The sequence below is a fragment of the Nicotiana tomentosiformis genome, chromosome 12 (genome assembly GCF_000390325.3).
Source record: "Nicotiana tomentosiformis chromosome 12, ASM39032v3, whole genome shotgun sequence".
In the NCBI taxonomy this organism is placed as follows: Eukaryota; Viridiplantae; Streptophyta; class Magnoliopsida; order Solanales; family Solanaceae; genus Nicotiana; species Nicotiana tomentosiformis.
The window spans coordinates 123,372,042-123,444,130 of NC_090823.1; the positions used below are offsets into that span (position 1 = coordinate 123,372,042).

The 72,089-nt window shown below is 36.2% G+C and overlaps 5 protein-coding genes across 6 annotated transcripts; 1 reads left to right on the plus strand and 4 right to left on the minus strand.

Annotated features, from left to right (window-relative positions):
• The first annotated feature begins 8,480 nt into the window (after window positions 1-8,480).
• LOC104086836 (LEAF RUST 10 DISEASE-RESISTANCE LOCUS RECEPTOR-LIKE PROTEIN KINASE-like 1.2) lies at window positions 8,481-16,894 on the plus strand. 2 transcript variants are annotated; one of them, XM_009591184.4, is made up of 4 exons: window positions 8,481-9,358; window positions 15,335-15,367; window positions 15,465-15,725; window positions 15,794-16,894. In XM_009591184.4, exons 1-4 carry the CDS (start codon window positions 8,581-8,583, stop codon window positions 16,717-16,719), a joined length of 1,998 nt encoding a protein of 665 aa, XP_009589479.1. In that variant the 5' UTR covers window positions 8,481-8,580; the 3' UTR covers window positions 16,720-16,894. The 2 variants fall into 2 exon arrangements, with proteins under 2 accessions (XP_009589479.1, XP_009589485.1); XM_009591190.4 differs by lacking the exon at window positions 8,481-9,358 and adding an exon at window positions 9,382-15,116.
• A 755-nt stretch (window positions 16,895-17,649) lies between these two features.
• LOC104086829 (LEAF RUST 10 DISEASE-RESISTANCE LOCUS RECEPTOR-LIKE PROTEIN KINASE-like 2.4) lies at window positions 17,650-20,339 on the minus strand. The gene is made up of 3 exons (XM_009591176.4): window positions 19,754-20,339; window positions 19,081-19,535; window positions 17,650-18,987 (listed from the first exon to the last, which is right to left on the minus strand). The coding sequence occupies exons 1-3, from the start codon at window positions 20,173-20,175 to the stop codon at window positions 17,822-17,824; spliced, it is 2,043 nt and encodes a 680-aa protein (XP_009589471.1). The 5' UTR covers window positions 20,176-20,339; the 3' UTR covers window positions 17,650-17,821.
• A 4,933-nt stretch (window positions 20,340-25,272) lies between these two features.
• Window positions 25,273-25,911, minus strand: LOC104086868 (uncharacterized). The gene has a single exon (XM_009591213.1). The coding sequence runs from the start codon at window positions 25,909-25,911 to the stop codon at window positions 25,273-25,275; it is 639 nt and encodes a 212-aa protein (XP_009589508.1).
• A 5,006-nt stretch (window positions 25,912-30,917) lies between these two features.
• Window positions 30,918-35,458, minus strand: LOC104086819 (protein SAR DEFICIENT 1-like). The gene is made up of 7 exons (XM_009591166.4): window positions 35,277-35,458; window positions 35,106-35,181; window positions 34,016-34,571; window positions 32,851-33,011; window positions 32,406-32,600; window positions 32,181-32,283; window positions 30,918-31,523 (listed from the first exon to the last, which is right to left on the minus strand). Exons 1-7 carry the CDS (start codon window positions 35,366-35,368, stop codon window positions 31,333-31,335), a joined length of 1,374 nt encoding a protein of 457 aa, XP_009589461.1. The 5' UTR covers window positions 35,369-35,458; the 3' UTR covers window positions 30,918-31,332.
• Window positions 35,459-57,024: 21,566 nt separating this feature from the next.
• LOC104086812 (glycosyltransferase BC10-like) lies at window positions 57,025-59,824 on the minus strand. The gene is made up of 2 exons (XM_009591156.3): window positions 59,052-59,824; window positions 57,025-57,885 (listed from the first exon to the last, which is right to left on the minus strand). Exons 1-2 carry the CDS (start codon window positions 59,673-59,675, stop codon window positions 57,244-57,246), a joined length of 1,266 nt encoding a protein of 421 aa, XP_009589451.1. The 5' UTR covers window positions 59,676-59,824; the 3' UTR covers window positions 57,025-57,243.
• Between the last annotated feature and the right edge of the window lie 12,265 nt (window positions 59,825-72,089).

A 72,089-nucleotide genomic window follows, 5' to 3' on the forward strand; every position in this document is an offset into this window, starting at 1 on the left:
TTTTTGATCGCATTGGTGATTATCTTCGTAGTCTACTTACCCGACCTGAACCTGCAATTTAACAATAAAAACACATGAATATATTAGTAAAAACATCCAAAAAGTTTAACCATTACCCCTAAAAGTTTAATTCATATCCTAAAAGTTCAACTCATACCCTAAACTATTCAATTAACCTCTCACAACATAAGCTCTATCCGAAAAGTTCAACACTTACCCCTAAAAATTCAATTCATACCCTAAAAATTAAATTCACAAGAACAAATCCTAAAAACACAATTCAATTCAAAGTTAAATATTCAATTCCCAACAAAACTACTTAAATCAATACAAACTTAAATATTGAATTTACACCCTAGGTAATCAATTCAATTCAATTCAATTTTAACATGACCTAAACCCTAGATTTTAATAAAATTCAAATTTAAACAATAATTAACTAATTCATAACGAAATAACAAAATATTAAAATTATATAAATAATGTAAGTTCAAATCGAAACCTGGAATTTTTAGGAGGTGGAGGGGGAGGGGCAGTGGAGGCCATAGCAACGGGCAGCGGCGGCGAGGGACAGTGGCGACGTGGGGTGGAGAATGGGATTTGTGTGAGGGAAATAGAGAAGGAGAGGGGGAAGAGTGTTGTGTGTGTGAGGGAGAAGAGTGTTGTGTGTGTGAGGGAGAAGAGTGTTGTGTGTGTGAGGGAGAAGAGTGTGTGGAGTTAAAAAAATTTGAGAAGAGAATAACAGAAATGAGGGGGAAATCCCGTATTTGGGATCTAGAATTAAAATTACCGATAGTTGGTCGGTAAAGTTGATCGGTACACTAAGTGACCGCGCGTTGACTATGTTTGACCATTAACCGACCATCTTTGGTCGGTTATTGTCACGACCCCAAATTCTCTCTGTAGGAGGTCGTGATGGCACCTAGTCTCTAAGACTAGGTAAGCCTATCAATGCCGAATAATCATAAATATCTGAAATAAATAAACTACAATTCAAATAATTAAAACTCCCAAAACCTGGTAGAAATAAGTCACAAGCTTCTAAAATTTATTCTCAATATTTCTATGTATCATGATCTAAAGAAAAAAAATAAGGAAACAACATAAAATGATAGAAGGGGACTCCTGAGTCTGCGGACGCTGGCAAATATACCTCGAAGTCTCTGTGCGCAGGTAGTTTCACTGACGTCTAAACTGGTAAGATGTACCTGGATCTGCATAAAAAGATGTGCAGAAGTGTAGTATGAGTACACCACAGCGGTACCCAGTAAGTGCCAAGCCTAACCTCAATAGAGTAGTGACAAGGTCAGATCAAGCCCTACTAGAGAATAGATAATGACATGGAAAAATATTTAAATAATTTAATAAGATAAAAATGACTGCGGAGATGAATCAAATAGTATGTCACATTTAATGACACCAATTAATTGCAAATAATATCTCGTGGAATCAAAACACAATTTTCTTTCAGCTTTATGAAAATCACAACAATTAATCGAAGGCAACTATGACCATAAATCAATATTAACAAGGGCACTACCGAGGTACCACCTCGTAGTCCTAAATCATAAATAAATTCACAATATCTCATTTCCTTATATCACCGCGGGAGCCTTCACAATTTATTTAAAAAAAATATTTTTTCCGAAATAGCATCCCGCGTTTTAGCCTCCCTTATCATACCGCATGACTTCTAGTAGTCACCCCTACTAGTCACGCGTATCAAGCCACCCTTATCTCACCGCATACATTTCAATCCCCAGACCTTATACCACCGCATGCGTATCAATATCACAATTTGCACCTCAAGTTTCCAATATTTCAATTTTCCAAAAATAAATCAACAACAATATTTTTCAATAATAAAGAGCTCACGGCTCATGCCAAAATATTTCAAAAATAATATTTTTTCACAATAAAGAGCTCACGGCTCCATCACAATGAGTACCAAAAATCTTGCGAAAATAATCAGGAATAAAATAATTCAGGAAAATAATATTTCATATTAATAATACTTAATTTAAAAAAAATCAACCTTCAAATAATGCACAGTATAAAAGAAATCAAGTTTCAATCAAGCAGGTAAAACAATTAGCTGGAAAATGTCAAGCAAATTTAAGGTATACAAATCAAATCATTAATGGAGAATATAACAAGATTTAATAATTTAATTAATATATAACAGTGATCTTCATAATTTGAACACATAATCCTTCACATTTAGTCCGTGTACACACTCGTCACCTCGTGTATACGACTTTCATCACATTATAATTAATACCAATCCTAGGAAAATTTTTCCCACACAAGGTTAGACAAGTCACTTACCTCGACTTGCTCCAATTTAACCAAGTATTATGCTTTTTCCTCGATTTTTTGACTCCGATCGACTCGTATCTAGTCATAAGTAATTCGATACAGTCAACAAAAATTATAGGAATCAATTTCATAAGAAAATACTACATTTTTCAATAAAATTCGAAATTAGCTCAAAATTTGCCCGTGGGACCCACATCTCGGAATCCGGCGAAACTTATAAAATCCGATAACCCATTCAATTACGAGTTCAACCATACCAGTTTCACTCCAATCGGACTCCGGATCGACACCGAAATCTCAAAAATTCAATTCTCTGAGATTTCTAAAATTTTCCAAATTTCAATCTCAAAACACTAATTAAATGGTGAAAACAATGATATATTTGTGTATACAGACCAAATCCGAGTTGGAATCACTTACCCCAAATGTCTTTCCTTGAACATCTGTCAAAAGTCGCCTCTGTTCAAGCTCAAGTTTGTCAAAAATAGCAAATGTTGAATGCCACTGTTTTTATAACTTATAGATCTGTCGAGTTCGATCTTGGGAGCTCGATCTGTCCAGTTCGATCAGGGACCTCGATTTTGTCAGGGACCTCGATTTGTCAGGAACCTCGATTTTGTCAGGGAGCTCGATTTTTGTCAGGGAGCTCGATTTTTGTCAGGGAGCTCGATTTTGACAGGCAGCCCGATTTTGATAGCATTTCCAGCAGAAAAATTGCAGCAGCTTTTGCAGCAGCTAAGTCCCACTTTTGATCTGTTAATTATCCGAAATTCACCCGAGGCCCAAGGGACCTCAACCCAAAACACCAACAAGTCCTAAAACAACATACAAACTTATTTGAAACCTCAAATCACATCAAACAGCGCTAAAATCACGAATCATGCTCCAATTCAGGCTTAATGAAACTTAGAATTTCTAACTTCTACATTCGATGTCGAAACCTATCAAATCAAGTCCGATTGACCTCAAATTTAGCACCCAAGTCATAACTGACATAACGGAGCTGTGAAAATTTTCAGAACTGAATTCCGACCCCGATATCAAAAAGTCAACTCCCCGGTCAAACTTTCAAACTTTAAATTCCTATTTTAGCCATTTCAAGCCTAATTTCACTACAGACTTCCAAATAAAATTTCGATCACGCTCCTGAGTCCAAAATTACCATACGGAGCTGTTGGAATCATCAAAATTCTATTCCGGAGTCATTTGCACATAATTCGACATCCGGTCACTATTTGAACTCAAACTTTAAATTTTTTATCAAAATTCCATATCTCGGGTTAGGGACCTCGGAATTTAGTTCCGGGTATACGCCCAAGTCCAAATTCACGATACGGACCTACCGGAACTGTTAAAATAATGATCCGAGTCCGTTTGCTCAAAATGTTGACCAAAGTCAACTCAGTTGTGTTTTAAACATCTAATTCACATTTTAATCCATTTTTCACCTGAAAACTTTCCGAAAATTTTTTACGGACTGCACACGCAAGTCGAGTAATGGTAAATAGTGCTTAGACCACATAATTAATCATTAAATTTAAAGATGACATTTTGGGTCATCACAGTTATTTTTTTAAAAAACTATTATTTTTTTTGTGTTTTTATTTCTTAAAATATTATAAACTATAAAAAATTATTAAAAACTATAAGCATTTCTTTTATTCACATATATATTTACTATAAATAATTATAAACTATAATTATAATCTTTATAAATAATTATATAACTAATTACTTTTAATAAATTATGAGCATATATTTTATTCACATATATATAATTAATAAATCATAATAAAATAAAATAAAAAGGTATATATATGAGACATTTATTTTATTCGAATTTCACATTTCGTCTTATATATTTATTTATTTTATAACTAATTATAAATTACATAGATTAATAAATATTAGTCAAGATGTTTTACCTTTTGTATTCATCTATCTAAGTTAAGTTTCTAAGTTATAATTAAGTATATGAGTAATTTCACACACACAAACACACACACATACATTATATTGTAATTGATGATCAATCACATACACTACTACGTACGAAAACTTTATCAATTGATGAATTGATAAACCAATATTATTCTATTTTAAATATGTTTAGTCGATTGTTATATTATTAACTCGTTTACGTAATGCTAATAACTTATTTCGTTTCTTTTATTTGTGATCCATATATACATGTCAAAGATGTTTAGTATTAATTCTTCTATATTTCATTCATTCATCACTAATAATGCATGACAAAGATTAATTAATATAGGTCGAGACGTTTTATTTTTAATATTCATCGATATAGGTCAAGACATTTTATTTTTAATATTCATCGATACATCTAAGTAAGTTATAAGTCGATAAATCAATTTACAAATAGATATATTTGATGATGATCAATTATATATACTAATTAGATTATTGCTTCTTCACAAGTCTATCCCCAAAAGAACCCGATCTTGTGGCCCTAGAACCTCGTGTTCTTAGATGCGGCTATACCTATATATATATATATACACACACACTTTATTGTACGACTTTAACTATATATAGCTTGTTATAGTATATGTTAGGTTATTCATTATTTGTATTACAAAATAGTGTTAACGAATGACATTTATATTATTTAGATAGTAAATATTAATGTGATTCAAAAGTTTGACCATGTTTGATCTATGAACCGACCGAAGTTGATCGGTTTTTTTCCAGAAATTACATCTACCGACCAAAGTTGGTCGGTAAAATCTTCTCCGGCAATAACCGACCGACTTTGGACGGTAACTTTAACTATAAATTTTATAAAATATTTTAAATAATAATATAATTATTAAAATTTAAAATGTGGGTCCACATTACCGACCGATGTTGGTCGATAATAAAAAATGTGCTTTGACTAAGTGTAATGATCCGACCGGTCGTTTTGACTATTGCAATCACGTTCCCCCATCTACTACTCAAATTGTGAATTACAGTTGTTATTTGGCTTGCTGGGGTAATTGGTTTGGGTTCGGTGAGGTTTTGAAATGATTTGGAGCGCTTAGTTCCAAGGTTTAGAATTTAAGTTGAAAAGGTTGACCGGATGTTAACTTATGTGTAGCGACCCCGAAAAAATTTTGCTAAGGAATTTAAGGTTTGGTGGTGCCGAGGTAGATCAATTAGTACAAAGAAGCTCGCCACGGCTCGGACTTTTTGGGTTGAACAATGCACCGATGTGTAAAGAAAAATTTTGTCGAAAAAGGGTCATTTCTGCGACTACTATGCGGTCGCAGAATCACTCTGCGGACCGCATAATGGTCGCAAAGTGGATCAGGAGAGGGGCAAGATTTGAGAAAAATCTGCAGTGCACTATGCGACCGCAGACCTGTTTTGCGGTGCATTATGCGACCGCGGAACAAGTATGCGGACCGCATAATGACCACAGACCGGGTCATTAACGCCCAACTTTGGAGGCCAAATTATGCGGCCAGTATGCAAACCGCATACCTGTTATGCGATCGCATATGCGACCGCATAACTGCGTTGGAGCTTCCATTCTTTCTAATTTTTGACTCGACCCATCTTCGATTTATAGCCCTTGAAGCTCATTTATGAGCCAAAATCTGATATTTTAGAGAGAGGTGAGAGCATTTTAGAGAGAGAAAGTGAAGACTTGGTCATTTATCCATTAATTCTTGTTCAAGGTTTGAAGATTTCACAAAGATCTTGCTAGGGCTTCAAAGAGGTAAGAATTTCTTTCCTCAATTCTTCAATTTCGGGTTTGGAGTAAAGATGGGTGATTAATAGTATGATTCTTGGGTGTAAGAGTATTATGTATACATACCAATAAGGTTGTGGAAGGATTGTTAAGTTCAAATGGGTAAGGATTGGGTTGAAAATGGTAGAAATCTTCATAAACTTTAATTGAAGATTTGAGGGTCGAGTTGATGTCGGATTTCAGTGAAATTTATATGGTTGGACTCGTGGTTGGATGGGCGTTCATATTCTGTAACTTTTATCGGGTTCTGAGACATGGACCCTACGGTCAATTTTTGAGTTAATTTCGGATTTTATTGGAAAAATTAGTATTTCCTTATGGAATTAATTACAATAATTTGTATTGACTGAATCGAATTAATTGTGGCTAGATACGAGGCTTTCGGAGACCAATTCTCATGGCAAGGGCATAGCGGAATAAATAATTATACGGGTTGAGGTAAGTAACAATTATAAATCTGGTCCTGAGGGTATGAAACCCCGAATTTTGGTATCATGTGATTATTTTGGAGGTGGCGCACATGCTAGGTGACGGGCGTGTAGGCATGCACCGAGGGGATTGTGACTTGGTCCGTTCCGAAAAACTGTAAAGTTGAATAATTTATTGTTAGCTATATGATCTCTATGTGTTGAAGAAATTTGACTATAAATCATGTTAGAAATCATGCTTAGGCTATGTTATAGTACTGTTGAGACCCGTAGAGGTCACATACTTGTTAAATTAATTGCTAATTGATGTCTTGTACTCAGTCATGATTTTTCTTGCGTATTATACCTCAGTCTTTCTGGATATTTGTTAATATACTATGTTATCTTTGTTTGGGCTGATCTTTGTGATTTCTGAGAGCCCGAGAGACTTGAGAGGTTGAGGACTGAGTAAGGCTGAGGCCTGTCGGTGAGGTAAGGATATTATGGCACGTGAGTTGTCCGTGCAGGATATTATAGCACGTGAGTTGTCCGTGCAGATTATGGCGTTTGGGCTGTAGGAGCCCCTCCGGAGTCTGTGCACACCCCCAGTGAGCGCGGGTACCCATTGAGTGTGAGTGCTGAGGGCTGAGAGCCGAGTGATTGTGCTATTGTGATGAGCTGAGTGACTGTTGCCTGAGAGGCTGTACTTGCTTTGAATATGTTGTTGCACTTGGTTGCTACTTGTCATTGTTGTGAAATCTCTAAAAGAATTTATATCCGGATTACTTAAAATTGAACTGTATAAAATTGATTTGACTTAAACTGCCGGATTTGAAAGCATGTCTATTCTTTGCTGGAACTATTGAAAGTGAACTATGACTGTGTAGCTCGTCATTATCTTCAGTTCCTTAGTTATTATTGTTACTTGCTGAGCTGGTTGTACTCATACTACACCCTGCACTTCGTGTGCAGATCCAGGTATTCCTGAATATAGCGGGTGTTGATCATTTCGCGCAGTTTATTTTTAGGAGATTTTGAGGTAGCTGACGTGTTCCGTAGACCTTGTCTCTCCTTGTCTATCTCCTTGTTTACTGTATTTGGTCTCAGACTATTGTAGACCATATTTTCCAGACTTGTACTCATATTAGATGCTCATGTACTCAATGACACCAGGTTTTGGGAGTGTTGTATCGGAAATTGCTAGATTTTTGGTATTGTGTTAAACGTTACGTTTTAAATTTAAAGGAAATCATGGATTATTGATGTTGTCGGCTTGCCTAGGACTGAGATAGGTGCCATCACGACAGGTTAGAATTTTGGGTCGTGACACTAAGCAAGTCTAACCATTGTGGTCAAATGTTTGACCAATATACCGACCAATTTCGATCGGTATGTAATTTAAAAAAATATAAAATATTTTTTGGTAGTTTCAGTCCATTGTGGACTGTTTTTTGATCGCTTTTGTGGACCGACCAATGTTGGTCGGTATCGCTTGGTTGGTTTTTTCTGGATTTCTAGTAGTGTTTGCCATATCAGCGTTTAGGTGGGTCGAAACTATCAAATTTTTAAATTTAGGGGGGTGGGGAGGGGAGGGAGTATTAGAGACCATGTAAAGTTTAAGGAGGAACCAAACAAAAGTTTTCAAGTTTGGGGGAGTCCGAAATATTTTTGCCTTTAAGGGACGGATTGCATAAATAGTTATTTTTTCGTTCAACTTCAAATACTCTTTTTGTTTTTCAATTTCAACTATTTACATATTTTCCACACGTATACTTGGTGCCTGTCACCTTCTTCTCTATTTTACATTTCTATATTCCCATAATAAATAGAGAAGTCTGAGGATAATAGTGCGATTATAGAAATTTCATCATGTCTTTCTTTACTAATCACAATTACGATCACTTTCAAACCAAATTTGTCTGGATCCTATATATATGTGACTGTCTTGACTATAAGGTATGGAAGAGAAATTTAGCTACCAAAATCGAAGTTTCCTACTAATTTCTGTATGACCAAGTCAATTATAAGAAATATAATATTTAATGTTCTTAGCTACATGTAAACCACAATACTCAGTATTGCATTTCATCAAACATCATGTGTCCAAGTCAATTATTCTCCTTCTTCTTCGTCTCTCTCCTTCTTTTCTTCATCAACTCCAGTGGAGCTAATACTAATACTATTACGTCCTTTGCATATTGCCCTTCATCTATTTGCCATGGACGTAATATTTCGTATCCTTTTTGGAGCCATGACAGTTTCAACTCATCATCTCCGCAGTACTGTGGTTATCCAGGATTTGGGATCCACTGCTCTCAAACCGATCCAATTCTTAACATTTCAAATGTTTCTTTCGCCGTTAAACACATAAATTACACCACGTACTCCCTTACCCTGGAAGATATTGATGCTTTTGATAGCAGAGATTGCCCCAGGGCACATCATAACCTCACTCTGGGAGATTTGCCATTGAAATATTCAGAGCTTGATCTAAACCTTACTTTCTATTTTAACTGTATCAATTCGCTTTCATCTGGTCTTTCGTTAGATTGCTTAAATTCAGGTGGAAACAAGTCATATTTATATATTGAGGATAATGAGCCGGATGATTTGAATTGGTACGGAATTTGTGAGAAGAAAGTGGTGGCGACGGTGATGGACAGTGGGTGGATTCGAGAACTCGGTGCGGTCATAGGTGAGGAGTTGACTGGAGGACTTAGCGCGGCTATGAAGGAGGGGTTCGTGCTGGACTGGGGGGTCGCAACGGAGTGCGGCAAGTGTGAGGCATCAGAGGGGCGTTGTGGTTACGACAATTCAACCAACGAGTCCTTGTGCTATTGCAAAGATGGCACCCTAAAGTTTGATCGCTGCAACGGTACGTTTTCTTTCCGATGGATTTTACACAAATCACCTGTCATATTTATTATTTACTTTTTTTTAGCCATATACATTAATTATACATAATTATATATATAAATTATATGTCTAACCTACTATTTTTAGTTTAAGTGGTTGGGTGAGCGGTTATTTGGTTTAATCCTTACTGATTAGTTTAAGAGCCCGTTTGGACATAAAATATTTTTTTACTTTTTTTCGAAATCAGTGTTTGACCATAAAATTTTTAATTTTCATGCAGCAAATTGTGTGTCTTATGTTTCAGATAACTATATTTTTTTTATGAGTAATTAATTACCTGTTAAATGATCCGTAAAAACTCTTTACATTGTTTGTGTCTATGTGTTAAATCCTTGTTCTATTATGAATTTGAGTACTTAGGTATTTATCTTTCATTCCTAATAATATTGTGATCAAAATTGTCCTATTTTGCTGCTTTGTGTAGCTGTTGTTCTTTCTATGTCAAAGTTAAACTTTTGGTGGGTGTATGATTGAATGGTAGAGGTAACGCGAAGACTTTTTCCTCTCATTTCCATGTCTGGCTTAGGTGTTTCGTAGGACAGTCATTAACGGGTATTTGGTTCATTGACTAGTTGACTTTATAATTTTGACTTTGTCACAAAATATCATAGCCCGATCACTATAAGTCTCAACATTAGTGCCTTGTTTGATGTCATAACTCAGCAATAGGCGGATTCTTTACGGTTCAACTTTACAAAAAAATTAAGTAAACGAGTAAAGGCAAGAATATTGATGAATCCAATAATGTGGCTGAACAACTTATTAACAAACTAGTACTACATGACTGCTAAAATGCTCTTTAATGCTTTGAGTTGCCGTTTGGTCATAAATTTTGGCTGCTTTTTTTTTAAAAATAAATTGAAAAAATTGAAAAAATTGTTTGTTCTTGAAATATGATCAATTTTTGAAAAAAACATTAAAACAATTTTCAAGTTCCCAAAAACTGGTTTAGGACAGCTTTTGGGTGAAATTTTTTGTTCCACTCACAAAACTTCAACTTTTTTTTTAAATAAAATGCATGTCCAAACACAACTTAAACTTTCAAAAATTATTTTTCAACACAACTTCAAAAACTCTTTTTTTAAATTTTAACCAAATTTATATTCAAACGCTAGCTAAGTTCCAAACCTAAAACCTTAATTTGGAAACTGCAAGTTCTACTCCTTTCTTCCTAATTTATTTGACACTTTTAGCTTATCAAAAGCTGTCAAATCTAAATCACCCTAAAATAATTAATTATATTAAAAAATATAATATTTAAAAATACACAAAAGTATTGCTATATATTGCAATTCTCCTAATATCAAAATGGTGGTAAATACGTTGTAAAATGTGGGCAACGCTCAGGCTGTTTGAATCTTGTGAAACTACAAACAGATAAATTCAATGAAATCTCATAAACCGAGAAAGGTAAACTTTCTCTCACAAATGCATGTCCAAAATTTCCTCTTCCTCTACGCCACCTCATTCTCACCATCATATTCTTTTTTGATTACTTCCTCATCATGCTGTGGCAAAAAATATGAATGGCACTCCATTTATAATTGCTCCTATAGTCATATGATAATTCGATGTAAATATGTTTTAGCTCTTTCGTTTGTTTCCCATTTAATTTTTGTACTTTTGCTGGACCGTTAACAAATATAATTCATTATTTGTAATGTTTTGTACTTGTTAGTCGTCTAGCTCTTCATAGGTCCACCACAAAGTGCATTTCTCTAACCCGTACCAAAAACTATTTACATCTGGTAGCTGAAAAAGTATATAGAATATGTATATTTCGTTTGTATATAATATAAAATATATATAAGAGTGACTATACAATGTCATTTTTTCAACTAGGTAAAAAGGGACGAGGTCAATGTAGGCCTTAAATCTAATAGCCCATTAGAGACTGCCAAAAGGCTAGCCCAAATAATAAGGTAAGAGTTGGAGACCATCCAGCGTAAGCCCATTTAAGCGATGCCCGTTTCAATACCATAAACCTAGATAGCATTTCCCGGTAATAGGCAAGGGGGGAGTGCAGACATACTCATTTTTTGGGCCATTATTGAACTTATAATTGCGTTGCACAATTTTTTTTGTTTTTTTTACCCACCTTGGAACAGACTTCATATGTCGCTCCTAAGTTCCAAAAATTCGAAAAATTCGGGTAGTTTTCGCGTCTGAAGTTATACTCGTGACAGTGCAACTTCAGACGCAAAGTTATAATTTTCAATTAATGTTCGCGTTTAAAGTTCTTTCCTCAGCGGCGAAGGAGGAGGAGGAGTCGGCTTTGTCCGAAGTTATCTTACTTTGAGTGCTAATTATTTAAAAAAAAGAAGTTAAGTACAGGTTAAATAGGGGCGACTCTAGTAAAGAAAAATAGGGGTGACTAAATTAGGTGTCCCGTGGAATTTTTATTGGGAAAAAGTTCAAAAAATTTCATCAGGTGTCCTCTTATTGGTTATTACTTTTCCGGCCCGTTAAATTTTAACAAATATAAATATCGGCAAAACTTGTGCTCCTCCTCCTCTTTTTTCCCCTCCTTCTCCCTTCTTTGCCGTCTTCTTCACATATATTGTGAAAACTTGAAGACTCATTGCTTATTTGTTGTCAATTTGGTGAAGAAACTTGAACATTATTAATAGATTTTTTGAGCTTAAATGTTGAAGAAGGAAGCGTAAGTTTATTGCTATTTGAAGGTCTAGGATTAATCCAACCATTGGGAATTGTTAGGATTAGTAATAGAATATTGAACATCAAATTTGGAATCATTTAGAATTTATGGACCAGTTGGATCAATTTTGAAGCATAATATTATGACCGAAAAAATCAGGTGTCATGCGGGAGCTAGTAAAGCAAGCCTTGAACAACGATAAATCCAATAACAAAAGATAAATTTACCAAAAGAGACAAACATTTAGCGTGGTTCAGTCAATTGACCTACGTCAACGGGCGGAGATGAGCAATTCACTATAATAAAAGAGAGTACAAAATATTGAGAAAATAATCTCACGAATAGGCAAATATAAGTGACACACTAACACTTGTCCCCTAAAGTTCTCCCCCTAAACACGACTCTCAAACCTCATATGGCTACACTGTAGATGCTACTGAATGAGAAGGAAAGATCCTCAATTTATAGAAGTCCAAACATTTTCCTACAAGAAAAGGGACTCGCCAAATGGGAGATTTATGTTTTCTTCTAAGAATAAGAAAACCCAATTAAAGTAAACATGTTTCTCTTTCCTTCAAGAGGTAGGAAACCCAAATATGATAAGAAAATTAGGATAACTCCTAACGTGAAATTTCTTAGAAACTTCTTGTGATTCGTTAGCAATTGTGAGTAATTTGTCCCAAATTTACGATACAATTTCGACTAAAGTCCTGCCAATCTGCCAAGACTTATAGCAAGCCTATCAATCATAAACTCTGGGTGTTCCATCAGATTCTGTGAATAATTTATTTTAAAGTTACGATACAATTTATACCAAACTTTTGATGAATTGTCAGGCCTTTTGGCAAGTCCATCTATTAGAAAATCCTGCTGATTCACTAGGACATTTTGTACAAAAGTTTCACTACGGTCAAAACCTATCGCTGTCAACCGACTTCGATCGGTTAAAAAATCAGCCGTCGATTTTTTAAAATATTTTATTTTTTAAATTCTTTTACGATGCCTTATTTTTGGCACAAAATGCGGGAAACTATATTTTGCATCCCGCGAAATTTATTTTTCAAGAAATCGATCAACTTTGATTGGTTTTTCATTTAAAATAAATTAATATTAATATTCAAAAAACCGACCGAAAACTGTCAGTTATTTCGGCCGGTCATTTTAAAATACCAACCGAATTCGATCAGTAATTTTATTTTTTTAATAGAATTTGATCGTTTGTGAAATTTAATTGACTGATCGAAATCGGCGGTCGAAAAATATCTACCGAAATAGCTCATTTAGCGTTACATGTCGCCATCGATATTTCCTTTAAGATAGTTAGTCCTTAAAAGGGAATGTGAACATGGTGACTAAACAGAAGTTAGAGTACTCTTTTTTCCTCCTCATTTCTTCACTTTCGGTTCAACCAACTCAATTTAGAAACCTAAGGTCCTACACTCAATCTAAACTCAAATCATTTTATCCCCACATTGCTCAAATCTCAATTTTTCCAATCTCCCTTTTCCTTATACTAATATTTTAACTATATCTTGACTTACATAAAAAGTAGTAGTTGGAATTTGACGTCAGCTAATAGTAAGACTTGCATCTTTTGTTATTTGCTTCTACATAATGCAATTACTATGTTTTACTTTCACACCTGAATTTCATTTTAACCTGACTTCACGACTCAGGCTTTTCTATTGTTGGTGTTAAGTTAATACAGAAGTTTTCGTGTATCAACACAAATATTCATGGTTTGCTTGTCAACATTTAATTTAAGTTATTGATCAATGCATAGTTACTTGTAATTACCTTTTAAATAACCTGATAATTTAAATATTTCTTACACTCTCAGTCCATAAAATTTAAACTCATCTCCATGACTACACAATAACATTTTAACGCGTCCCAATTTGATGGATTACTTGGCCTTAAAGACTTAACAAAAACTGGAATGTAACAACAACCTTAAAGTGGTCAGAAATGAAATATAACAACCCAATCATTGTATTATACTGGACTGGAGTCAAGTCAATAATAACTGTGTAGCTGGGGATGGGGACCACTTTTTTTTTTTTATAGTTGCTTCAAGTTTTAAAACATAGGTTGTCTTCATTGGGCAACAAGGTACTAATTGTCAAACTCTCACAATTATTTAATCAAACCAAAACAAAGACAAGTTTGAAATATTTGATTTATAAAAGATAAATTACACCAATTGCTTACAACTATAATCCTAATGCTTTCCTCTATACCAAAATACTTTGTCCTGTTCCTCCTTCTCCCTTTGCTCTTTCTTCTTGTTTTAGACATAATATGAACCTTCAAAGCCTATTCATGGTCAAGAAATCTGTTTCTGTTCTTGTCATTGCTATTCTTTTCATTACCTTAGCAGATGACACTCTCTCTATATACCTCAATTCTACTGCTTGTATTACACATAGTTGTGGTAATGGAGTTAAGATATCATACCCCTTTTGGATTCCTGAGAAACAACCACCTTATTGTGGCTTACCAGCTTATAATGTCGCCTGCAATAAGGATAAGTCACTTCTTCATATTTCTGGAGATGAATTTATCATTAAAGAAGTGTTTTACACAAACAACTCAATTCTCCTAGCTAAAGCAGATGTGTTTGATGAAAACAACAAATGTCCAGTACCAACACATAATTTTAGCCTCAGGGGTACTCCGTTTCGCTCAGGGCCTAACACTGCAGATCTCTTCTTCTTCTATGAATGTACTCAACCTTATGAAAGGGAGACATATGCTGTTAATTGTGCCAGCAATGCCACTCATCATTCTTTTGCTGTTTTCCATACTGAGCTTTTGGAGCACTCTAACTATTCAGTCGAATCGTGTCAAGATCCTGTTTATGCCCTTGTTGAGACTGATTCTTTAGATAGATTGCTAAAAATGAATTACATGCAAGTTCTGCAAAAGGGATTCTTTCTACAATGGGATGGGACTAATTGTAGAGATTGCCAGCATAGTGGAGGGCACTGTGGTGTTCAAAACAATGAATTTATTTGCATTTGCAAAGACCAACCCCAACAAAGGACTTGCCTTCATGGTAAATATAGATACTATACGTTTAAATTTACTGAGTAGAAAATATCTTGTCAAATCCTAAATAAAAAAAGGCAAGCCATTCTATTATTTATTGATCATGTTAAGGGAAAAAAAGGTTTCCAATTTAAGTGATAGTAGCTGATTAGTTCTACTTAGTACTACTGAGATACATTATTATTGTTTGGTATCAGTTGATCACCTGCTATGTTTTCGTTTCAGGAAGAAACAAAATCGGATTGAAGGTTGGCATAGGTGATTGTCCATTGAAGTTGTTCACCTTGATTTATCTTATTATCCTTCTATTCTCAAGAATGCTCAAAAAAATTCCAATGTACATTTCTTCTTGCAGGAGTTGGTGCAGCTGCATTTACTGCTTTGATGGCAGGTGTAATTTTCCTTTTCTATCGTCGTAGACAGAAGAAACTTTATGCTGGTTCGTCCTTGTTCTCGACAAGCATTCTCTCCTATCCCTCCTCAACAAAAGATCCCGAAAAGGCTACTAGCTTAATCGGAGTTCACCTCTTTGATTACAACGAACTAGATGAAGCCACTAACAATTTTGATTCCAAGAAAGAGCTTGGAGATGGTGGATATGGCACAGTATACAAAGGTAAGAATGATCCTATATTGAACTTCTAGTTGCTAACGTGTGACTGAGCTAGGATATGATGATTATAGGTAAACTTCGAGATGGGCGTGTTGTTGCTGTAAAACGTTTATATGAAAACAACTGCAGGAGGGTTGAGCAATTTATGAATGAAATTGATATCTTAACACGGTTGCATCATCCAAATCTAGTCACCCTTTACGGATGCACATCTCGCCATTCCAGGGAGCTTCTACTTGTTTATGAATACATTTCCAATGGAACAGTTGCTGATCATCTACATGGTGTACATTCAAAGCCTGGATCGCTTGCTTGGAATACACGAATGAAGATTTCCTTAGAAACAGCAAGTGCATTAGCCTATCTCCATGCTTCAGATGTCATTCACAGAGATGTAAAAACTAACAATATCCTCTTAGACAGCAATTTCTGTGTTAAAGTAGCAGATTTTGGCTTGTCTCGGCTTTTTCCATCGGATGTTACACATGTCTCAACAGCTCCACAGGGTACTCCTGGATATGTTGATCCCGAGTACCACGAGTGCTATCAGCTCACTGACAAAAGTGATGTTTATAGTTTCGGAGTGGTACTAATTGAACTTATATCATCACTGCCTGCTGTTGATATCTGTAGGCACCGACATGAAATAAATTTGTCGAATATGGCCATTAACAAGATTCAAGGCAATGCATTACATGAGTTGGTGGATTCAAATCTTGGGTTTGACACTGATGACAAAGTAAGGTCAATGGTTACTGCAGTGGCGGAGTTGGCATTTCAGTGTCTGCAGAGTGATAGGGAATTGAGACCGTCTATGCAGGAAGTCGTGGAGGCGCTGCTGAGAATTCAGAGAATTAATAACACAACAGGGAAAACAGATAAGGGATGTCCTGATGATGATACAGGGTTGTTGAATAGTATCACGTTATTAGTATCACCTGATTCAGTTACTACAAAATGGAGTAGCAGTCAAACGACACCCAATGCCAGTACCTAGTTTTTGCCCACATTGCAAGTTTTCTGCTGTTCTCTAGGGTGGTACTTGAGCACCTGCTATGTTGGTTGCCAAAACCTGAATTTCATAAACTTTGATTACCTTGGTTTTCTATGTGAAGTAGAATGTATATATTTCAGTGCAGCTCGTTTAATTTGACATTTCTTATTCGATTTCATCTTCTCAAGTCTGCTGATTAATTTTTGTAGCTTGCAATAGAAGATTAGGATAAAGCTTTAAAAGAGCGTTTAGTCAAGAATATATTATCTGCATAGACCATAGTGTAGTAGACCTACTTGACTGATTTTGAACATAAAATAAAAGTTTAGTGCTACTAAGCAAGACAAAGTGTTTTTACTTTTTACAATCCAGATTCTACAAGGAATTCACTGGGTTTGTTGTTGTTGTTGTACAATCCAGATTCTACGTGATCGCTCCTTTCTATTGATTTAGCTTTTATTTTCGTTACTCGAGTTGCTTTCAGCACAGTGCTCTTTCATCAAGACCACATCTCAGTGATATCTTCTTCTTTTTTTCGTTGTGGCGGGGGTTAATGCAGTGATCAATCTGAGACCATTCTTGATCTGATAAACTGAAGAAGCAGAACAGCTCATGTAATTATTGTACTGTCATAAAAGAGGAAATAAATGAGAGCCTGTTCTTGATATTCTAATGAAACTCTCCACATTATGTGTAATTAGAAATGTGGTTTTCTTGATAGAGAAGTGTTTCAGATACTGAAGGGGATTAGAGACTAAAAGGGCAGCCCGCGTTCACGCAGGGTCCGGGAAAGGGCTGCATCCCAAGGGTGTGTGATATAGGCAGCCTACCCAAGCATCAGTGGCCGATTCCACGGCTCGAACCCGTGACTTATAGGTCACACGGAAACAACTTGACTGTTGCTCCGAGGCTCAAGGGGATTAGAGACTAGTCTTCATAAATCATAAACATTTCCTTAGATACACCCTAGTACAATATACTGAAATACACATCTTTCGCGGTGAATTATTCAAGTCAAAAACTCACAATTACAGACACAAATTGAAGTTCATTACAACTCTTGTAGAAAGTTTCTTCTTTGGTAGCCATGAAAATATATGAAGGGCTATAAAATAGCAGATGCTTCAAGAGAACTAAGAGCTGAACTTGAAGGAGAAATCAAGGAGGCGTTGAGGGGCATTCCTCGCGCGCTCAAAGAATGTCTTCCTGAACAATAAGGAGTACATAATAAAGGTTTTGGTGGTACTTGTAAGGTCAAATTACCTTCTAACATGTCAATAACTTTGCTCATCGATGGCCTTACTGCTGGATCGGTTTGTATGCACCACAGTCCTACTAATATCATCTTCCTTGCAGTTTCTTCTTCTTCTTCTTTGTTTATAATCCCTTGTAGTTTCAGCTCATCGTCTAGCTGAACGTGCTGATACGCCCAGTAAGGAAAATATATCTCACTTGTATGGCTTACTTCTTCTTTCACATTTTTTCTTCCTCCGACCATTTCTAAAACCATCATTCCATAACTATAGACATCAGACTTGTGTGAGACTCCTCCAAAACTCCTACTGATGACTTCAGGAGCAATATAACCAATCGTCCCTCGTGCTCCTAACATAGATACAATGCTTTCTTTCCTTGTGCAGAGTTTAGCCAAACCAAAATCTGATATTTTAGGACAGAATTCCTCATCAAGGAGTATGTTATGAGGCTTTATGTCAAAATGCAAAATTCTTGTGTTGCATCCCCGGTGCAGATACTCCAATCCTTTAGCAATTCCAACTGCAATTTGATACAATCTTTGCAGTCCCAAGTGAGAGCCATTACCATAAATGTATTTCTCTAGGGATCCATTTGGCATGAAGTCATAAATAAGAGCTCTTTTGCTCCCATCAAGACAATATCCCAAAAGAGACACGACGTTGACATGGGAAGTTTGACTTATGCTCGCGACCTCATTGATAAATTCTTCTCCATCACCTTTAGTTGCTTTCAGAATCTTTACTGCAACAACTCGGCCGTTAGCAAGAATACCTTTGTAGACCCCTCCATAACCTCCTTCACCAAGCTTATCGTTGAATCCATGTGTCATTTTCTTGATTTCCTTATAGCTGTATCTCTTTGTTGCCAGTGATCCATATTGCTTAAGTAAGGCCTCTAGACTCTGATCTTCTGTTTCGCCGTTAATTAATCTTATGCACTTCTTGAATGATTTTCTATATTGTGTATACATAATTCCAAAGAAGATTAACATCCCAATTCCAGCAACCGAAATTCCTATTACCAGAGGAAGAAAAATTATTGGTAGGCTTTGAGAGGAATAATGAATCTCAAGTAGGCTGAAAATCGTTTCATTAAATATTAGCATACCTGTTGTCAACTTGAGAAAATGAATCTTTCTTGCTAAATTAGTGTTTGGTTGCATCAAAACTGACTTTACATTAACTGGACAGGTAAAAGGAAGAGTTGTATCTCCACAACGACAACGAAACTCGATATCAAATTCACATATCCCTCCTGAATCTTGACAAGCCAAACAGCCACCTGAGGCATCACTATAATCCACTTCAAACCCCTCATTCACAGCCTCCTGCAGCTTTAGAGTTGCGTCCCACAGTTGCGTATAAGCAGTAGAAACAAGAGGAACCACTATACTGAAAGAACATCCTTTATCATAATTTCCAACAATTTCATCAGCAAAGAAAACACCAGTGTTGGTTGTTCCTACCACAGAACAATTAATATTGCTTGGCAGCTGTACCTGTGACAGAACCTCAGGATTGCAGCCGTAGAATATGTTTATAAATCTAGTTCCAGGGACGTACCTGTTAGGATCGAAATAATCAGGTGTCATGCGAAAGCTAGTTAGCAAACCTTGAACGACGGTAAATCAGATAACAAAAGAGAAATATACCAAAAGAGACACAAACATAGTTCAGTCAATTTGACATAGTTTGTAGTACTAAAATATATATCTAACTTTATCCAATACTTATGAATCAAACATGCAAACCAAATAACTTGATCCGCCACTAGTACTTACCTGAGACCGTTGATTAAGGTGGTGTTATACTTGTTGAGATTGAACAAAGAAGAAGATTTTGGACAAACATTATGCCAAAGATTATCATGCACAATCCTCATTCGAGTTGAGGATTCGTTAATAGACAGTACATGAAATTTTGAAGGTCGATAACCCGAGTATTTTCTTTGTGAGAAGGAAAAAACAGGCAAAGTGGACAGATTATCTTTGCATTCAAGAAAGTAATCGTCTCGGCCACATAGTCTTGATCGCACACTACCTCCCCAGAAAGGATACTTAATACCATGTATATTTCCACAGTTGTAAGCAGCTTCGCAGTTTATACTCTCGCCTTCAAACAAAAAGCTGTAAGATGATGGAATTGTGATGACTAAAATTAGGAGGAAACAGGTTGAGAGTTGATATAAGAATAACATAACCATTGTTGGCTCTGGAACATATGAATACTATATAAATTTCAAGGTTACAGAATCAAGAACCGATCAAAACACTCTCTCAATCTGGCTAAAGAGCTGAATTCAAGTCAATTGAAACAGTTGAATCAAGTAAGAAACAGGTACTAGTTTAATGGGCTCAGAATTGTCAACACTTACGGCTTCCTCAACAAAGACTTTGACCTGCTTTAATTAAAACGGATGACCAATATACCATTCCATGAAATATTCAAGCCTCCACGGCACAAAAAATAAAAAATACTTGCAGTCGGTACACACACTAAATTATACAACAACGACAACGGCAACAAACCCGTAAAATCCCACAAGTGGGGTCTGGGGAGACTAGTATATATGCAAACTTACCCTTACCTTCGGGGAGATAGAGAGGCTGTTTTGATAGACCCTCGACTCAAGTAAAAAGCAAAAAAGAAGTAGTAACATAAGCTGCAACAACTTCAAGGTAAGAAGATAATATAACAAAGGAGAGGAACCAATAAGGAATAAAAAATATGAGAATAGTCCTAATACTATTAGGGGTCGTTTGGTAGGGGTATTACTAATGTTGATATTAGTTATGCTGACATATTTCTTATCCATTGTTCGGTTTGATGTATTAAAGTATTGCACAATTTCTAAAAGACTTGTTTATTTACAAAAATACCCTCATGACAAAAAAAATTTATGTATATTTGCTGATCGATCAACGTCTGTACAAGCTACTACATAAATACACTGGAAAAGAAATCTATTCTCTAACTACCTAGCCAGCTGTACAATTCTTATTTGTTGTCTTGTAACAGACTAAAGGATAATCCAAAGAATAAATCAAATTGTATATACAAGGTGTATTTTCTGTTTCCTACCACTTCCTTCTAGTAAGCCCAAAGAATATTGATCCAATTTGGGCCCAAAACTGTTAAGACCCAACAGTTGAGAAAGAGCTGCTTGAGCCCAAATGTCTGATGACCCATTAAGTCCAAACCATTGTAGCCATTTGATTAATTGCATCTCATCCGTCCATTGGCATTAAAACCTAAAGTCTCTCTTTCAGATATAAACATATGAAGCTTATCAGAGATGAGAACTATCCAGAATCTCTGTCAATAGAATGTTGTACCTCCATCGATAAACCTTAATTTTTACAATTATCAGCTCCAAATTTTGTATCATCACCAACACCCCCCTCAAAGGGGGAGGAGAGAACCCCCAACTTGCCCAACATATTGTGATGGATGGGTCCTGTGAGGGATTTAGTAAAGAGATCGGCGAGTTGGGAGGAAGATCGGATATAAGAGAGTGAAATGAGACCGGCAAGAAACTGTTGCCTCACGAAATGGCAGTCGAGCTCGACATGCTTCGTTCGTTCATGGAATATCGAGTTTTTGGCGATGTGTATCGCGGCCTAACTATCAGAGTGAAGCGGTACTAGAAGGGAGATAGGGACAGAAAGATCTGCGAAAAAACGAACTAACCAGGTTAGTTCAGCCACAACTCGTCTCATGGATCTATATTCCGCTTCAGCGGAGCTAAGAGAAATGAATGTTTGCTTCTTCGATTTCCAGACAATAGGAGAAGAACCAAGTGAAATGTAGAAACCGCTGACAGATTTTCGTGAATCTGGGCAAGTCCCCCAATCAGAATCACAAAAGGCCATCAATTTGAAAGAGGAAGATGATGACATAAAAAGGCCCAGACCTAAATCTTTAAGCAAATAGCGAAGTACACGAAAGGCGGCTTGAAGGTGTGGTTGGCGAGGGTCCTGCATGTACTGGCTTAAATGTTGAACTGTGAAGGAGAGGTCTGGTCTGGTATGTGTTAGGTAGTTGAGTTTCCCCAGGAGATGGCGATACATAGTTGGATCAGCAATAGGATCTCCTATTTTAGCAAGAAGCTTTACCGTAGGGTCTAAAGGACAGGAAACATGAGACAAGTGCGAGGAGTCAAATTCATGCAAAAAGTCCAAGGTGAATTTCCGCTGACAAAGGATCAGACCCTGAGCTTCTCTGATGACTTCCATACCAAGGAAGAAATGTAAGGTACCTAAGTCTTTAATACTGAACTCTTGCTGAAGAAACTCTTTCAATGTAGTTAATTCAGCATCATCATTGCCTGTTAGCAAAATGTCATTAATATAGACTGCAACTATAGAAATAGAGGAGTCTGTCTTATTGAAAAATAGGGAATAATCGTTTAGAGAGTGAGTGAAGCCTTTGAAATTGAGGGAAGCTGTGGGCTTGGCATACCATTGCCTTGATGCCTGGCGAAGTTCATAAAGTGACTTCTTCAATTTGCAAACGTGATTAGGAGTAGGAGGACTAACCCCAGCAGGAAACCTCATATAAACCTCCTCATTTAAATCGTCATGTAAAAATGCATTGTCTACATCTAATTGGTAAAGTCCCCAGCCTCTCTTCACTGCTGTAGCCAAAATACACATGATAGTGGTCATTTTAACCACTGGTGAAAGCGTTTCAGTGAAATCTATTCCATCTCGTTGTATGTCACCTTTAATGATCAATCTGGCTTTTAGCCTTTCTATGCTGCCATCTGAGTGTTGCTTGACCTTATATACCCATTTACATGGCAAGTCTTTCCTACCTTAGGGTAATTCTACCACATCCCAGGTTTTATTAAGCTCAAGAGCTTCAATTTCTTTTGCCATTGCTTCTTGCCAACTAGGGTGATGAGCAGCCTGTGCATAACTGATAGGTTCTTGGATATTAGACAAAGAGTTAAGCATATGTTAGTTAGAAGAGGTTAATCCAGTAAAGGACACAAAAGTAGGAGTGACTGGAGCTAGGAAACATGAATCAGATACATCTGTGAGGTGAATTACATTACAAACATAATCTTTTAGATAAGCAGGTGTGACATGAGGTCTGGTGGATTTCCTAATGAGGGATTCTATCATAGGTACTGAAGCAGGAGTGGAGGAAGAAGGTAGGGAAAGTGGAATGTGGATGAGAAGTGGAACCATGAGAAGAAGTGGTAGACAAGGGAGTGTGTGGAGGAGAAGCAGGAATGGGGAACTTAGGAGAATAAGCAGCAGTAGATGGTGGAGAGGAAACAACATGAGTGGAGGGAATGATAGGTGAAGAATCAGAAAAAAGAGTAGTAGTATTAACTTTAGCAAGAGGTAGAGAAGGATTAGGGGAAGAACCAGTGTTTATAGAAGCAAAAAGAAAGAACTCTTCATGAAAAATGTCATCCCTAGAGACAAAGGTCTTAAGAGTCTATAGATTAAGCACCTTATATCCCTTCTTCCCATGTGGATATCCAAAGAAAACACAAGGTAGTGCCCTTGGCTCAAACTTTGGTCTGTTGTGTTATATAGTAGAGTCAAAATATAAGTAACCAAAACACTTAAGGTTTGTATAATTGGGTTTGGCTTTGAACAGAACTTCATAAGGGGTTTTGAAGTGTAATATCTTAGAAGGGAACCTGTTAATTAAGTAAGTGGCTGTTAATAAAGAGTCTCCCCAATATGTGATATGCAGATGTGATTGGTATAGTAAGGCTCTGGATGTTTCTAGTAAATGTCTATATTTTCTTTCCACAACTCCATTTTGTTGTGGTGTATAGACACATGAAGTTTGATGTATGATCCCTTGTAAGTGAAAATAATCTGACTGAAGGTGCCCACTACCCAATTCAAAAGCATTGTCTGACCTTATAACTTTGACTTTGGTGTGAAACTATCTCTCTACCCTGTTTAAGAAGGATTTCAAAACTTTGAAGGCATTAGACTTAGTACTTAATAAATAAGTCGAGGTACCTTTGCTAAAGTCATCAACAATAGTGAGGAAATACTTATAACCATCATATGTAGGACTACTATAGGGTCCCCAGGTGTCCACATGAATCAACTCAAATATTGATTTTGTTGAAATAGAACTTGAAGGAAAAGAGAGTTTAGATTGCCTTGGCATAGGACAAATAACACATAGAGTAGAAAATTTTTGAACAGGAAGATATTGAAACTGAATCAACATTTCTCATATTGCTTAAAGGCATGTGGCCTAACCTATAATGCCACAATTTTTCCTTTACATTAGAATCAGAAAGACTAAAACAGGAATTTAAAAAAAAAACAGAACTAGATTTCTGTCTAGATACAAAAGTATTTCTAGACTTAGGTAAACTCTTAGAAACTGCAGCTGAAACTCTTGACTTGAGGATGTAGAGACCTCCCTTTTCTTTACCAATCTCCAGAGAGCTCTTCAGTGAAGGGCCCTGCAGCAGAAAACAAGAAAGAGGGGTGAAAAGAACATACTTATGAAGTTGTCTACACAACTTGTGTATAGATAACAAATTGAACCTGAAAGAGGGCACATACAAGACATTATGTAGTACCACATTAGGTAAAATTGACACTGAACCTGCGTGTGTAACTCTAACTCTATATGAATTTGGGAGTTTAACCATGAGGGGTTTAGGCATAGCCTTATATTCTGTGAAAAAAGTGTTTGTTGAAAGTCATATGCTCAGTTGCTCCACTATCTAATATCCAAGACTCATTATCAATTTGAATGAAACATGCATGTGAATTAAAAAAATTGGCTATACCAGCACAACTAAGGTTTGCAAAAGCATCAGAAGTGGAAGTTGTCTGCTGTCCCATGTTTGCCTGATGGAGAAGTTGCAGAAGTTGTGTTACATTCTCCTGTGTAAGTGTCTGAATCCCTGCATTGTGTGTTCCTTGATCTGCTTCTTCAGCTGAGTTGAATGCAACATTTGCTTGCACTCCTCCTTGAAATTTTCTTTGTTTTGTGAACTTAAAGTATGTGAAAAAACCATGAATCCTGTAGCATTTTTTAACATTGTGTCCTGGTTTCTTACAATAAGCACATATTAATGAGTTTATTTTTGCATCAAAAACTCCTTTGTTGCCTCTCTGTTCATTGTATTTCTTACCCTCTACTTGATTGAAAGCAATGAAGGAGGCCGAGTCTTCTAGGTAAGCAGGGCTAGCTTGAATTTCTCTTTGTTTTTCATCTTGCATTACCAATGCATATGCTTGTCCAATAGAGGGGAGTGGAGAGGACAACAATATGTTGCTCCTAACTCCTATGAAGGTCTCATTCAATCCCATAAGAATTGCAAGAGCCTTTCATCCTGATGAGCCTTCTGGTTCTTTGTCTTTACTCCACAGTCACATTCACACACACATGCAGAGAATGTGTTGAGAGCATCTAGCTCATCCCATAAGCTCTTCATTTTGGTGAAGTAAGTAGACACACTTGAACTCCCCTGCACCACAACACTTAGTTCTTTCTGTAGTTGGAAGAGATTAGCTCCATTTATTTGACTAAATCTATCTTCCAAGTCACTCCAAAGATCTTTGGCACTCTGGGAATACAGCACACCGTCTGCTATTTCCTTTGAAAGGGAGTTAAGGAGCCATGAAAGCACCATGTCATTTGATCTGGCCCAGGCCTGTTGAAGACCTGAGTCTGCAGCTGGAACGGCTAGGGATCCATTAATGAACTCTAGCTTGTTCTTTGCTGACAAAGTTATCACCACGGCTCTTCTCCAACCACCATAGCTCCTGCCATCAAATACTGAAGAAACCAGGTTCATTCCTGGGTAATCTGAAAGGTGAAGATAGTAAGGGTGTGCTGAATCAACAACACCACTAGCCATGGAACCTACTGGAAGGGATCTAGCTCCAACAGGAGTGGAAGAAACAACTGAAGGGCTGCTCTGAGATTCAGTAGACATTTCACAGAAGAGAGGGAGAAATGAGATCTAAAAAAAAGAAATCGGATCGCAAGCACTTCAAGCCTGCTCTGATACCATGACAAAATAGAAGAGGAACTTAGGAAAAATTTTCTGTATATTTGTTGATCGATCAACATCTGTACAAGCTACTATATAAATACACTGAAAAAGGAATCTATTCTCTAACTACCTAGCCAGCTGTACAATTCTTATTAGCTGTCTTGTAACAGACTAAAGGATAATCCAAAAAATAAATCAAATTGTATATATAAGGTGTATTTTCTGTTTCCTACTACTTCCTTCTAGTAAGCCCAAAGAATATTGATCCAATTTGGGCCCAAAACTGTTAAGATCCAACAGTTGAGAAAGAGCTGCTTGAGCCCAAATGTCTGATGACCCATTAAGTCCAAACCATTGTAGCCATTTGATTAATTGCATCTCATCCGCCCATTGGCATTAAAACCTAAAGTCTCTCTTTCAGACATAAACATACGAAGCTTATTAGAGATGAGAACTATCCAGAATCTCTGTCAATAGAATGTTGTACCTCCATCAATAAACCTTAATTTTTACAATTATCAACTCCAAATTTTGTATCATCACCAACACCTCATGACCAGTCCATCACTTTATCTTTTAAAAGAAACATATGTTGAGGAATGTTTTTATATTGAAAAAGGTTTTAGAAAAATTATTTGATTTGCCTACCTATATTGTAGTATAGAAATGAATATTTATTTATAAAAAAAAAATGCTAAGTATTTATTTATCTACGAGAGATATAATTTATTTTTCACTTTCTTAGATTATTAGGCAAAGAAAATTTGAATTAAAAAAATAAAAGGAAAATAAATTGATTACAAGTGCATTCCAGTACGTAGTAGTAGAGTACATATTTATAAATTTACAATAAAGAAATTGGCGGAGTATAGATATAAATAGCGGGAGCAATTTCAGTATCAAACTTTATATCAAACTTGCATTAATATAATAGCATATTTTAATCAATCATAAATTTTGAAGGCAATTTTGTCTTTAACTAAGTTAATGCATGCATTAAAACTCATTGCATTGTTAATAGTTAATATCATGGTTATGCATAGGATAATACCAAATAGTGTGTATAATTAATGCTTGTATAACTAATGCATAAGTTCAAAAAGTGTACCAAATAAGATATTATTTATACACAAAGCTAATACATACATTATTTTATATAATACATCATTCCAGACGAACCCTTAGTATGTACAAAAGACACGTTCGATCCTTGTACCTTAATTAACACACTAAATTATCTTGAGTCTTTTTATGTCCCCGAATATAAAAATGCATATTAGTGAACTATGAGTAAATGAATTTATAAAGCGCGCAGTAGGCTTGAATACAAACTGAAGGTTTGACATTTAGTTATATGTACAACTATATACTCTCCCTCTGTATCAATTTACGTGAACTTATTTGACTGAGCACGTAGTTTAAAAAAAAAGTGAAGATTTTTAAATTTGTGGTGTAAAATAAGACACATAAATATTGTATAGGTATAAATCATTACATAAAGATAAATTGTTTCCAAATAAGAAAATGAGTCATTCTTTTTGGTATGGACTAAAAAGGAAATAGATTTACATAAATTGAAACGGAGTGAGTATAACTTTTGGAAAGTGATGAACAATGAGGGGGAAGAAGCTTCATAGTATCTGCATATGGATGTTGCTTGCTCCGCGTATGAAACAAACTCTAGGAATTTTTTGCCAAGCCAATTAATATATAAACTCGTCTAGTCACTAATTTGACTCTTAATAGCATCATATACTGTATCTTTCATATTCAAACTTTATTTGCAATATATAGCCGCGTTGTATCGCTTCTCTCTACCTTTCAAGCCATGTTTTCCCCCTTCAAATAGGATCATTTGCGTTGCTATTCAACTTTTGATGATAAACATTAATCGGAAACTTAGTAAAAATGGTATTCCACTAATATGCTATAACAAATTAAATTACAATATGATAATGTAAAAGTTACTATATATTTGCTCTATATGTGTACATAACTTACAAGCGTATCTTTTTATTTATTTATTTAATGGAAATCTTTGTGGTCAACTGCTTGGATGATGTCGGAGAGGACTATGATATTTGACAGATATCCATAATAAAAGGCATGAGAAACAGTTAAAGATATTCAGTAAACAAAATAATTTGGTGGCATTTCTATACATGTCACAAACGAGATAGGTTAATAGCTCAAATTATTGACATTTGAAAATGTCGTAAATAAATGTCGGTAGTTAGTTGCCGATATTAATTTAAATGTCGCAAAATTAACGATATTGAAATTTTCGATATTTAACATAAATGTAAAATAAATGTCGGTAAACAAGTTTGTGACATTTAAGTGACTTATGGAGACATTTATAAAATGGCGCAGTATCCCATATTTTGAAATTTAGTTTTGGGGGGGGGGGGGGGGTGGTTGACGAGTGATCAAAATATTTTCTCTTTTGAAAAAAGTTTTTTGAAAAGTATTTTGAAGTAAAATGTGCTTGGGATTGTGTCACGACCCAATTTAGGATCATAACCGACACTTAGGAGCGAGTGCTTCCAAGTAAGCCTCATCGGCATTTTATAAAAAATCGGACAGAGATTCTTCTGTTTTAGGATTATCCAAAAATAAACATGTCTTAGAAATTAACAACACAACCAACCAATATCCACCAAAACAAGTTATAATCCTCATCAACGAAGTACTCCTAACAATTTAATACTAACTCCATCTCCAAAAATACAATAGGAAAGTCTAATACGAGTCACAAATCTATATCAATAAAAGAATACTCATGATACTAAAAAAAAAAGACTATGGAGCGACTCTAAGAGTTTCAAGAAAGAAGCTATAACAAATAAATAACAATCCTTGCCCACGCGAATAACTGCGGGGCTCACCAAAATCTGTCAACTCGTGTACTCTAATTAACGAAATCCTCACCTGCATCTATTGCTGCCTCCGTAAAAATAATAACGGAGAGTGAGTCGCTAGCTCAGTGAGTAATAACACTTAACCATGCTAGTATATTAAACCGAAAATATCATAAAAATGCCCTTTCTAAAACGGTCAATATAATCAGACATTTCATGTGTTTCGTGTAACAGAAAACAATTCAACAAATCGGTAATAAACTCGGTAAATACTGTCTCATAGCAAATCTTTATGTTTGAGAGGTTACCAAGAAAGGATCACGTAATCTGTATCACTGTGTGGACTCCTTCGTAAAAGTAGTCAAATATAACTATAGATTCCTACTCGAGGGAAAACTATAATTGTATGCTAGTTCTACCACTAGCGAGGGTTATAACTGTAATCGGTAATCTGTAAATACAAGGTGCACCAGGTCTAACGAACCCGACGTTAGCTACGGGATCCTTCAAAGTCTCCTCCCATTTATACTTTTCTTCGTAAGCAGTAAATATTCATAGGAATGCATTTTTAAAATAGTACATGACATTTCAATTCTTATCAAATCATGTAATTCCATTTCGGTAATAGTAATCATATCTCAAATAACAGTAAAACATGTCTAGTAACGGTGAGAACATTTTAAATAACTGTAAACATCTCAAGTAAACTGTTCAGTATCATATCAAGTAAAAGACTTGTCCCACATGCAAATTTCAAACATTCGGTAAAAATTACTATTTGCAAAATCATGTATAAACCATGCAGGTTATGAAAACACAAGTTGCGGTAAGATTACTACTCACAATACTTGTGCAGAAATATCCAACACGCCACCTCGGGCACTTTGTTCAACTTCTTCAACTACCTACTTGTAACAAAACTAATCTATGTATTAACTCCGTGAATTCCAACATAGCTGGTGCAATACTTCAAATCAGATTAATTCCCCTATTTTTATTCCTTTGGAACCGAGCAATGATTCTCTGTTTGTTCTTACATTGCGATCGATACAACTATTTGTATAAGGAAAGAAGAATATATTTCGTCTGCACAAAAGCTGTATTCTTCCCCTCAATTAATATTTGTACTAAATATTTCTAGCCTGTACATTAGAGTGTCGGTATAACCTAAAAGAATCTTCAGTCAATTTAATAGGAATTCATTATTTTGCTATATAAGAATATTTTAATTAAGTTGTTAGTCTTGTTTCTACTCTTAATTAGTGAAATAATAACTAATAATATGCTAGGTATTGAGTAAAGGGAATCCCTAATAGATTACGATGGAAAAATTTAGAATTTAATTACCTAATTTGTTCTCCAGCTTCATGAATCCCTTCGCTAGAAAGAAGCAGACCCACCTCACCGTTCCCTTCGATCGCTCCTGTGAGTTTGCCTCTGCCGAGCTCCATTACTTTGCCCCCTATCCCTTTTACTTGTGCTAACGTAGTGACTTGGCCCTAATTCATCTTTGTTATTATTATTATTATTTTAGTTTAAGTTATGCTAAAAGAACTAATATGCCCTTATATAAACATGGGGTATTACAGATTGTTCACAAATTATTGTTCCAATGACAAAATATTCACAAAACATCAAAGAATCAACGACGGTACAAACACATGCTTTGCAATGCGCAGTTTCATAATCATCTAACCAAACACTGCATTTTTTTATTATGTGATCTCATGCTGAGATTAATTTTTTAATCCTTCCAAAAAAAAAAATTGATCCCCTGATGTATAAGGTATTTGGATAATTTACAAGATTAACCTAAAAAAAAGTTCTTTTTTTTTTTTTTACTTTTATAGTACTGGAATAAATTGTCCTTTGAGGTGATCCATATACTTAGGCAAGAAAAGAAAAGGTTTCTACAGAAGTAATTATTTTCAAAAACTTTATAAATTAAAGGTATATTGAAATATATATTCATCAAATGCTTATAAGATATAAATTGTCGTTCTATAAACACTTATTTCTTCTATGAAACATATTTAAAATATGGCTAAAAGCATGTTTTCGTTCTACATACAACTCATACAAATATTTGTTCGGAAATTGTATTGTGTTATTACAAAGTTGAAACTAAACAAACAAATAGATGGGAATACAACAATCGATCACTATATCAAGAATCATGATTTTACAAAAAACAAAGAAACAAAATTCAGAGACTTCTGATAATATTGCCAAACCACACATCCTTTCACAAAGGGGCGGCACAACTCCTATATATATAAATATATATATATCCCATCGTTTGGTGGATTGGGTTCATACATAATTTGTATGTACATCAATAACAACAACAAGTACACCTCAATCACAACTAAGTTGGAATCGACTACATAAATTATCACTGTCTATGTCAATTTACTTAAACCTCCCGAGATCAACGTCATGACAGTAAAATTCATCCCTTTGATTCCTTTTTTCTCGATTTTTTATTTTCCTTAAAAATTCATAAGTAATGTAATTCCCCTTCAGAAGAAGATTCTGAGATATAACGAACTCCATTTTCAACGGGGGAACAAATGTTTGTTGAATTAACAATATTCCAATCATTGTACTCTACTGCTTGCTCAGATCCACTTGCAATTACAAGTGTACTCCTTCGCATTGTATGCTGCTGTTGATAGGCATTCTGTTCTCCTGTTAAGCACACAACAAATTGTCAAATAATTCAACTTTTATGTACTTAGCGGTTACAGGTAGAGCCAAAATTTTAAGTTTATAGGATTTGAATTTACAATAGAACTCATAACTTTGTTTCGCAATTAAATATTTATACATATTTAGTAGATTTTCTTGTACAAATATAAGATCAAAGTAAAAAATATCAGGTTCGTCCAAACCCGTAAATAATATTTTAGCTTCGTCCCTGCTTACTGTGTAATTAATTCGATATAACTAGTTTGCATCTGCTGATAGTGTAAACAAAAGCTTTATATAGTGTGTATATATATAAAAGTTAAATACATTGTCAAATTGAAGTATTACTTAATTAGTCTTTTGTGACAAACACGTCATACTAAAATATACAAGTAAAACGGGTTGACTTTTTTCAATTTTTTTTAAATCCAAATTCATGAGGTTTTAGCCGAAGAATATTTGTCATATCATCTTTAGCAAGTACAACTAAAATAAGGGACTAAAACTTAGAACAGTATCAATTGGGAATAGATATTAATCAAGTATACCTTTCTTATATTTGCTCGCTAACTACTCAAAGTTTATATATTATATCAGATTAGATAATAACACAACAAATAAAAAAGGAAAAGATTAAAATATAAGCATATAAGGTACCTTGAGTAAGTAGAGCTTGTTCATTCATGACCAGCCCACCATCAACTTCTTCTAAAGAACTCCAATTTGTGTAGGCATCCTTCACCAATTTCTCAATATAGGCCTAATATAAATGAATAAATAGATTTCTTAAATCAGTAAAAATGTTTAGGTTTAGCATATATAATATTTAACAGGGTGTTAAACATTAAAACAAAATTCTAAAAAAACTAGGATTTTTCTTACCCTTTGGATTCCTCGCAATTCTCGACTGTGGCAAATTTGCCCATTAATAATTGCCTTAACAACTTGACATATGGGATTGAGGATGAGAGTGTAGGTAGTTCCTCTCGCTATGTATAATTTGGTGCCCATCTCACAAGTTTTTGCATGCCTATATGTTACCTCCCACATTTTTTCCGACATCCCGCTTCCAAGTATCTGTCAGAGATAAATTCATGATTTAAATTTAATTAATTATACTAAGCTCTTTGAAATTATAGGTTCAAAATTAATATTTGTAATACTTCAAAAATTGTCACATGTATTTTGATTCAAATCAAGAAGTCTGACCTTTACTATATATAAACCTATGTTAGAAATTATACTTATTTATTGATGATTTTAGTTTTTTTTTCTTTAATTTGTGTCCCTAGAGAAATGGTGTTACTAATTAATTTGTAATACGTACCCTTCTTAGTTTTTCTGGGTCAATATTTGCCAACTTCAAGAAATCTTGTACAGTCTTGATGCCTTGTGAAGTTAACTTCTTGTGAAAAGTTCCATCTTTTCCAATCTTTTCAAGACGCCACACATCATCTCCCAATTCTGGTGGATAATGCTTCTTATACACTGCGATAACATAAATTAATTTCAATATATGAAATATGGTTATAGTACAAATAGAGCCGGATCCAGGATTTAATTTAATGGTTTTAGCTTTTAAGATTTTTGGTATTGAACTCATTATACTGTTCAAATTATGGGTTCAAATCTAATACTTATCAAAATTTTAATAGCTTTTGACATATAAATTCATGTTTCGTATCAAAAGTTATGGGTTCAGTTGAACCCGTAGCCGAAAAGCTACATACCACCGAATAATGATGTTCAATTAGATTTCATGAATCTAACTGATAGAATCTTTTTAAGCATGTACGTCTAGGTTTAATGACGTGCTTACATGATTTTTTAGGATTTAGGAAGGGGAGGAAAAAAAAAAAGGGGGGGGGGGGGGGGGAGGAGGACATGACGTGTTCACGTACTTTTGTATAAGCATGAAGCGGGAAAATAATGATTAAAGTTTTTGAATAAGTAATTGAATTGACAAGTTAAAAGATACCTTACATGTCAAACTAACAAGTATAACATGCTTTGAACTATATATCTTAACCAATGGACTAAGAAGACATTAATTATTTAAACCCCAATCTAATACTTGTTAATTAATGGAGTATATGACTTGGTATTAGATGATCGATTGAAAGAATAATTGACCAAATCTTTTTTATTTATTTTACTTGTTAAAGTGCACAGATTATGTAACTAGGGTTAGGTATAGATATCACTGTTTGACTTAAGAGTTAAGACCTAGATTATTTGCCTCAAGAGAAATCACTGAACAAAGTGATGTTTCTCGTCGGCACTTCTTCCTTTTCAGCTAAACACAAGGAATATACCCTAAAATAAAAAAATGTTACTTGTAAAAGGATTATATTATCCCGGTTTTCAAGTGATTTTGTTTTCAGTTAAAGGTTCACAAAATAACTTCAAGTGGCCTAAGTAACTCAACAAGTTAATTTTAAAAAAAAAATAAAGTTATATATACTGACAGAATAAAATAATTAATAACTTACATTCTCCGCGGTGGTCTTTAACCATAAAAGAGTCGGTCATGGCTTCCATTATTCGAACATTATTTTGACCTTTTCCAACATGAACAACCTTTGCACCAAGTCGAAACTTCCGACTCCGAATCCAACTAGAATTATCAGTAAATTCAAGATCACCAAGGGAAACAACACCATCTCTCATAGTTATATTAAGTTCACCGGTAAGCAATGGTCTTTTTCCAACCCTTTCCTTAACTATGTTCTTATTGAACTCTTCATTTGTCCAAGTTGCTTCATTTTCTCCAATAGGAAAATCTCCGTCGAGTACGACGATTTCGACTTTAATCGGAGAAGCTAAGGTGGTCGGAACCAGGCAATCGCCAGTTGCGTCCACAAGTAGGAGCTGGAGAGGGTGGCCATGTGAATCCACAATCTTGCTGTTGGTGAATATTGGTAAAGAAAGCTTTTTGTTGAATATCAAACGTAGGTTTGATGGTTCCATAGCTTTAATTCTTAATGAAGGTGATCTCCCTATTGATCGAGAACATCGTCTTAGTCCATTTTCCACCTCTTCATGAACCTATAATTTCAACAAAGATATTGAATAAGAATAGAAATTACAGGGACAAAATACAAAATTGATCGTTCGGCCGAAACTAATTGCATTCTCTAACCAAAAGAATATATATAATATGTATATTTCTTGTATATATTACATATATATAGTAAAGAAATATAAATTTTATCGGCTATTCTTTTTGGAAGCAGCTTAAAATATACATTTCTTTAATTACAATAGGATGAACTAGTATTCATGACTCATAGCGTATAGACTCATTAATTAATTTAGGTAGAGAGTCAAGCGGGTTCTTTGACTGCATCAATATGCATCTATGAATCAAAATGAGTTTTAATTTTATGCACATATATTTTCACTTTAAAGATTATTGTATATCACTCTATTCATAGTATTAGTTGATAGCCTATAATAAATGACAAATGACCTGATATAACATGTTAAATCACAATAATAGTATAAAGAAAATTACATTGTTAGTGTATATAGCGTAAATTCATCATAAAAATATCTCTAATGTCTAATCTAAAATCATACCACTCTTCGGAGCATGGGTTCCAAGGCTGAGCAGAAGTTATCTAAGAAATTCACCATCACCACTTCTTTAATCACACTACAAAGCCAAAAAAAAAAAAAAAAAAGTAAGATAATAAATCTTGAAATATTGAAAAGTAAAAAAACCAAATAACTAATGATGAGGATACATACGAAGCAAAAGAAGGTGTTTTTCTCATGCGTTTGTAATTTGAATGGTTGGAATCAGGATCAGCAGAGTCATCAAAGAATCTTTTAGCTGCCATTTCTATATATATATTGTGAAGTAAATCTCAAGGGTTTTTTCAGTACAACTACTAAGAAAGAGAGGAGAGGCGATGATTTGAGGAAGAGAAGTTTGGTAGTATAGGGTTTATAAAGGGTAGAGCACAAGGTGTCATAGTCTTATCTCAAAAGAGAAAATGAGTTAAAAAGTATTAAAGCTAATGTTATTTTCAATATTAAAAAGAGGTAAAGGAAGTTTCGTGGAATAATGAAAGAAAGAGCTAGGTAATAGAGGATTCCAACTTCTAAGTGATCTAAGGCGATCTGATGTAACGACTTTGACGTCAAGGCCTCTTCAAGTCAACCCCTCGACTCCTTTTGCAAAAGAAACAAAAGGAATTAGACAGCAAAATATATATTAAAGCAGACGTGATAGCTTCTTGGGAAATTTTTCTAAATATGTTTTCGGAATTTTTTTGTAAAAAGTCTTGTCAAAACGTCTAAAAAGTTGCTGAATATTTCATTTTAAAAATAAGGGATCTTTATACAAATATATTATATATTATAATTATACACGATTATACATATATTATACGCTCACTGATTATTTTTAATTTAAGCGGTTGACTTAACGATTATTTAGGTTAATTTTTTCTAAAAGAAATGACTCAAGATTGTTTATCCGTAAAACGGTATAGTTAAATTTATACGTGGTTTATAGATAAGTGAATTAATTTGTTCCTAAAATAATAGATCAAATAGACAAAAATACAATACTTAGCCTTGAGATGGAGATAAAATAGCATAAATTGTAATTCCGGGAGCAGGTCTTCCGAGGACAATAGCAACGATGAAGATAAAATTATATTGAGCTTTAAATAGAGTGTAGCATATGTTTGTCAAAAAGTTCATCACCATTACAATGATAATAGAACTCGTTATTTATAGCTGCACCTAGGGAACAAGGTCTTAGGATCAAGCTCCTTTTTAATGTCAATTATGAGGGACATTGAAGAATATATAACGGCAGACAGTGAATGTCATATTCTTTGTAACGGGCCGTGTACTTAATGCTGTAGAATATTCCTCATTAAATGTTTACGGATGGCAAGCATTAATTTCATCTTTATGAGTGTTATTCTCTCTGGTAATAGATGGGATCATTGCCTTCGGATTCAACTATCTTTTGTCTTCGGCTCCACGTGTCACTTCCTAATGCGATCATTTAATATAAACATATTTTACCCTATACAGATAGTCCCCCTGCTTTCTGGTGGCATAACTTTGTGTCACCGGAAAGTTGGTAGAAATACCTTTTTTGGCAGGAAATTCAATGACCCCCTTTGAAAAGTTACCGACGGTTGATTAGATATACGTCTCTCCGCATTTAATGCCCCGAACATGCGCACCCCATGATTCAGTATCACTTTTGCCGGTTATCGAGGTAATTATAGCCACGATTCTAGCCGTTTTTTTCTTTGCTTACACACATCAAACTCCTTCATTTACACTTCTTAATTTATCGAACTTTCTCAAACCCTCTTTACTCAATTTCGTACTTTGTCTAAAACTTTTCTTTGATCTTCTTTTTGAGAGAAAACTTTCCTCCCTTTCCGAAAAAATGGCTTCTTCTTCCAAAAATCCTAGTTCCTCAAAAAACAAAGGCAAAGCCGATAAGGCCACTCCTCCTACCATCATCCCAAGAAATATTATCACAACCAAGGACTTCGAAAAGAAGTTCCCTACTTCAAATCCTCGCACTTGGGTTGTTGGCAGATACCCTTCTTCCATCCGTCCTTCCAGCATTCCTGCTATGAAGGAAGATTTTCATTGCCAAGATCTAAACATTATCGCTCCTGATCTGGCAATGTGGGTAACCTTACCCAAGAAGGGTTTTACGTATTTTTATACGTATCCCTTTACTTTGGGGCCATTCTCTTTGAGTGGAGAGCTCGACTCAGTCATTGTGGAGTTCTGCATCCGCTACCAGGTATGCCTAGTGCAAGTAAGTCCTTCTGTGCGGAGTACAATTTCTTGTCTTCGGTGCTTGTGACAGGAGAGGGGAGAGTAGCTAACCCTAGCTCCGTTGAAGAACCTCTAGTCCCCCAAGATCTTCCGCGGGGGAATGGTAAATTTCAGCAAGCGTGGCCACCATGCTCTGCTATCTAGCGTGGATGATTACAACAACCGTGTGTGGATGAAATGATTCATTGTAGTCATCACTAGTGACATCATTACGGGAAATGCTTCATCTTTTCGGGAATCATGGAACCGTACTCGTAAGTTCACCATTTCTCTTTTTCCATTAAAGATCATCCCATATCGTTATTGACTCTTCTTTTTCCACTTATTTGAGCATCTCGGTGGGTTCCACCGCGGGTTGAAGGTTTGGACTAGTAGGTCCAAAAGAATTTGGACGATACTATGCCCGAGACCCCCACATGGAAAGAACTGGACCTCAAATACGGGTGGAAGGCCAAAATTATGGTAGGTTAAACACAACTTGTTGTTTTCTTCTCTTATAATGAAGCTGATTAACCCCTTTTTCCTTTGTTGAATTCATGTCTACCCCAGGGCTCGGTTGTCGTCCCCAATGAGGATATTTTGGCTACTCCTACTGATGCAGCGAGGCTGCTTCAGGAGGCGTTTACTCAAATAGGAATCTTCGGGCCTGCTTCTAGTGCAAGTGTTTCTTTTCAGAGTCCCCGGCCGGAGAACAAGCAACCCAAAAAGAGACGTTCTTTCGCGGTCGGGGAAAAAAATAAAAGGGCAAGGAGTGCCATGCCTGAGTCATCTTCAAATGCTATGGTATTGAGCGATGTGCCCGAGCCGGCCATTGATACCGTGGTTATTGATGATGATGGAGAAGCTAGTGATGAGGGAGCTTCTCTACATAGAAGATGACGACATTCATCAACTTAACAGAATGCTCAATTTGTTGAGTTAGTTACACTAACTGAGGATGATGTCTTGGCCCTCTACAGGGAGTATGATATGGTGGAAAATGCCAACTCCCGTTTCTGAGTCCCAGTCATCGTACCCGGTAATGTGAGGCTGAGTACCGGGTCCTTGCCATCTTCGGTTGATGAGAAACCAACAACCAGCACCGTGTCTCCCGCAACCACTTCTTATCCCTCAACACCATCAGCTTCATACCCTTCTTCACCAACTCTCTTTCTGCCACCAGCAACTGTTACATTATCTCCACCGGCCGCAGTAGCCCAAAACGATGGTATTCCTCTTTCTAAGTCCCCAATTCATGGGAACCTAGGGCAAAATTATGTTGCCTCTTCAGAAGATCCTCAAAGGAGGTGGAGCGCTAGTCTCTCGGTTTCCACCGGATGTCATCTGTTATCCCGACCGGTGGAACTTGCTAGTTATCTGAAGCCTTTGGCTTCTGAAAAAGATAAGAATAAAGTGAAAACTCTCTCGGGGGAGTGTTTGCTGAATAATTCCATGCACAACGTAGCGGCGGTATAATCCTCATGTTCTCGATTATTTCTTTTATCTTTGTTATAGCAGGTTTTTGAGTTTGCATTTTTGTTATACAGGCCAACTTTATTGATTTCAAGGGCCTTCAGAGGCTAATCCATGATAAAGAGGAACTTACCTACGAGCGGGATCAACCGTTGGCCGAGCGATATCAAATCGCTACTCGTCTCTCAGAACTGGAAGCACGAGTTATCGAGGCCGTGAAGTTGGAGGCTCGATTGCATCAAAGAGATCAAGATGTAGTGACCCTTGGCCAAGAGACCTCCCAGTTAATGGTGCAATTTGAAGAAGCTAAGGCCAAATGGATTGAGGTTCAAAATAACATTCTTGCTGCATCCAATCGTGAGGCTGCTTCCATAGAAATATTGAATAACTTGGAGGCAGCCTTACACTCCAAAACTAAAGAAATTGTTAATGTTGAGGAGAAGCATTCTCGGTTAGAGGAGAGACATAAGAAGGTCATGGAGCATAACAAGGTTTTTAGCTAAACTATTTATGACCTTGATGTCAGCCTCCGAGCCACTAGATCCGCGCGGGATAGTCTTTCGACCGAGGTTGACCAACTTTAAGAAGAACTTCAGCACCGAGCTACTTCCCTCATTGTTGAGAAAACACATTCTATGTATAGCATGAGTAGAAAAACCTTGGAAGAGGCCAAATCGGGTGTCATTGACTTTGACACCGAAATCGCTAAGGCCCGTGAGTAAGAGTTAGCTGCAAAAGAGGTCTACCGGCCAAGCCCGATGCTACCAATTCTTCTAGTTCTGGTTCTGAGTTCTTGGGAACTGAAGAGGAACCGGAAGGCGATGATGCAGAAGGCCAAAATGACGAAGGCCAAAATATCGAACCGGCGGCGGATCTGCCCATTTCTCCTGGGGCGTAGGTGTTTCTCTTCCTACAGGTTTCGGAGATGCAGCAACTTAGTTTTTTGCTTTCCTTTTCAAATTTTTGTACTTGTGTTGCTTTGCACATTTATTGTAAATAAAAATATTTTTCCGTATAAGTTTTTCTTTCTGCGTATTTTTTATTTAAATATTTGCGCAAGTTTGATCTTCGCATCTTTTTTCTTTTAAGTGTTTGTGCAAGTTTACTTTTTGCGTCTAATTGTGCAAAGCTTTGGGTGTATTTTCCCCCGAAAGCATTTGGATTTCGGGCATAAGTTCTTCCGAAATCAACCATCTATTGTGAGGGTTTTAAAAAGAGAGGGTTTGCGCATATTTACTTTTTACGTCTGATTGTGCAAGGCTTTGGGTGTATTTTCCCCCGAAAGCATTTGGATTCGGGCATAAGTTCTTCCGAAATCAACCCTTTATTATGAGGGTTTTCATAAGAGAAGGCCCTCTTATGTTTATGGTGCTCTTGTAGAGGACGTCTCTTGTTCATTACATCACTTGCATTTGAACTACTTGTTTAACTTTCAAATAAAAAAATCAATTCATCGTTCAGACAAGAAACAAGATAGAAATAAAAGGACTTTACTTTATTCCTTTCATTTTCAAAAGTACATAAGCATTCGTTGTGCTAAAAAGAAATTATTATTTCTTATGGCTAACTTGTACAACTTGTTTCTACAGGGCTAGCCGCGCAGTCTGCGGTCCCGATGACACAATTATGTTTTGGGGTTTCGACTTCCAGTTGAAGTGGCATTCGTTATTATTGTATCCTCGTATCATCCCCCCCCCCCCTCCCAGTGTTCGAATACAAAGAATGCGAATTTGAACACTGGAAGTTTTACACCTTCAAGGATTCCGCTAGTAGATTGCTAGATAATCGTCAGTTCGGTAACAAACTTCACTTCCCCTTAGAAATCTATGCTATCAAGCCAAATATTATCTAACAATCCCCCAGTGGCTTGCATTTGTGAACGGTCGGGCAATCTTTATTCGATAGCAAACTTAACTTCCTGGTAGGAACTTTGCTATCGAGCAAAAGACTATCTGACTGCTCTGGAGTGGTTCTTCGCTTATATGATTTGTCATTAAAAGGTCTTATTGTTGCTGTTGAAACTTCCTTCGTAGTATTCTTTTCGTTGATGCCTCGTTAAAAAACTTGCCAGAAAAAACCAATTGGAACAAAAATTGGACGAAGGGAAAAAGAGTGTAACATATACTTTCACTACAAATGATGTTCATTAGCATTAGTATCTCTTGAGGTGTGCCACGTTCCAGTTGTTTGGCAAATTTTCTCTATATTGATTCTCCAACTCGTATGGTCATTTTCCGATGATAGCTGAAACCCGGTAGGGGCTTTCCTATGTTGGACCTAGCTTCCCTGTATTGAGTTCCCTGGTGTTTTGTATCACTTTCCTTAAAACCAAGTCTCCCACTTTGAAACAATGGAGGTTGGCCCTTCTATTGTAATATTTTCCTATTCTCTGCTTTTGAGTTGACATACTTATATGCGCCAAGTCCTTTCATTCATCAAGCAGTTCCAAATTGACCAAAATTGCTTCATTGTTTGTTTCATCAGTCGCCCGGAAGTATCTCAAGGTAGGCTCCCCGACTTCCACTTAGATTAGGGCTTCTGCTCCGTACACAAGGGAGAAAGGAGTCTCTCCCGTGCTCGATTTGGCCGTTGTTCAGTACGCCCATAATACACCTGGTAGTTCCTCGGGCCATTTGCCTTTAGCTACTTCCAATATCTTTTTGAGATTTTGTATAATCACTTTGTTCGTTGATTCTGCTTGACCATTTACGCTTGGATGATAGGGAGAAGATGTGATCATTTTGATTTTCAAGTCTTCAAGGAACTTTGTGACCTTTGCGCCTATAAATTGTGGCTCGTTGTCGCGGGCTATCTCTTTTGGTATCCCAAATCTGCAAATTATGTTCTCCCACAAGAAATCCACCACTTCACGTTCACTGATCTTCTGATAAGGACGTGCTTCAACCCACTTAGAGAAATAGTCAGTTAAAATCAAAAGAAACCTTACCTTACCAGGGGCCGGCAGCAGTGCTCCAATGATATCCATTCCTCACTTCATGAATGGCCATGGAGACAAAACCGAATGCAATGGTTCTGCTGGTTGATGTACCAACTATGCATAGCGTTGACACTTATCGCATTTTTGAACGAAAGCTTTAGCGTCTTGTTCCATTCTGGGCCAATAGTATCCTACCCTTACCAATTTTGTGCTAAAGAATCCGTGCCTGAATGATTTCCACAGATCCCTTCATGGACTTCTCCCAAAAACATAATTAGCTTCAGAGGCTCCCAAACATTGGGCCAGCGGGCCTTGGAAAGATTTCTTGTACAATTGACCTCTTTTGAAACTATGTTGTGCTGTTTTAGCGCGCAGCGCCCGAGATGCCTTGGGGTCTTCAGGCAACTTTATGTGCTTGAGGTAATAAACGATCTCATTCCTCCGGTCCCATACCAAATTAGTCGTGTTTGTTTCGTAGTAGCTATCTGCGTCCAGAACCGAGTGCATAAGTTGTATGACCGTACCAGAGTCTGATCCCTTCATTTATGTAGACGAGCCAAGGTTAGCTAATGTGTCCGCTTCTGCATTTTCTTTCCTCAGGATATGCGTAATTGACCACTCCATGATCCGAGCAAGTTAGGCTTGAACCTTCACTACGTATTGCTATATGTGCTCCTCTTTGGCTTCGAAGATCCCGTAGACCTGATTTACCACCAGCTAGGAATCACATTTGATTTCTATGACCTCGGAATCTAGCCCCCGAGCCAATTCTATCCCTACAATCAAAGGTTCAAACTCTGCTTCATTATTAGTTAGAGGAACCGTTCTTATGGTATGTCTTAGGGTTTCTCCCGAAGGCGTGGTTAATACTATGCCAAGCTCGGACCCTTTTACGTTGGAAGCTTCGTCCATAAATAGGGTCCAAACTCCCGATGTCGATTCTAACACCTTTACTGCTTCTTTGGTTTCCAAAGGTAATAATCCAGGACTGAAATCGGGCACAAAGTCGGACAAAACTTGTGACTTAATCACAGTCCTAGGTTTATATTCTATGTCAAATTCACTCATTTCGACGGCCCACTTGGCCAGCCTACCCAAAAGTTCTAATTTATGAAAGGTGGTCACAATAGCTATCGGATGACATTGGAAGTAAGGCCTTAGCTTCCGAACAGCGACTACGAAGGCTAAGGTTAACTATTACGACCCAAAATTCCTACCTTCGGAACCGTGATGGAGCCTAACATTTCATTTGCTAGGCAAGCCAACGTTAGAATAATATTATCCATTTTAAAATAATTTTAAATTAATTAATAATAAAAAAATAATTGCGGAAGTAAAGTCTAAAATGTAGTGAATAATCCATAATAATAGCGATATCTAAATACCATCCCAAAACTGGAGTCACAAGTGCACGAGCTTCTTGAATGATAAGAATAAGGGTCTGAATAAAATAAAGTTGTCTGAAAGCAAACACACAGCCAAAGTAAAGTAAACGGGGACTTTAGAACTGCGGACGCTGAGCAGTTATACCTCAAGTCTCCTCTGGGTAGCTGAAATCCGAGCAAGTCTATGATACGCCATTGGGACCAACTCCAAAATCTACACAAGAAGTACATAGTGTAGTATCAGTACAACGATCCCATGTACTGGTAAGTCCCGAGCCTAACCTCGATGTAGTAGTTACGAGGCTACGGCAGGTCACCTACATTAACATGTACGTAATAATAGTAATAACAACAATAATAGAAATAAATCAGGTAACTCATTTCAATAGTTGAAGCCAACTCAACAGTCATAACCAATTATTATTTCAATCAATTTCTGTTTGCGGCGTGCAACCCGATCCCACAATATATTCATATTCAATTTTGTTGCGGTGTGCAACCCGCTCCTCCAATATATTCATTTCAATCAATTCTGTTGCAACGTGCAACCCGTTCTCCCAATATAAACTTTAAATAAGTTTGTTGCGGCGTGCAATCCGATCCCCAATATAAACTTTAAATAAGTCTGTTGCGGCGTGCAACCCGATCCCCCAATATATTTATTTTCATTTCTGTTGCGCCGTGCAACCCAATCCCCCAATATATTTACTTTTATTTCCGTTGCGGCGTGCAACCCGATCCCCCAATATATTTTATCAACTCATAATTGTAATAAAAATTACTCCAATAAATACCACGTTCAATGAGAAACTATTAAGCATCAAGACACACAATAATTATAATTTATTTATGAATAAACAATGATAATTAGCAATTAATTATGAAAATTATGGAGAAAATAGGCAGTTTAATATTTAGTATGCTAAATGTCAAATAACAATTAAGACACATAAGTCAAAGAAGCATATAACAATTATTGCAGGAATTCAAGAATTAATGTTTGACAAAGAATATGAGTGAACAATTAATATAATAATTAATTCATGATTTAAAATGATTTATGATTTTTCAAGTAATTATACATACAATTAATTTGACGACGTATAGACACTCATCACCTTGCCTATACGTCATTCACATACATCTCACATAACAAATAATTTAAGGGTTTTATTCCCTCAAGTCAAGGTTAACCACGACACTTACCTCGCTTTACAACTAAATTCAAGAATCCAATAAACCCTTGCCTCGCGAATTCGTGTCCAAAATCCTCAAATCTAACCATAAACAATTCAATATACTCAATATAAATCGTAGGAACTAATTCCATATGAATTTACAAATTTTCCGGATAAAAATTCGAAATTCATTCTTAATTTTTCGTTTTTTGGAAAAATTTTACAAAATTTCTAATTTCTTGCATCTAAATCTGAAATAAGTGATGAATATAGACATGAATTTATAAAATATAATCACTTTTAGTTATAGAACACTTACCCCACGTTGTGTGGAAAATTTCCTCTCCAAAATCACCCAAACCGAGCTCCAAAATGACCAAAATGAGAAAAATCTCAGAAGTCCTCGTTTTAACACTGCCCAGGCATTTTCACAACTACGGTGCCTGGGCTCGCACTTGCGCATCCTCTTTTGCGGAAGGAGTTTCGCTTCTGCGAACCTCACTTTCCCAGCGAGCCTCCGCTTCTGCGATGCTTGGACCGCATCTGCGGTCGCGCTTTTACGCAAAATCGCCACACATGCAAAGACCCCAGGCCAGCCCCAGTCCCGCATCTGCGCAACCCCACCGCACATGCGGCCAAGACCCTCGCATGTGCGATCACATCAGAGCCAGCACTTCCAGCATTTCCTTAAGTTCGAATTTGATCCGTTAACCATCTGAAACTCACCCGAGCCCTCGGGGCTCCAAACCAAACATGCACACAAGTCCAAAAACCCCCATACGAACTCGCTCGTGCGATCAAAACACCAATATAATACCTAGAATTACGAATCGAACACCAAATCAAATAAAATTTTTAAGAAAACTTTAAAACTTTTATTTTCGCAACCGAACGTCTGAATCACGTCAAATCAACTCCGTTTCTCACCAATTTGGCAGACAAGTCATAAATGACATAACGGACCTATGAAAATTTTCAGAACTCGAATTCGACCCTGATATCAATAAAAGTTAATTTTTGGTCAAACTTTGAAATCTTTAAGCCTTTAGGCTTTTAGTTTTCGCCAACTGGCGATATTTCAAGTTAGGGACCTCAAAATTAAATTTCGGGAATACGCCCAAGTCTTAAATCATGATACGAACCTAGCGTAACTATCAAAATACTGATCCGAGTCCGTTTTCTCAAAATATTGATCAAAGTCAACTCAGTTGAGTTTTAAGGCTCTATTTCACATTTTAATAAATTTTTCATAAAAAAACTTTCCAGAAAATTATACGGACTGCGCACGCAAGTCTAGGAATAATAAATAGTACTTTTTGAGGTTTTAGAGCACAAAAATAATTATTAAATTTAAAGATGACCTTTTGGGTCATCACACCAACTTCTCCAGATGTGGGTAGCGAGTTTCTACTCCCGTTAAAATTCTACTAACGTAATAAATGGGAGATTTTGTACCTTCGTCCTCACGGACCAAAACGGCGCTTACCGCTGCCTCCGAGACTGCTAGGTAGATTAATAATTTTTCGCCTTCCTTCGGCTTCGATAGTAAAGTAGGACTTGACAAATACCTTTTCAAATCCCTCAAAGCCTGATGGCATTCCGGGGTACATTCGAAATTGTTCTTCTTTTTGAGTAGCGAGAAAAAATGATGGCATTTCTCTGAAGACTGGGAAATGAACTTGCTCAAAGTGGCCAATTGCCCTGTGAGCCTTTGCACCTCTTTTACGCTTAATAACTGGTTCGGGGTGTCTTCGATTTTATCGGGGTTAACCTCAATCCCCCTTTGTGACACCAGGAATCCCAGTAACTTGTCGGAGATGACCCCGAACGCACACTTTTCGGGGTTAAGTTTCTTGTTATGCTTCCTTAAAATGTCAAAAGTTTCTTGCAAGTGCTTAAGATGATCACCTGCGTTCAAAGACTTAACAAGCATATCGTCTATGCAAACTTCCATGGTTTTCCCTATTCGTAGACTTAACAAGCATATTGTTGATAAGTGGATCCGGCATTCTTTAGCCTGAAAGGGCATCACAATATAGCAATATGTGCCAAAATTCGTTATGAATGAAGTTTTGACCTGATCCTTCGGGTTCATCTTAAATTGGTTATACCCAAAGTAAGTATCGAGGAAACTTATTAACTCATGCCCAGCCGTTGCATCAATCATTTGAACAATGTTTGGCAATGGGAACAAGTCTTTTGGGCACGCCTTATTTAAATCCTTATAGTCTACGCACATGCAAAATTTATTATTCTTCTTTGGAACTACTACTACGTTAGCTAGCCAGTCTTTATACTTCACCTCTCGGATTGAACCGATATCAAGTAGGTGAGTTACCTCTTCTTTGACGAATTTGTTTCTGGCCTCGGCAATAGGACATTTTTCTGTCTTATTCGGGGAATGCTGGGATCCAAGCTTAGCTTATGTACAGCCACTGTCAGTGGGATATCCATCATATCTGCCTGCGACCACGCAAAACAATTGACGTTAAATTTAAGAAATTCAATAAATCCAGACCTTAGTTCGGGGTGAAGTCCTGTCCCCAAGTGGAATTTCCTCCCCAAGAACTTCTCGAATAATGCAACTTGCTCAAGCTCTTTCGCTGTGGATTTTGTTACGTATGTCTCTTCTGGTATCTGGAAATACCTTGGCACCTGATAAGATTTTGACGCCTCTTCCCTCTGGTTGGCTTCGCTTGACTCGAGAGCAGGCGTCGGTTCCTGTAATTTCTATGCCACATGCTCCTTCCTTTTTCTACTGGAGACCAAAATTACATTCATCTCCCTTGCCGCCGGTTGGTCACCTTTTATTTGTCTAATTCCCTCGGGAGTTTGGAATTTCAGCAACTAGTGATATGTCAATGACACAGCCTTCATCTCGTGCAACCATGTTCTTCTTAGGATAATATTGTATCCGATATCACCATCCACCACCTTGAAAAGGGTCCTTTTAATCACCCCTTCGGCATTCATGGGCAGCATGATCTCCCCTCGGGTTGTCACGCTTGCTAGGTTAAACCCGACGAGGAGTTTTGTGTCCGGAATGATGCTTTCGATGAGCTTAGCTTTCTCCAATCCCCTCCATTGTATAATATTGGTCGAACTTCCTAGATCCACCAGAACACGTTTAATTTTAAAATCTAATATATTTAAAGAGATTGCCAAAGCGTCGTTGTGCAGTAGCAACAATCCATTTGTGTCCTCCTCCGCGAAGGTGATGTCGTCTTCAGCGACTTCCTGGAGCCTCTTGGCGTGGGCTACTAACGCCTTCGTCTTTTTTGTCGCCGAGAATGTAGCCCCGTTAATCTCGTTCCCTCCGAAAATCATATTGATCGTCAAGCACGGGGGATATTCTCCTGTTTTTGAGGACTCCGCATTGTCACGGTTACGGTCATATTTGTTTTTAGTCCGGTCACTTAAAACTTCCCTGAGATGGCCATTTTTCAGCAGTGTCGCCACATCTTTGTGCAGATGTCGTCAGTCCCCGATTCGGTGACCGTTTGTCCTATGGTATTCGCACCATAAATTAGAATCCCTATGGCAGGGATCAGATCTCATTTCCTTTTGGAACCATTCTTCTTTAATGCTCCTCATAGCCAATACTAACTCTACCACACTAACGTTGAAGTTATATTCTAAAAGTCTGGGGTAAGAAGAATCTCGAGAACCCGATGTTTCCTTGTCATCTAACGACATGTTATTCCGGTCGCGATCAGTTCTTCTATCCATAACGAACCTATCAGCCGGCCAGAAACCTCTATGGCATCCTTTGGCCCGTTCATAGGGCAAAAATCGACTCCTCGGAGACCGTCGATCTATGTCAAATTCATCTTTTGATTTCTCTTTATTTTTCTCCTGGTCTCGGCCCTTTACCGACACTGGGAAACCGATCAGATCATCCTCAATCCTTATCTTTGACTTATATAGGTTGTAAACATCCGCCTAACTTGTTGTTTGGAACTCAAGTAAGCTTTCTTTCAACTTCTGAGAAGCATTGGAACTCCTCGGATTCAGACCCTTGGTGAATGCTTCAGCCGCCCATTCATTTGGAACAACCGGTAACAACATCCTTTCCTTCTGGAACCGGGTTATGAACTCCCGCAACAACTCGAACTCTCCTTGTGCAATTTTGAATATATCGGCCTTACGGTCGAGACTCTATGGAATGCTCGGGAAAAAGTGAATACCACGTCAAGGCTCCCTTCGTGAGTCTCTCTGAATTTCTTCAGCAAAACTAACTTGATCTCATGGAGAGCTAAATGGTTCCCCTTCACCGTTGTTGTATAAGTGGTGATATGCTCTTGAGGATTTGAAGTCCCATCATATTTCGGCACGTCTGGCATTTTAAACCACTTCGGGATCAATTCTGGTATCGCGTTTGGTTTCTACGGCAATTTCGTGTACTTCTTTGAGTCCTGCACTTTCAACACTAGTGGTGTGCTCTGAATTTGGTCCATGCGGGAGTTCACTTCCCTCATAAATCGTATGAGTTCGTTTTTAAAGGATCGCTCTTGTTGTTTTGTTCGGATATTCTCCCCCAGCCACATCGAAGCCGACCTCGCACCCTTAGAATATTGTTGTCTACCCTCTACATTGTTTGATTTGCGGGAGCACGAAAGGAACTGGACCTCGTCTATTCGCGTTATTGGAAGCACCCAATAACGCCTGCTTCAACTCTGTCATAACCTTATGATGTCGCGTAAGATGGCCTAAAATGGACTCTTGTTGCTCCTGCAAGACCCTTACCGCTTCGACGACGTGCTCTTCTTCAGCATCATCAAGAGTCGCCTCTCGAATACGTCGCGGGTACCGCCTGCCGTGGACCGGTGTGGCCTCGTTCCCCTCACTGCGGGTATCACTCATTGAATCCTAGTGCTGAGGCTGATTTTCTTGGGCCTCAAGGTTGTGTGTTGTTAGCACCATTATGCGTTATTTACTATGATTTTTTGCTAAGAACAAATAATCAAACGCGTTAGTAAAATAGGCAAGGACCAACTTAATTACACAATTGTCTAAGCTCCTCGGTGGGCGCCAAACGGTTTACCCGTAAAATAGTACTGTTGAATTTATACGTGGTTTATAGACAAGTGAATTAATTTGATCCTAAAATAATAGATGAATTACAAAAAAAAATACAATACATTAGCCTTGAGATGGAGATAAAATAACAGAAATTGTAATTTCGGGAGTAAGGCTTCCAGGGACAATAACAACGATATCAGTAAATAAGAAGATAAAATTATATTGAGCTTTGAATAGAGTGTAGCGTATGTTTGTCCGAAAATTCGTCTCCGCTACAATGATAATAGAGCTCACTATTTATAGTTGCACCTAGTGAACAAGGTTCTAGGATCAAGCTCCTTTTTAATGTCAATTATGAGGGCCATTGAAGAATGTATAGCGGCAGAATGTGAATGTCATATTCTTTGTAACGGGCCGTGTATTTAATGCTGTAGAATATTCCTCATTAAATGCTACCGGGTAATAAGCATTTATTTTATCTTTATGAGTGTTATTCTCTCTGGTAATAGACAGGATTGTTGCCTTCGAATTCAACTATCTTCTGTTTTCGACTCCACGTGTCACTTTCTCATGCGATAATTTAATATAAACATATTTTACCATATACAAAGATATTTTTACCCACTTTTGAAGGAAAAAAATACCTCCAAATTAATAAACACCGTCCAAATTTCAAGGAAAGGGAATTAAAAGCATTTTGGAAATACTTTTCACCGGTGATATTGCAGAATCATTACTTGCTTACGCTTTTATGCATTGACAATATAAGAAATATTTATATAATCATGTCACTTATAAGGTAATTATAAATAATTTTTTACCATAAACATTAATAATAACATGATAACATGCTTTTATGCTCACGAAATGTTCATTCATATTTATGGGTCTTAATGCCCCCTTTTCCAACTTAAGAATAATTTAGCTTGATCTTAAAAAAGATTCTCATTCTTCTTTTACACCACAACTAACTAAAATATTGCGATAGCTAATTTCCCGAAAAAGGAAAAAAGTAAGCCTCATTAAGAAAGAACAAATCTCGCAACTAACTATTTTTTTTAATAGAATAAAGGACACTTCTACCAACTACAATTATTAACGAATAAAGACAATATAGTACTTAACATAGAATTTTAAATTTGCTAACAACCCCCCCCCCCCCCCCCCCAAAACCCAAAACTCACGCATACGCAGGGGTGGTTTTACTCTAACACTCGTTTGGTAGTGTATTAGAAAAAATAATGTATGAATTTGTGTATTAGTAATACTTTATTTGGTATACTTTTTTAGCTTATGTATAATTAATACAAGCATTAGCTACATACCATATTTGATATTATCTTATATATTAGTAATATATAGCAAATCATGATATTGGTAATACCAAGATTATTAATACATGCATAAGCTTAGTTAAAGATAAAATTGCCCCTTCAAATTTTATGCTTGATTAAAAAAATTTTTACCTATTTTTCATTAATATAAATAAATAAGATACAGGTTGACAAATTGCTTTTTCTATTTTTTTTTTCATCCCGTTTTCTAATATTAAATTCTTTTAGTTAATCATACCTTCTATTAAAATATTATATTTAACAAAAAAAGACGCTAAAAAACTGCAATTCCTTTTCTGGAAATTAAAGTACTCTTCTTTTCAATCGTGAGATTTTCCTCTTCCTATCATGTGAGTCCAATTGCTCCATGGACACACTTTAATGTAATTATCACTAAAGAATTTGGAGGATATTTTTTAAAATAAATAATTTTTTTAAAAAAGTATGCAATGCATGTAATTTTTAATACACCAAATCAAATATTTGAGAAGAAATCAGTATAATTAATGTATTTATAACTAATACTAGTATAACTAATACAAACATTACTAATGCACTCTATTCAACATTATTCTTACACACTCTACCAAACGACCCCTGAGTGGTGTCATGTGACATTACTTCGTCGAATTTTTTTATTAAAAATATATATATTGATAATAAGTAAAATCAAAACTATTAGGTATAAATATAAAAAAATACATGACTTATCACTATAGTGATTTATTTTTTGTTTACTTTTAAAAATGTTAATGCTGCTTATGAAAATTTGTGCTTACGATAAGTGACAAGCACATATACACTCTAACAAACACAAAAAGCTAAACATCCACAGAAAGCAAGACTTGGAGGCCAACAATGCAACCAGAGTCCACATACTTAACTTTTTTGTTTGGACAAAGTTAATTTTGATTTTTGTGCGTAGATATTTGAAAGAGGACTGAGGTACGACCATTTTTAAAGTTCTTAATCAATAATTAACGAGGTGACAAAGATTTTGGGAAAAAGTGATGGCTTAGAAGATTCTAAGAAGCTTATCTCACGCGAATTTAAATTAGTAGGACTAAATATATTTTTGGGGCTAATCAGACCCCCAAAAAAGAGTAGTTTCGATATACACAAGAATATTACTTATTAGTCAATATATGCAAACTCAAATGATGTTATGATCTGAGATCCTCCCACCAATGTTGTAACTCTATTTTTTGAGAATGTACAATGCATATTTGCTACCCTATCCGATAGAAATTAATGACACCATCTTACAAGGAACTTAATGGTATATATTGATATATATTTTGTTTCTTTGATATGATAATACTTTAAATTAAACTAAAAAGAAAAAATGATAATTTGATCAGTTATCGGATGAATCTTACATTAAAGATGAAAAAGAATTGGATCTTCAAGATTCGTATTGTTAAAAGAGTATATAAGCAATTTTTCCCTTTATTATTATTATTATTATTAAATAAATAACATTGTACTAATTTTGGTAGTCAAGAGCCTAATCGGACTCAAAGAGTAGTCCATCTTACATCCCTTCCCCCACCTGCCTCTAAAAAATATTTATACAATCATTCACTTATAAAATACGTATTAATTTATAGTTTGATAAGAATACTGACTAATTTATTATTTTAGATTAAATTAGACTCATAATACAAAAAGTCTTCAAAATACTAATATTTTATATAACTTGAGATGGTAAATTAAAATTACAAAGCAAGTAGAGATTATAAAATTGGCTCTTTATATTATCAAGAAGACAAGAATCCTTAATATATTATTTGTCTAACTAGATTATTGAAATAACGAAGAGTTCCCGTAAACAAATATTCTCCGATAATAGCGCTCATATAACGCAGCACTTAATGCAGATTGCACATTAGTTTACACGGTTTCAAGACCACAAGCAACCGAGTATTGCTAAGTGATAACGCAAGATTTAACGACTAATTAATGAAAATTCTTCAGTCTATTTTGTAGAAATAATAAACTAAGAGGAGTCATATCCTATACATCTTTGTTTTCTAACTCTCTAGCGTATTTAGCCAAAAAAACAAAAAGTTTTAAAAAGAAAGAAAGACAAGTATTAGTAACTGTATACCTTTTGATCAGTTTATCGTTTGTTCGTTTGATTCTTGGTTTATACTACCTAAGACTTAGGACTACTTGATTCATGGACAATTACAGAGAAGTTACCCAGAAAAGACCAACAAGGTTCTTATGCATACACCTAGAATGTTCATGGTGTTGTTTATAGGGCTGTCTTACACGGTATATAGAGACGGATCTAAGATTTAACTAGTTATCCGGTCACTTATTCAAGATTTAGGATTTAAAATGAGTATGATTTTATTATGTGATATATCTTAATAATTTTTTTCATAAAACCCAAAAGACCCACTAGCTCGGCCACTCCCCTAATAAAATAATTAAAAAAAGAGTATTTGTGTATATGAAGAGCAAATTAAATTACACATCTATCGGCAAGCGTTACGTATACTCTCATATTTGTAAAGTTGGGAGGAAATGCTGGGAAAATGTGGTTATATAGACTATTGCGTACACTCTAATACGTAGCATTAAACAATTGAAATCAAATTGTTTCCCATAGGCCTCGAAATAACCATTGCCTGACCAACCATGAGTTTATAAGATATTTATAGTAACATGCATAAGATCAAAAGGAAAAATACTTTTGCTCGCCATTATATTGAAGGAAATGATTAATACAACTTTAAGCAGGACAATAATTTAATCTAACAACTCCAAGTATATATAGTTTAATCTATCTCCACACACAACAATCAATCAGTTGTGACAAAAAAAATGACACAAGTGACTTTTGTTCATTGTCACATTGAAATGAGGTAGCACCCTATACAGGGGCGGCTCAACCTTATGGGTAGGGTGGACATAAAATTCGAAAATCGAATTTCGAATCGAACCGAATTAATTTGGTATTTTGGTTTTGGTTTTTTCGGTATTTCGATATACTTCGGTACAGAAATTTCGATATTTCGGTACGGTATTCGGTATTGAGTTTTTGATATTTCGGTATATCGAAATACCGAAATATTTAAGTTCAAGCCCACCTATATTTCTATTTTTCAGTCCAATAAGCCTAAGCCCAACACCCCAAGTCCCCTAAATCCTAATTCCCTAATCCCTTAGCGGGCCTAGCAACCTCCTTAGGCTTAGAGACTTACGGACAGTAGTTTGAGAATTTAAAGAATCACTGTTTTGGGGAATATACACCATCAATTCCATTTCTCTTCTCTGATTTGGCAATCAAAACAGTGTCACCGAACTAATTATTCTTGAAACAATGGCTTTGAGTTTTCCTTTGAGTAGTTGAATTCTCAGCAGAAGTCATAAGATATGTTAGGCAATAGACAATTAGGCATAGCATAATCTTGGGAGATTTGAAAGATTTTGGTATAATATCGAAACCATACCGAAACAGTACCGAACCAAATAAGAAAATACCGAACCGTACCAAACTACTTTGGTACGGTATTTGGTGTGCACAATTGATATACCGAATACCGAAATACCGAACCGTAATTATTAAATACCGTACCGAAATATCGAACGCCCACCCCTACTTATGGGAGACCTAAAGCAAAATCTTATATATATATATAGAGATTCTGGGTTCGATCCCCAGCAGAGTCGCCAGAGCTGTCACACCTCCTTTTTCCCGAACGGGATAAGGGATAAGGGAGTTTTTCCAATTAAAGTGACATTAATCGAAATGGAATTATCTATTAAAATCAGAGTCGCCACTTGGAATAATTTATGGTGTCCCAAGTCACCGGTTTATTTTAAATCCCAAATCGAGGAAATTGACTCTTATTTATGGTCTGCGAACACAGAAGACCGGGTAAGGAATTCTGTTAACCCGGGAGAAGGTGTGAGGCACTCCCGAGTTCCGTGGTTTTAGCACGGTCGCTCAACTATTAATAATTGGCCTAATTATCTGATTTATTACATGTTTTAAAATCTATTGTGCATTTTATCTTCTAACCGCTTTTAATTATTTATGGCATTTGTTTGAACAAGTCGCAATGTCGCAATTCGTTTGTTTTGTACACATTGCAAACCGCGTCATGTGAAACGCACCCGCTATTTATAACATGTTAATTTTTATTATTATTTGAAGTTATGGTCGGGTCACATAAAATACATACCCGAATTGGGGATTACGTATCATGACTATGCCACGGGAACCGCACCCATAGTCACGACGATTTATTAATCGTGCCTAAAGCAAGCTACAATGTTCATTGATTATTTTCCTAAAGCTAATTTGAGATTATTAAGAGGCCATGATTTATGGATAAGGAATTAAGGGGAAGACGTAAACAAATGGACCATATGCCATCCTTTTTCGATGTCACCCCTATGACCCCTTTATTTTCAGCAAAACATACTTTACAATAACTGCAGAACAACCAATTATCAAAATTAAAGCAACCCCACCTCCCAAAATAAAATCTTTTAGCCAATAAACCTCTTCATTTCATGAAAACACTACTTTCCAATTTTCAGTTAATACAATCACTTATCAAAATAAAAACAACCAACTTTAAACAAGAACATTAGTCTCATACGCCACCAGTCATTCAAAGAACCAAAGGAAAACTAAGAAAATAGGTAATATAGACAGAGTACAAAAATGTACAGCCATTAAAAACAAAGTTAAGAAATGGACCTTTATATTGATGAATAAAGCTAAAAATTTGTAACTCAATTGGAATAACAAAGCAACAATCATTGGACTGCAACGCCGAAATTGCGAACCGAAACCTCGAATCGGCATCGGAAAACTCGAAACCCAAACGCGACCTCAATCAAACTCCATGAGCCGAGATCAAAATAGAGGCAAATATTTTTTGTGTAGTTTCGCTTGAAATAATATCAACAGAGGGAGAAGCGAGAGGAGTTGAGCGAGAATATTGATTAAACCGATGCAGAGATGAGAGTCGATTCCAAAACCATCTTTCTGTTATCTTTTATCGTTTCCTCTTTGTTCTTTTTTTTTTTAAAAAAAACCTTTGTTCCAAAGAAACCCCTTTTTGTCCGTTCCTCCAACTCATTCAACACATTTTGGCCTTTTATCAAATGATATGAGACCAATTCTTTTCCAGCAACAACATTCCAAATCTTTGCGTCCGTTTTCTTTTCTGTTTTGTCTGTGTGTCGGTAGTGTGTTGTTAGTTTTTTAGAATGGAAGGGTGATGGCAGAAGTTTTTTTCTTGGAAGGGAGAGGGTGGTCCGCCGTTCTTAGCTTAGGAATTTAGGTTTTTTTTAATTATAAAAGGGTTGTGGGTTAGGGAATGGGTAAATGGGCTGAAGGGAGGAGTGGGCTGTCAGAAATTGGGCTCAAGTTTGGGCCAAATTTGCCTTTAAAGGTGGCCCTTTAACTCTACAAAGCTAAAATATTAATTTCTTTTCCTAAATATTATACCATAAAAATATAAAATCAATCCTAATTAATTAAAATATCTATATTATGACATGAAACTATTTTTGTATTTTCAAACATATGTTTAAAAATTAAAACTAAAAGTTGACTGAAATCCTATTAAAAATAAAAATAAACAATTTTTTTGAAATATTCCTTTTAAAAGTTACGCGGATCAAAAATTACATGCTTACAATATATATATATATTATTTAATGATCATTTTTAAAAAAATTAGACAAGTGAGGATGTGGAATTAAAAAAATGAGAACTTAGTTTTATAAAATACAGAAAATTAAATGAATTTAACGTTGATTGCATCACAATTGAAATGGGAGAACCCAGAAAACATAAGTGACTCCTTTTTTCTAGTAAGTCCCTTTCTATATTTGGTAACAATTTAACTTTAGATTTTTTTTTTTTACCATTAATGAGATGATTTCTAGCCCAAAAACTTCTATGATTTATTTAAGATTATAAGTTTCAAAAGCCTTCCTTTATTTCATAAAATCCATGTCCAGTCAAACACTTTCATATAAATTGGGACGGAGAAAATATAATTTATGTAAGGAAAATAAATAATAAGTTAGATTATTAGATATAGTTACATGACCAACTAATGAATAAAAAAATATAATTAAGTAAAAAGTAAAATAAGATTGACATAAAATTATTTTAGTTATATTAATTAGAGGAAGAAATCGAGTTATTAAAAATTAATATGACAATAAAGAAATAAATTTATCAATAATAAAAGATAATTATATAAATAATATATTACTATATATAAAAAAAAATACTAGTAATTTTGGGGCCCTTAAATATTTGGGGCCTCACTTGCTATAGGGTTGGGCCGCCCTGTCCTGTACGGCCAAAATAAGGGCCTATCAAGAAAAATAATGTACTAAACTTTCAAGAAAATAAAAGAATTACATGACATTGAATTTGCTTTTGGTTTAAATATAATCGAAACTAACTCCTGAAAAATCTTCCTTCTAAAAATAATTTTAGGAAAAATTGTGCCTTTCTGTCGTTTAAGCACGAGTGACAATAAGTGAAATTAAACCGACGTAAAGTGAGGGATTATTTGTACAAAAATACATATATCAACCGAACATCATGACCTTAGGAGCAAACTTCAAAAGCCTATCCAATGTGCTAGGCAAAAACTTTCTTGCAAAAAGGTAACACATACTTGTAGGTTCTCCATTATATTCGCACTGAATTCCACTTCTCATTTGGTTTAACAACTCCTTTGTCACCTCTGTCCTAGCAAACTTCGTTGGATGGGGCCCACCTTTTGTCCAGTCAACCCAAGTCAACGTCCTGTTACCATTTTTCCACCAATATCTCATAGTAACAAAAGTTGGCAAGTAATGTTCATCTGAGTAACATGCTGGCCTGCAAAATTCTTTGAATAAATTGAAATACTTTGGATCGGTGATCACGTCGACCGCGATCTCCCGGTCGAGCTCGAACCACTGGGACCCTTTTCGCCATTGTTCGATGGTCACCCATGGTGTCATCTGACTATTATAACGTCCACGTCCAACGGGGCCCCATTCATCATAGGACTCCACGAAAGTTTTCGTGGAGTTCATGATATAGGTGTAGATGGTAGTGAAATTGTACAACGGAATGCAAGCCTCTGAAAGAAGCACAAAACGCTCGTTTGACATGTCAAGTAAGGCATTGGCTAGTAATCTTCGTTCTGCTTCCACCATGCTGAATTCTCCCCAGTCCACTCTCTACACATTTTTTTAAACAATGAGGATATTATCAAATTAAATACTCTAGCTACTGATCGTAAAAGTTACATGCTATAAAATAACAATCGTACAACAAAAATTGTCAAAGAAGCTTCTTTATCTAAATTGGAATGATACATGTACACAAGCTAAATTAAAATTAGCACTCTGCACGTAACTAAATTAACATTATATTATGAACTTCCCACCAAACAGTGCGGGAAGTACAGATGTAGTCGCGTAATGAAAAGGAAAGAAAGAAATCCTAGTATTAACCCAAATAGTCGCCCACCTAATCTTTTAAACTATAAATAGCCGGAGGATATAAAATATATTTATAATTTATGTATAATATATGTATAACTGTGTATAATTAATATATAATCTACACATATCGGTTTGAAGAAGTAAACATTAAATCTGGCCGGCTATTTGTGTAACAATCCCGTCCAAACCCCTGACAATTCCAACCCATAATGGTCAGTTGGTGAAGGGAGACCTTTATGGGCTAGCCTTCCAGTAAAACTGGGCCGAACCCAATACTGAAAATGTGCCAAGTCAAGCCCAAAGACAAAATGTATAGGTCCACTAGAATTTTTAAATGGAAATGACACCGGGTAGCCACTTTTAAGCACGCTATTTAAAATATATCTATGGTTTACAATGTATTAAAAGATTAACCAATTCGTTCAAACTTCAGAACATGGCATCCTGAAGTTCAAACCTCAAGGTTCAAACTTCAGGACATCATGTCCTTAAGGTCAAAAATTGTGTCCAAAAATCAGAATCTTAAGTCATGAATTTTAAATTAGCAATTCAGAAATTCAGGACACTAATCTTGAATTTCAAATTAGCAGCGTAGAAATTCTGGACATTTAGTCCTGAATTACAAATTAGCAGCTCAAAAATTCAGGATACATAGTCTTAAAGTTTGGGTGAATTGGCTAATATTTAAATACATTGTAAATTATGACTATATTTTAAATAGCAGATTTAAAAGTGGATACCGGTGCAATTCGCCCATTTTTTAAGAAGTCTAATATAAAAATTCTCTACACAATCCGCACGTATATACATAACTTAAATACTACTACTAAGCAATGAGATTAACGAACAAAGTATTTAGGAAACCATATAATTGCAATTATCGTTTATGCTTAACATACCTTACTTGGTACTCTTCTGCCATGAAAGATAGGTCCTTCTTCAGGTGCAATTCCTTTGAAAGAAGGTTGTGAATGAATATAAATGGAGTAACGCCCTTCATTTCCTTTGAAAAATCGTTCCCAAAGAGGAGCCAATGGCAAACTTCCTCTTGCTAAAAACATGAATGCAATTTTTGGGGTACGTTTAAATGGAAAATTTCTAACCTTAGGAACCATTGAAGCTCTCCATATTAACTCTTCATCATTCATATCGTGCATGGCTTCTGGAGGCTTAATATAATCTTTTAGCCCTATTCTACCAACCCTTTTCCTCTTATTATTATTCTCGACGCGACGATCATTATTCACTTGTACGCGTTGATGCGGCTGTTGATTCAAAGGTAAATTCAATGACTGAGATGGTGGAGGATTCAATTTTGGTGTTATTATAAGTGGAGAAGGTTGGAAAGAAAATAATTTTTTCTTTAATGTGATTGGGACATCTTTGAGATAGAAGCTTACTGAAATTCCTATAACCAAACCAGAGCCAAAGAAAAGGAAATAAACAATAAGGCTATGAATGTACCTTTGAGAATTGAATAATTTTGCTGAGATAAAGTGATTTTGATGTGTTTCATGCTTCATTTTCTGATCTAGCACTATGATTCTAAGGAGTATAAGAGAATAATATAATCATATATTTCAACAAAAGGAATATAATTGTTTGTACCTAGATATGATTTCCTATGTTAAGTTATCTCTTCTAACATCGTACATCAAGATAGATCTAATTACGTAAGATCAAGATAAAATGAAAGATCACCTAATCTTTACCAGTGGGACTGGGATTATTACATGAATAATGTACAAGTAAATGGAGGAAAATTGATACTCTAATCATTGTCGGAAAATGTAAAAGTAATAAAGGTAATCGAAAGTAAATTCTGAGGGGTTGAATCGTAATATTTTTTTCATCAGATTTAAGCTGAATTGGATTTCCAGGTGATTAAGATATTGAGAACAAAGATGTAAGGAAGATGACACAATAATCACACAACAGACAGAGGAAGAGAGAGAGACAAAGAAAAGGGAAAAATTAGTTGGTTTATGCCGAGTGGATTTCAATTTGTCCAACAAAATTATGTCTCATAACCCTTGTTTATAGGACGGGAGCAAAGGTAATGACCACTACTATCTAGTTAGACTCCCAATACTCTCATTTTAACTATATGGAAAAGGAAAACAAAAACTTCAGATACTACCCTCTTGTTAACTATGTTACAAAAATAGACGGTCAGATTCAATGTTTTCTTTTTTAGTCGGTATACATAGATTATATATTAATTATATATATATTATACATCGCTATTTTTAGTTTAAGAGATTAGGTGGGTGGCTATTTGGATTAATTCTTCTAAAAATAAACTTTAAATATAAAGTACGTTAGTCCTTCAATCGATCAATATTATTTAAAATTACAATAGTAAATCATGCCAATTTGGTAATTTGGTCAAATAGGTTCAATTGAGTGTATTTATATCAATGTAAATCACAACATAAAAGATGTAATTAAATTTAAACATTTTCTTGCGAAAACACGTGCAAAACAAAAACATGTATTTGAATATTTGTAACTCATTCTTGTCAACAATTTATCAGTGTTCTCAAAATGTTCTACTACTATGAAAAAAATCCTCTTTTTATCAAAGTTAATCGACAATTGTTTACAATGGCAAAATTTCAAATTTCCAAAAGCAAACAAAAGTTAAGTTGCAATGTTTTTTTCCATTTTAAAAAACATAAAGGAGAGAACAAATTGGAAAAGAAAAAGATAAGTGATAACTTTGAAGATGCATATTATCACCGTCAAGATCCCGTATTAAGAAGTCTTTAGGAGCACTTTTCTTTTAATTGACCTTATGCGACAAGAGTCTAAATTAATACTACTTTTTTCGGTCTCAATTTATGTGATTCTTTTTTTTTTTTTGAGATTCAAATATTTTAATTTTGACCATGCATTTGGACATAATTTTTTAAATATAATTTATATATTTAAAAACTATATAAAAGTACCATAAGTCACAATAATTAATAATTTAAAATATTAAAAAACATATATACAAAATACTGTCAAAATATAATTTATTTGACTCTCGAAATTCCAATAACTTCACACTCGCTAGTTTGTTAAAAGGGATTTTTTTCGTTCTTATACAGTATTTCAAACCTTATTACGAAAAATGTCCATGTTTATGAATTTACCCGACTTAAACACAGTTTATCTACAAAATCTATACATTTGTTTTAAACTAGAATCCTTTCTGCGATAGTCTTCCTTATTTAGGCGGGGGATTTTTGGGATCGCTTAGAGATTTTACTGACGCAATTCTCGCACCAATTATGAATGCAACATATTCGTAGCATCCTTCTATTACGCAGATTTTCAGTGGTTATCATTGCATCCTTCTATTCTCTATTTTTTTCTGGTTTCCTCTGGTTTTCCATAAATAATGGTTTTGAATAATTCAATTGTAAACAATTAGCTACAATCTAATTGAATTTCGCGACATAATGTCAAAATTAGCGATTATGCTTCAGCTCAATGGGCGGTGGGATAGCGTTGGGAGATACAAAGATTTTGATGTTGACGGAATTGTAGTTAATGACGATTCAAATTATAATCAATTGAATTCCGCAATTGCAGAGCATCTAATGATCGACACCTCCGCAAAAACCATCGAAATCAAATACACTGTCAATGAACGTTGTCCTCCAATGAAAATTCGGAGCGATATGGGAGTGCAAGTGTATATGGAGACGAAAAAGAAAAATAAAAACTTAGGAATGTATCCGCTGTGTATAACAGTGCATGATTTCGATTTGGAATGTAGTATGTCGAATGCGAGCACAATTACAGGTTTGCTCTGTTTTTCTAGTGTTGATATTTTTTTTTCAATTTCAAGTGTTTTACAATTTTTTACATATTATCTATAATTTTACTATATAACAAATGTAGTTCAACTGTTATGTCTCTACAAACATTATTTCAAATACTGAACACATGAATATACAGAGGTCTGAATTGCTATACTTTTAATTGAGTGCAGGTTTTTTTGATTATCGTAATACGAACATGGTACAATTGTCAAGCAATTGTAACACAATTGGAGAAGTATTAAGAATAATGAAGTTGATTGATATGCAAACATCTCCAGCAATTGTGGAATATGAAAGTATCATCATAACAGAACATACACCAAATATAATTGAAGTTGGCCAAGTTTACCAAGACAAGCAAACAATTGTCAGTGCAATGAATCACTATTCTGTCATGAATAAGTTTCAATTTAGAGTGAAAAGGTCTAGTGCAAGAAGGTATGAACATTTTGTTTTTCAAATTCATATTGTGGATAAGTTGTAGTTTTTTGTATATAAATTATTTAAGATATGTTTTTGTGCATAAACAGCCTAGTATTTTGTAGCTACAATTTTCATAACATTTTTTGAATTGTTTTTATTCTGTAGCTACTGCCTTGTATGTGTTGGTGTGTCACGACCCCAATTTCTCTCGGTAGGATGTCGTGAATTCGTGATGGCACCTAGTCTCTAAGACTAGGTAAGCCTATCAATTATGAGAAATACAAAGCTGAAATTCAAATCTCAACATATAAAATAAATCAAACCGCGATTCAAATAGTTAACACTCCCAAAACCCGATAGAAATAAGTCATAAGCTTCTAAGAATTTATTCTAAGTATCTCTATACATCAAAGTCTAAAGAGTATAAGTAAAAATAACATAATAGGGATAGCGGGGGACTCTGAGGTCTGCGAACAATGGCAGATATACCTTGAAATCTCCGCGTACAATCTATCTCACTGATACCTGGTCTGGTAGGTGTTGATACCCAATTTTGACCTCACATTCCTCAAATAGTATATAGACTTTCAAAATGTCATTTTTCATCCATTATTTAATTTACAAGATTTATGCAAGAATTTTCTATAATTTTTAAAGCATTAAAATTAATTTTCTTGCATTTAAATTGTTCAAATATTTATTAGTTACCCTTTCAAATTATTTTGTGATGACTTAATCATCTAAGCTTATTATTTATATCTACATATAGGTTTCATAATATTTTTATCTCATTTTATACAGTTATATTTGTATTATTAGGCTATTTATATAATTTTGCAATAATAGCCCATGTTCATGCATAAGTGCTCTTCTATTACATTATTTATGCCAAGGTAGCATTTTATATTTTCATAACGCTAAATTATTATTTTTAATCATTTTTAGTGCATAAATAATATATTTATTTCTTTATTTATTAATTACTTTATTAAATTATTTTTTGATAAATTGTGTGTATTTAAATAACAGCCCAATGTTTAACCAATTTTCGGACCAGAATCAGCCCAATACCTTAGCGCAGTAATCCCAGCCCAAACCAAACAACCCCTTAACCCAAAACCTGATCGGTACCCGTCATAATTGACCCGCCCCATTCATTTTATTTTTAATCCTGGCTGTTGATCTCTCAAGATCAACGACCCTTGTTCATTCTCTTCTTTTAATTAACCCTAACCCAGAAACCCTAACCCCATTTCCCCTGAGACACCGCCTCTATTATCTCTGCCACTACTCTCATCTCTCAAACCTAAACCCTAGCCGTAATCTCAGTCCCAATCCGACATTACATGGAAACCATCCATGATTCCTTTCCTTTCTTGCATACGCGGAGTTACTTACCATCTTTTGAACGCTACAAGTACTGGTTACTTGATTATTTATGGAAGCTGAGTCGTTGTGTTCGTTTGATTCTGATTCTGTATCATCTTCATGTTTCTGACCTGATACATTAACTATCAGACGCCTTGGCTTCGATTCAGCGAGATTTTGGCCATTTTTGTTCCTCGTCTAAATTAGGGTTTACTAGATTTTCTCTCTTAAATTGATTTCAAATTGATTTGCATGTTTCTTTTCCTTGTTTATTGTTTACTTTACTTTGTTTCCTTATATGTTGCTCGATTTTTGACTACTATATAAACCCCTCATTTTCCCTTGTGGGACAGACTTTGAAATCGATTCTTACTAAAATTTGGGGTTTTGCTACTCTCTTGCTCGGTATTCTATACTGGCCAGCTGAAATCCAAGGTCATTAGCATCTTGTTACCTGTTCTTGGTGTGAGCATTGCCCTGAGTTCATCGAAGCTCTTGGGAACTTTGACACATTGAGGTTTTTGGGTTCTTGTGGATCTTTTGTTCTTTATTGTTGTCTGTTAATTGGTAAGCTACTTGACTCTTACAATTTCATCCCTATGTGCTTTTGATTTGTACGTGTTCTCGCCTCTGAAATTCCCGGCTTAATATGTTTTTCTGGGTTACTTTTGGGCACGATTTTGTTAATTCTACTTTGTTATGAGTCTTTTAGCATCTAACTTTTCCCTAATGCTGCTAGTTCTGAGTATGCCTAAGTCTGACTTGGGTAATCTGATCATCTTAAGTGTATGGGTGTCTGGATGTTCCCTAATACATGTTTACTTGCTTTTTCCTTAATCTCTATAGTGGATGTTTCATACTCGTGCTAGAACTTCTTGTGTTAATTGTGACATGTTCACCTGCTCTTTTGTCACTCAGCATGATCCCCCTACCCCATTAGTGATTGACTAAGATCTTGACAGTTATCTCAATTTGATCTCTCTACCATGTTTGAACCATTTTGCATCATGACATAACTTAGATCTTCTCTAGTAGATTAGTCTATTATATCAATCCCAGAATACCCACATGTGTTTGCTATCACACACTGTCCTGAATCTCTGCTATGTCTGTCTTACATGTACAATGTGTTGCAAATTGTATTAAAAACCATTTTTATTGACTATGATCTTGCTTCCATGCTAATATGTTTTCCAGTCTGTCTCTTGTTCATTTGATACCTTGTCTCTTCTAGTGTTTGTCACAATGTCTAAATACTGATTAGTATGACCCTAGGATGCATGCTTAACTTAATTTGGATCTTTGGGTCTCAACTAGTTTAACTTCATGCATCTGTACATGATAATCTATGTATGTCTGTAGATATGTTCTTCTCCTAATTCTCTCAATATGAGGTTGTCTATGTAATACTTTGCTATGTGTGAAATCCTGTTGAACCTACTGGCTTGCTTGATTAGTCGCTTTGTATGCTCAACTTGGTGCAGTACTTAATTTTTATCCCTCTATCACTATCCACTCTCCTTATTTGCTACTCATGCTATTCTGAATTCTCATTCTTAGCCGGCTGAAAGCCAAGGCTATCTAGGATCTATTGTTGGCCTCCCTAGTGTGAGCACTGCTCGGGGTCTAATTGAGACCCTTGTGAACTCTTATACACTAGGGCTTGGTCCTTAGTAACTCTCTCAATCTCAAATTGTTCATATTCACTCTATTTCCCCCTGTTATGTGATGTGTACTTGAATTGGCTGATTTAAATGTGCAACACTTGGTGTTGTGGCTAAGCGAACTGGTTCCGGACACCTCTGTAGATCCCTAAGTCATGTATTAAGTGTGGCTCTTTGTTGAAGGCATGGGTATGTTGTGTAAGAGCTATTGAAGGCCCAGGAAATGCTGGGTATTTATTAGGCCTACTGTGGGCCTCTTATCACTGTTATGTAACACTGTTACTTTTACTCATTGTTGGGCCTGTAATAATCTTTGTATAAACAATTGGGGTTGTTAGTAAAAGGGAGTGGGGTAGATTTTAATATTTACATGCGATGGGTAGATAACATGCCTATAGGACTTAATAATATGTTTGCTATATTTGTCGCTCACTCTCTATGTACACTATAGAAATCATGCTACTAGGGAAAACACACACTCACACTACTTGTCTACTAGCAAAGCATGAGCTCAAATGCTTCAATTATCCTTGTTGCTACATGTTATTAGAAAACATGCCCATAGGAAATAAATATCGTTGAACTTTTCTTCAATTTGCATTGCTAGAAATCATGCCTATAGGATTTGGATCATTTTATTTGCTATTGTATCGCACTGTTCACTAGAAACCATGCCTATAGGACTAAGTATAGCAATAAAATCAGTTCCAAGTGCTAATCGTTAAAGATCCTGCCTATAGGATACCACAATTCGCCTTAATATTTGTTAATGATGCCCCTCTCAACATTGTTTATTATTCACTTAGACCACTATCAAAATCTTGAGTAATTCTGGGTCTCTCCCGATAGATTCCACTGTCTTTACTACATAAATCACTTAGATGCAACATCTACAGGATTAATAACTGGAAATCTGCAATTTCAACAATCAATATGCGACAACTGTACAATCCTGTCTATGTGCGACGCTTGGTTTCTGAAACTGCTTGCATGCCTTAACGCCTTGTCACATAGCAATCATGTCTATAGGGATCTAAGTTCTTAATTCTGAACTGCTCAACATACAATTTGTCTTGCGTGCATTTGTTGTTTAAGTGTGGAGGCAAACTTGAGCCTTGACTGCCTATTTGTGACGTCCAATGTGTTTTGTATGTCACCTAGTTTTGAAATTTCTGAGCAACCTAAGTGAGGTCTAGAACCGTCCAAAGTAAAGGCCCAATACCTCTTGGACCATAGGTATGGGACGGGTAGTGCATGCGTAGGGTACGACTTAGAATTGAATTAGAGCGCTTTTAGGTAAACAACTCTGACATAGTAATCGGGTAGCAGAAGATGATAGTCTATGCCCGCTGAATAATATGAGTACCACCCCATCTTGAGGGAGTCACGAAGTATTATTTATGTTGCACGGGGTGATCCTTTAGGCTAAAAAACTTAGGACCCCCTTCCTCTTTATATGTTGTTATTAGATCTAAATAGTTGTATCCCTATACTCGCACTAAGATTTGATGTTGTAATAAAGTTCTTTGACTTCTGAATTCCCTTTGTTTATTTGATCACCTAGCTTAATCGTAATCCACATAATCTTAAGTTCGGCCGGGACCCACAGTTGTGGACCTCGAGGAGTGCCTAACACATTCTCTTTGAGGTAACTTGAGCCCTTACCAGATCTTTGGTGGCGTTGACTAGTAAAATAGAGTCATTTGCATAATAGGTGCCTTAACGCACCTTAAATCTTTAAGTGGCGACTCTTCTCTTTTAATACCTCCTTTTAAAAGAGTTGTCACACGTCGAGGCCTGCTCTCTTGCGAGGAAAACAAGGCGCGACAGCATGGCGACTCTGCTGGGGAATTACTCTTAGGCTCTTACCATAATGAACTTGGCTTATGTGGATTAATTTTCTTTGTTATAAAACGCACATTCCTTTTCCATCTTTATTTGTTAGATTTGCTATTACATGCACATCCCTTTCCCTTTCACCTTTACTTGTGTAAAATCATTATAACATGCACGTCCCTTCCTTTTTTCACCTTTATTTGCTTAAATTTGTTATAACATGCATATCCCTTTCCTTATTCACCCTTAGCTTTATTAGCTATATCATGTCTCTCCCACCCCTACTCCCCTGCTTACTTTATTATATTTCCTATGTTCCACGAATTAACTTCTTCTTTTGTCTTTCTATTTACGTCCTTTATGTTTTATCTTAATAATGTGTTTATTGCTTTCACATATTTATCATGCAAATACTTGGCAATGTGTTATTATCTTTGCACAAAGCATTCTCCACATCATATTCCACTCGTGCCCAACTAATACCATAGAGGCACTTGATGAGTGTCCGCGCTCTTCCAAAATTACCCTTTAAATTAGAAAGGCTTATTTGCGGTAAACTAGTCGATCAGCGGTGCAGTTGACGGTTCCGTGCCTTTCCCTCTCAAGTTGTCCACTTGAGGGTACCGGTCTAGACCCTTCTAGAAACCTCACTCCAATATCAACTGTGCATGCATCATGTCAAACCTAGTATGGGTTAGAACGTTGTCCACGTGATAATCCACTAAGATAAGCCTTGTCCAAAGTCCGACGGGATTTCCATAATCTCAATGGACACCATCATGTTATGTGCATTACTTGGAGAAAACATGCCGATATGTTGATCATTAATGTGTAAATAGTCAAACCCGGAGGGGGAAAGGGCTAACTCTATTTGTTTTACAAAAAATGAGGCACGAAGTTCCCAGGTTCGACATGGTTCAAAATATCCCACCTTTGCTGCTTGATTGGTGGAACAACCTCTCACCTAGTGACAAGAATCATGTGAAAAGGGTCCTCGGAAATTTACCTTTCTTATTGGACATTCGGCCAAATAACGCATGATTGAGGCCGCCACTATGTTTTGGGATGAGAAAAGAGCTATCTTCCGCTTTGGTGATATAAAAATGACCCCTCTATTAGAGGAAATAGGAGGCTTCGCTAGGCTGCCATGGGATAGTTCGGGTTTATTAGTACCAGAAAATCGCACTCCCCGCGGTTTTTTGAAAATGATGGGTTTCAAGAAAAATGATGAATTACTCTGTCTGAAGGAGTCCTACATACCATTTGAATTCCTTTATGAACGTTATGGGCATAGCAAGTCACATCGCCTTCACCGTGATGAACTTGCCATTACTTCTTTGGGTTGGACACACCGCCGAGTCTTTGTGTTCATTGTTTATTTCTTGGGGTTGCTGATATTTCCAATGAAGGGGGGGGAGGATCCACACTCGCTTAGCCATGGTCACTAGGAATCTAATGGAAAGAATTGAAGGGCTGAATTACACTATCATCCCCATGATCTTGGCCGAAATATACCGAGCTCTAGATAGATGCAAGCAGGGGTACGGACATTTCGAGGGGTGTAATCTGTTGCTGCAGGTTTGGTTATTAGAACATTTCCATAGAGGTGAATATTGTCAGGAACTTCTGCAACAACCATTGAATGACTACATAGCCTACTATCATCCAATAAGAATGACATTTATCCCAGATAAGTTCGCGCAACCTGGAAATGATGTGAGCTGGGTGCGTTTCTTTAGCAATTTGACTGACGAAAGGGTACATTAGATGTTCGAATGGTTCCCTCGCAGCGAGTTCATCATCAGGTCAAGAGAAACCACTCATTTAGTGATGATCGGATTAAGAAGAATCTATCCTTATGCTTCTATAAGAGTAATGAGGCAAGCGGGAAGAAAGCAGGTTATACCTCGAGTTTCCAACATGGTCCAGTACAAAGTAGACTTTAAAGGGAACATCATTTCGTTCAAGTTCGAGGCACAGCATATGTGGAATCAAAAGTTCATTGTAGAGAAAGACACTATCGAGCCAGACATGTACCATGCCGGCAATGTATACTTCTACCCATCATGGTTAGTAGATGATATAGCGGGAGATGTCAAGCCAGGGATTAATCTGAAAAATATGGTTATAGATGACGCTGTTGAAGCACAAGTCAAGTATAGGATGCTGCGCAAGAGGGTTTTCGAGTCTGAAGCTAGACATTTGGAACAACACAAAGTGGATATGGAAGCCATTAGTGAATGGAAAGAAATTGCTACTAAATCAACAGAAAGATTGAAATATTTTGAGCAAGGGTTAATGGAACTTGAGGGGAAGATGAGGAAGAGGCTCTCGTATTGTCAGAATACAGAAGGCAGTGAGGGAGGGCACCTAGCAAGGGCTTGCCTACTATTGGACATGCGCGACCTGGGGAACTTGATTGATGGATCAAAGAAGGCCAAGCATGGAGAAGGTCCCTCTGGGGCCAAATAGATTAGGAAATGATGTTCTTTACTACTTTTTAGCTTAGTTTTAGATTTCGATTGTAATAAGAAAAATGCCATTAGTAATTTTCTTATTATCGTCGTTTTAGTATGGATCTGATTCATTTTCGCATTAATAAAATGACAGAATTATTGGCATCAATTTTCTCCAAGTCTATGTGTTGCTTAGGCCTACCTCGGGCACAACGAGGTCCCCCAAATTAGGACGCGAATTTATTTACTGATTCTGCAACACATGTTCAATATCGCAAACATCCTTTCAATATCCCTTACTGACTTGGTTACCTTTTTTTTTCTTTTGTTTATTCCCATTCCCCAAAGGTTGGTTCGTGCATACTGGCATCATCCGCATATCACACTAGATCTAGAGGTCCTCCATCTCTTCCTCCACCAAGTGATCCTAAAGGCAGAAGCAAAGGGAAAGAAAAAATGGACGATTTAAGCATTATCAGAAAGGACAATGCAGAGAACATTGAAACCTCGGACGGTCGGAATAATCCAGCACAGAATGAATTGGCCCTATGTCTGGAACAGAAAATATTGGAGCTACAAGGGGAACTTGAGCAAAACATAAACGCCCAAAACCCGATACATCCCTAAAACACACAAAATCCGTAAGATCCTCCCGCACCACATCAATGTGCCATACCTTTTCAGAACCATAACCCTCCACCGGTACCTACTCCTTAACAACACCATCACCACCCAACTCAATACCCACAAAAAACCACATACCACACCCCTCAGAATGCACTACAACCTACTCCTGACCGGCAAAACTCAACTTGACCACCATTATGCCCAGATTCCCGGAGTCCACCAAAGCAATCCCATATATGTGGAAATTTTACCCCACACCCCATAACAGACCCTATACATACCCGAATCCGCCGAAAAGGACCTGCTCATCAAGAACATGGCGGAAGAACTCAAGAAACTTACTGGCAGAGTTCAAAGTGTCGAAGGGGGAAAATGCATTGAGTGTTTGAATTATGAAGATTTGTGTACTCAACCAGATGTAGAACAGCCAGAAGGTTACAAACCTCCTAAGTTTGAAATGTTCGACAGGACTGGTGATCCGAAGGTGCACTTGAGAACGTATTGTGACAAGCTTGTAGGAGTTGGCAAGGATGAAAGAATCCACATGAAGCATTTCATGAGGAGCCTCACTGGAGACGCTCTATCTTGGTACATCAGTCAGAACCCAAAGAAGTGGGTTAATTGGGTGAGCATGGCGTTAGATTTCATGGATCGATTCAGGTTTAATACAGAAAACATACCAGACATTTTCTACATTCAGAATCTCAAGAAGAAGCCAACGGAAACTTTCCGCATGTATGCTACTCGATAGAGGTCTGAAGCTGCAAAAGTAAGGCCAGCACTGGAAGAAGAACAGATGAATAAGTTCTTCATCAGAGCTCAGGATCCGCAATACTATGAAAGACTAATGGTTATTGAAAATTTTAAATTTTCTGATATCATCAAATTGGGAGAAAGAATAGAAGAAGGGATCAAAAGCGGAATGGTGACAAATTTTGAAGCACTCCAAGCCACAAATAAAGCCTTACAGTCAGGAGGTATCTCCAAGAAGAAAGAAGTAGGTGAGATGATGGTAGCCCAAGGTCCAAAGTCTCCTCTTACATACCAAACACCTCCACCCACATATCAGCCTTTACCTCCCAAATACCAACAACCTACTGCCACTTACCATACCTATAACATCCAACCAGCATACTACCACTCACCACCAGCCCGCCAAAACTACCAAAAACCTAGACCAAATTTTGACCGCAGACCACCCAGACAATACACCGCAATTGATGAACCCATAGACCAACTGTACGAGAGAATGAAGGTCGCCGGTTATATCACTCCCATTCCCGATGTTGCTATGGAAAACTCCTCCCAGTGGATTAACCTAAATAAGACATGTGCCTATCACTCAGGCATGAAAGGTCATACTATTGATGAGTGTTGTACTTTGAAGGATAAGATTCAGACATTAAGTGACACCAAAGTCATACATGCAAATGAGGCTGCACCCAATGTCCGTAACAATCCTCTCCCGGATCACAAAGGTGGAGGGGTAAACGTGATAGATACCGATGAAGAATGGGACTCAGAGGGGTCAATTGGACTCATTCGAGAAGGGGATAATCCTGAAACATCTCCAGTCACTCTCACACCTATCATGGTACAAACTCAGGCACCAATTGAAGTTGAGATAGTTGCACCAACTCCGTTTGAGGTTGAAGTAACAACGCCCTTCACTGTGATGGTAGCACCTACGCCGTCTTATAAGTCTAATGCTATACCATGAGATTATGTTGCAAAAGTAAGAAGGAAAG

Coding starts and splice junctions, on each gene's coding strand:
- LOC104086836 (XM_009591184.4), top strand. CDS start 8,581: ATGTGTCCAAGTCAATTATTCTCCTTCTTCTTCGTCTCTCTCCTTCTT. Junction 15,368..15,464: donor CGGATTGAAGGTTGGCATAG/GTGATTGTCCAT, acceptor TTCTTCTTGCAG/GAGTTGGTGCAGCTGCATTT. Junction 15,726..15,793: donor ATATGGCACAGTATACAAAG/GTAAGAATGATC, acceptor TGATGATTATAG/GTAAACTTCGAGATGGGCGT.
- LOC104086829 (XM_009591176.4), bottom strand. CDS start 20,175: ATGGTTATGTTATTCTTATATCAACTCTCAACCTGTTTCCTCCTAATT. Junction 19,536..19,753: donor ACCTTAATCAACGGTCTCAG/GTAAGTACTAGT, acceptor CGATCCTAACAG/GTACGTCCCTGGAACTAGAT. Junction 18,988..19,080: donor TTTTCTCAAGTTGACAACAG/GTATGCTAATAT, acceptor CTCTGGTAATAG/GAATTTCGGTTGCTGGAATT.
- LOC104086868 (XM_009591213.1), bottom strand. CDS start 25,911: ATGTCTACTGAATCTCAGAGCAGCCCTTCAGTTGTTTCTTCCACTCCT.
- LOC104086819 (XM_009591166.4), bottom strand. CDS start 35,368: ATGGCAGCTAAAAGATTCTTTGATGACTCTGCTGATCCTGATTCCAAC. Junction 35,182..35,276: donor AAAACACCTTCTTTTGCTTC/GTATGTATCCTC, acceptor TTGGCTTTGTAG/TGTGATTAAAGAAGTGGTGA. Junction 32,601..32,850: donor ACCCAGAAAAACTAAGAAGG/GTACGTATTACA, acceptor TATCTCTGACAG/ATACTTGGAAGCGGGATGTC.
- LOC104086812 (XM_009591156.3), bottom strand. CDS start 59,675: ATGAAGCATGAAACACATCAAAATCACTTTATCTCAGCAAAATTATTC. Junction 57,886..59,051: donor GCAGAAGAGTACCAAGTAAG/GTATGTTAAGCA, acceptor AAAAATGTGTAG/AGAGTGGACTGGGGAGAATT.